This window comes from Mustela nigripes, chromosome 9, assembly GCF_022355385.1.
Source record: "Mustela nigripes isolate SB6536 chromosome 9, MUSNIG.SB6536, whole genome shotgun sequence".
NCBI lineage: Eukaryota > Metazoa > Chordata > Mammalia > Carnivora > Mustelidae > Mustela > Mustela nigripes.
Window position 1 is genome coordinate 36,715,605 of NC_081565.1, and position 69,408 is coordinate 36,785,012.

Sequence of the window (69,408 nt, forward strand, 5' to 3'; positions counted from 1 at the left end):
TGTGTGTGTGTGTTTGTACATGTACATGTGTACCACTGGCAGGACTGATGCTGAGGGAAGGGCATCTCTGGCAGGCAGAGGGGCATCACCTGAAGAAAGGTCTGGAGATAGGAAAGTACAAGGGAAAGAGGGGGAATGTTTTAACAGGTCTGGCTAACCCTTGAGGTTGGGCCTGGAGACATGACCATGTATTGCCGGCAGGGGGCACCACAGCCAGGTTTTGAGCAGGGTTTGGGAGAGTCACCTTCATTCACAGTCTCATGAATATGCACAGAAACCTGTTGAATTATGCAGACCGAAAGGATGTAAATGTATATGCAAATTTAGTGCTGCCCTCCCTGTTGCTATGGAAACCAAAGAATAGCAAAGGGGGGCCCAAACCCTGGGGAGGCCAGGCTGGAGAGACTGGAGACCAAGAGCCTCTCCTCTGTCGCCTGCTTTTCCCTTTCCTGCTGTTTTGATCATTTTCTTTGCCTCACTCTGTCTTTTGTCTCCTTGCTCTCTCCATCTCTCTGCCTCCCTTGATCTTTCTGTCTCCACCTCTATTTCTCCCTCCTGTTTTTTCGTTTCTGTCTCTCAGTCTCTGAGTTCTGTCTGTCCCTGTCTGTATATATTTGACTCCATGTAACTGTTGCTCTATGACTCTGAGACAGTATTTCTCTGTGACTTCATGTCTTCCCTTATCTTTATGTCTTAAATTGCATGGCTCTCCCTCCTGCATCTCCCTTTCTCCATGTCTCTGACTCACATCTTTTTTTCTCTGCATCTCTATTTTTGTGTCTGACTCTGTCTAATTGTGTCTATTTCTTGGTCTCTCTTCCAGGTTCTCCCCCCTCTCTTTCACTCTGATTCTCTCTCTCTGAACTTCTTATTCCAATGCTTGTCTCTGTCTGATGGGAAGGAAAGAAAGCTACATATCCGTCCTTGCCTGACAGCCCGACTGCCTGCATATTCGAAGTTTCCTGAGTGCTCTGCCCACATATAATCCAGTTTCAGGTCTGGCTCCTGTCAGCCTTGGCACAGAATCCCCGTGACAGGCCCACACTGGCTGCCGGTACACCCGGGCTCCTGTTCCAGCCTCTGCCTGCTGTGTGACCCTACCTAGTATTTCTCTCTCTCTGGATCTGTAATCTCATCTCTCGCTCCATGAATCTGGTGGGCATCCTGAGGCAATGATGTGTAGAGAACAGGCAATTGAGAGGTAAGTCTTAGTGGTTCATCCATCTGGCCCTCTGCCTAAGGGCTGACGTGAGGGGTCTGGCTGGGGTCCAAGTATGGGGGTGTCTAGGGCTAGTTGAGACCAATCCTGGCCCCAGAGAAGACTCCTTGTTCAGCCACAAAATCAAGCAGCAACGTATCCACAGTCTATCCATGCTCCTGTCTGTTGCAGCCTTAACCATCCAATTACCTATTCAGGGTCCTTTGTTTGCCCCTCTGTCATTGGATTTCTATTTATAGAGCACCTGTTCTACACCGTGTCTCTGTCTTCACAGATCCACAGTGATAGAGAAATGACATCTGGACTTTTTGCATCCTCCCCCTACCTCCCCCGCCCCAGAATGTGCTCTTTGGTCCAGGTGGAAGAACACAGACTCTTCAATCCCACAGCTTCCTATCCCTGGTGGGCTCATTAGGGGGTGTAAAGCATACACAGCTGCAAAAGTCATAGATAAAGGTTAGGAGAAACAGAGACACAGAGATAAAGATAGAGAAACAATATGTCTCCATACAGGGTTTGGGATGGGGTGTGGGAAACGAGGCAGGACTCAGGGTGAGGGTGGCCCAGAATGTTTTGAGGGCAGGTAAGCCACGCTACATAGAGGTAGAAGGCTTCCCCCTTCAGTCCTGGGCTCTGGGCAGGTTGCCTTACCTCCAAGCAGGCACTAGACATGGGGGATCTGGCTTGGGCCCAGGTGTGGGGGCAGTCAGAGAAGTCAGGGCAAGTCCCCCTTGCTCCAAGAGAGTGCCAAGTTGAGCCCCCAGCTCTCCTGTCTCTCCAGAGGACACAGACATAATCACTCTTCCCACCAACTGTGATTCACCCATGTTCAGGCCCAGGCGTGATCCTGCTGTTAGGAATTCCATGTTTGAATTAAAAACCTCCCTGGACATCCCACCCCATCTGGGCTAGTTGTGCCAACGGGGTTGGAGCAGGGTCAAACAGGCTGTCTGGGGGGCTTCTGGCAAAGCCACATATGGAGAAAGAAAAAGGGATCAGGGGAAAGATGGAGAGTGAGAGAGACGGAGAGACAGAGGATGAGATACATAGAGGGAGGTGGAGGAAGACAGAGGAGACATAAAGACATTGATGGGGAGAAAGCCGAAGCCAGCAGATGAAGGGGGGTCTGGTGCCCACCAGGCTAGTGCTCAACACTTGAATGGATTATCTCATTTAATTGAATCTTCACAATAGCCCTAGGAAATAGGCACTATTATGATCCTATTTTACTCCTGAGGTAATTGAAGAACAGAGACATGAAGTCATTTCCCTGAGGTCACAAAGCCAGTAAATGGTGGAGTAGGTATTTGAACCCTACAGTCTCACCGAAGAGCTAAGAAAAGAGACAAATATAGAGACTGAGGTGGGGACAGATTATCCCACCAGCACTCATGGGAAATCTGGGAATCCTGAAGTCATCAGGCAGCTGGCAGGGGAGGGCTTTCCCACAGGTCAACAAGCATGCAGCTTCCCATCCTTTCTATCAGAGACAAGGACTGTAACAGAGAGAGACATAGAAGGAGAGAGAGACAGAGACCTCAGAGCAGGGAGAGAGATGGAAAGGGATCTCCAGGCCACAGAATTCCTTGTCAGACCCTCCTCCCTGCCAGGTGTACAGCCTGTCCTGCTCCTGATTCGGATCTGGCCCAGCCAACGCCTTGCCTTGGTGGGACCCAGACTTTGAGATTCATTCTTTCTTCCCTACAGATTTACTGAGCATCTACTAGTAGAGGCACTCCTGCCCCACATCTCCTACCTCTTTCCCTTTCCCTATTGAGAAACCCTTCCTATTGTCTAATGTAAATCCCCGAAGATAAATTCTGCAATAAAGGATCCAGATTAGAATTTGGGGACACTTCCATATGGAGGCTTAGCCTAGCTAAGCACAGAGAAGAGGTCCCTAAGGACTGGCTTTGGGTGCCTTCTGGTTGGAGGCCCCTTGTAGTTGGTCTGGGGAAGAAGGTCATGGCCTAGCTGGTGGGGCCCAGAGAGCTGAGCTGTCAGCAGCAAGGAGGGTAGGGTTGAGAAGAAAACCAGGAACTATCCTGAGGGAGTCGGGGAGTTGGCGTTATGGTTTCTAATGTCTTAACCCTGGTTTCAATTACCCCCACGGTCCCCGGGGTTCCCTGGCTGTTGAGGGCTCCCAAGCTTGAGGAATGCTCAGGACCCTTCTGGGAATGCCAGAGACTAGAGACTCAGGGATAGAAGGCTGGGGGCGAGGGAGCTTTTCCAACCTTTTCTTCCCAATGTCTGGCTGAGAGAGGCCCCCAGACCAAGCAGGGCTCTGAGGACAACAGGGAGGCTGGGGAAGGAGGGGCCCACCCTCTGCTCCCAAGCTTCTGTGGAAGGGCTACGTCAGCCAGCTCCTTAACACCAGCGTGGTCCCAGTGACCTCAGCCCAGTCCTGGCTGCTAAAGCCCAGAGCTCTTTCTTGGCCTCACCAGGCTCCTTTTTGGTCTTGTGACATCCCTGACTCCTGCTCTTCTGTCCCTGGAGCAACCACACTTTCTCTGCCCTCTCTGTTTTTGTTCAAAGATTTATTTATTTTTTTGTTTGTTTATCTATCAGAGAGAGAGAGAGCACACATGCCATACTAGCTCTAGGGCAAAGAGAGGGACAGAGGGAGACTGTGGGGCTCAATCTCAGGACCTGACATCATGACCAGCGCTGAATTCAAGAGTCAGAGGCTCGACTGACTGAGCCACCCAGTCATCCAGTCTCTGGTCTTCTTCAGTCATGATTCCTAGGGCTTCGCCGCCACCCTCTCTACCCCTCCTGCTCCCTCTCATTTTCTCTCCCCACTCCATGATCTTTTTATCTCCTACATCACTCAGAGTGCCTGGATCAGTCTGAGACTTTGACGAATAGCCACACAACCCCCAAGAGCCAGTTACAGAGGGCACTGGGAGCTACTGAGCAGGGAACGGCACACTGCCACCAGGCAGCCCTCTCTTACCTTCTGTGTTGTCCTCCCCATCCTTGTCCCTGCTGGCCATCATCCCACAGACCCTTCAACTGGACATGTCAAGCCCCAGCTCTCTCCAGCTCAATGAATGGCACCATCATCTCCCCGTCACTTATGCCAAAAAGCTGGGCGTCATCTATGCTTTTGTACACAATGTTCCCTCTGGCCCTGGCACACAGTAGGTGCTAATAAAATGTCTGTTGAACTGAACTTATTTCAATTTTCTCCTTTGGACTCCAATCTGCTTCTGTCTGTTTCTCTGGGACTTGGTGTTTCTGGTGTTTCGGTCTTCAAATCTCGAATTTTCCTCTGTCTTCTGAATCACTGCAATTGAGTTTCTGAGGGAGAAGTTGGGCCTCTTTTCTTCCCTCTGCCCTTGCCCCAGGGAATCGCAGCCTGGCTAGAAATGGAGCTGTGGGAGTTGAAGAGAGGGAGCCAATCTTGGAGTCATGTTCCTATTTGGAAATCCCAGTGCCATTATCAGGGAGGCAGCCCTATAGCAATGGGGATTATAAGTCGGACTCTGGGCTATCACTGGAAGGAGGCAGTTCTTTGAAGACATAAGTCTCCTCCATGAAGGATTGTGGGAGAAAGGGATCAAGACCCACTGGAGGGGGAGGAAAGGTAGGAGGGACTTTGTGCTTCGTTTGGAACTCGTTTCATGCAAATTTTTACAACACAAAATGAAAAATTGCATCTGTGGTTTTGCAAGTCTATGCCCCTGCTCTAGTGTCCTAATTCCTAGTTTCTCTGTCCTCTCTTGTCCCTCTCCCCACCCTACCTCCCCATCCTCTCTGGATCCTTTTCTTTCTCCCTGACCATCTGCTCCTTTCCCAAACTTATTCCAGACTCCAGGATCATGGCAGGGAGGGTCCTTAGGAGAGCAGATGCTAGGCTAAGTGTCCAGGGATCTCTTCTCTGTGTACAGGGCAACACAGGGTTTCCTCCATCATGGGAGCAGGTGGAGATGAATCTGAGTGCTCACTCTCCTCCCTCAAAGCTCTGTTCTCTCTTCAGCCCCATGGCCCTGCCCCAGCTTGTGCTGGAGCTCTCCCTCCTAGGGTAACTGCAAACACCTGTTCCCTGGGTGTCCCACCTTTATCCTCCATCTCGCCTACCACCCCGAACAGCAGCTGCCTCAGGGATCACACTAAAACACAGATCTGGTGATGTTCCTCACCTGCGTCCTGCCTTTCCAGGCCTGCATGGCCTTAGCACCAAATGCACTTCAGGATGAGGTCTCTGAGCCACTCAGACTGTCTCAGTCTGCCTTCTGGGTCTCTGCTTACTCCCTTACTGCCTACCAAACCTTTCCCACTCCTTGAAGCTGTAACCCATTCAGGTAGTTCCCTCTCCTGTGCCCTGGGACTTGACTCCTCCAGGTGAACGTTGTCCTGCTTGCTTATATCATTTGTTCATTCATTCGTTCATTCATTCATTCATTCATTCATTCAATAGTTCCTTAAATCTAATTCAAATGTTAGGAGCACATTTTCTATGCCAGACCCAGCTCTAGCTGCCACAGGGTGCCCTCATGGAGCTCACAAGTAACTAGGTAGTTAAACATCACACAAATTACCGTAAGGAAAAAGACTGTGGCACTAAGGGAGAAGACAAAGGGCTTAATCTACGCTGCTTTTAGGTGGCATTTAGGCTGTCACCTCTTGCCCAAGGGGGCTGAGTCAGACATGGCCCTCTCATGTGGACAAATTGTATCCTTAGCTATTTTGTTTAGTATCCATCTTCCTTGACTAGAATGAGAGTTCCATGAGGGCAGGGGGTGTTTAAACTTTTTTTTTGACAAAAAGTAAAGAGTAAAGTACACAAACCTTAAGGGTACAGCTTAAATTTTGAGGCATGGGTCTAAACTCTTGGAACCACCATTCCCCCCCACCCCAATAAAAGTAAGTGCAATTCCAACTTATATCACCATAAATGAGTTTTCCTGTTCTTAGAGCGTTATTTTTTTTAAAGAAATATTTTATTTATTTATTCATGAAAGACAGAGAGAGGGAGACAGAGGCAGAGGGAGAAGCAGGCTCCCTGTGGAGCAGGGAGCCCCATGTGGGACTCGATCCCAGGACCCAGGGATCACGACCTGAGCTGAAGGCAGATGCTCAACTAACTGAGCCCCCCCTAGGTGCCCTATTCTTGAGCTTTATACAAATGAAATCATTCATTATGGACCCTTTTGGTCTGGTTACTTTTTTTTCTTTGCTCAACATCTTATCTGCCAGCTTTATCCATTTTTGGTTGCATGTAGCTCCTGTTGGTCTTTTTTATTGCCATAACTGCATCATAATCTCTTCATCCGTTTGGGTTGTTTCCAGTTTGATAATATTATGAATAAAACTGCTATGAACATTCTTTGTGAGGTGGTAGGGTATATCTATGTTCAACTTAGTAGATCCTGCCAAACAATGTTTCCAAATGGTTGTACTAACTTGTACACATATCAGCAGTGTGTGGCCTCCTAGTTGCCCCACATCCTTGCCAGGGTGGGGGATTTTTGTCTGTTTGGCTCACTGCTCTGTTCTATCACTTACATCAATGCCTGGCATATAGTAGATGCTCAATATATACTTATTGGCCACCTTATGAAGGGGAGGCCATCAGCATTCCTGGGGTCCTGTTCTGGCTCTGGCACTAACTTGCTGTGTGACTCTGGTCAGGTGAATCCCCCTCTCTGAGTTGTTGCCCTGTCTGTAGCATAAGGGGACTGACAGTAGGGGCTTTGCCTTCCAGTGCCAGCTAGGCACTGTGAGAGCTAGACACCTGCTCATTCACTTACTCTGCTTGTACCAATCAAGGTGCTACTGATGGGTGCCAGGATGGCGAGAGTGTGATCTGTGACATACCACTCACAGCTTCTTTCAGGTCAGCCCAAATCAGGGGTCACTGCCCATCTTGTCCCCAACTCATCCTTCTGGAGCTTGTTCCTCCTCTCTCTGTCCAGCCCTGACCCAAGGGGGAGAGGGTCTGGGCTGAGCCTGTGGATGGAAAATGTGATTAATAATCAAAAAAACATCCAAGAGGAAGAGACCAGGAAAACAACTTGGGGAAAGCTCCTAGCCCAGGGGAGGGGGGCCATGTCCTGGGCCTTGGGACAGCTCCGGCTGCCCTTCCGCCGCCCTTTCTGGGAAGCTGCCACAGGAGTGGGTAATTTTAGCCAAAAGTGAAGAAAAAAAAAAAAAAGCCACTCTAATTATTTATGAAAAAAGATGCACCCCCATGTAAATTATGTTTCCTCTTGAGGCTTCCCCCTACTGTTACTCTACTCCTAGTGATCCCTCTGCTTGGTCAGTCTGGGGGGCCCTAGAGACACTGGGTTGGGGGCAGAGGAGAAATTTCAACATGAAATGTTTTGTTCATTAGCAGAGAACATAGGGGGAAATTCCCTTGCTGCCTGGGCCTGGGCAGCCCAGGCAAATACTCAAAAGCTATTTTGAAAAATAGAGTCTGGGCTGCAGAGTAGGGTGGAGGTTATTTTGGGGGGTGGGGGGTGGAGGAGAGATACAGACATTTTCTTCCCTCCTCTTAGACTCCGGACTTTCAGGGGCTTCCTGAACCTTAATCCTTCCTCCTTTCAGGGATTTCATTCTCAATGTCTCAGGTTGCCTTCCAAACTTCCTTCTTAGCAAAACAGGAGGAACTGGGGTTAGACTGGCGTTAGAACTTCCAACTAAGGAGGAAAGAAGGGTATCAAAGAAAAGGAAGGGAGGCTTTGGTCTATCCAAATAATTTAGAATTCTTGTAGAATACAATGGGATCAGTAGGCAGCAAATCTGAGGGGGGCCTGGAGCAGGACTGAAAGCGCTGTTTCTATCAGAGTGGTTTAGAGGGCCCCAGTGAGGAGGGAAGTGTAGGTAACTCCGGAGAACTGAGGGCAATTCGGGCTGAATACTTAGGTTTCTCCATTAGAGTTGCAGCTCTCTCCTAGTTTCTACCTTTAGGGAATCTTTGCCCTTTTCTGGTGCCAAGGTTGGAAGGGTCAGGGCACACTTAGGCAGTGGTCCAAATAACAGAATTCCAGAAGGGGCTCTGCAGCATGGGAGTGTGGTAAGTGAGCCCTAGGTGCTGTCCCAGAATAGGGGTGAGTCCCCCCTGGGGAGCCAGGCTGGACCCTCAGTGTGTGTGTGTGTGGGTGCTCAAGGAGCCCCCCTCCCTAGCTCGGCCCGGGGCTGTGTTAGGATCGGGTTTCTCGGCGCCTGGAGCCTCCGCGAGGCCGAGCTGTTCCCGGTCCCCGGCCAAGCCGCCCCGGGCGCTGGCACTGCGAGAGGAAGCAGGGGAGGGGGGGCGCGGTGAGGGGGAGTGAGAGGGGGGAGCTATGAGGGCTTTTACGTAACTGCCTCCCAGAGCCCGCCCCTACTGCTAAGTGACTTTGTGGGACTGTATGATTGACAGTGTGTGCCTATGAGTGTGTGCCTCTGTGACACGTGGTGTGAGTGCATGGCTGTGTGTGGGGCTAGATCTGTGTGTGGGGATGGTGTACAAGTGTGTGATTTGGTGAATCCTGCCCTTCTAGGACCTCTAGCTGCTAGTTGCAAGCAGAGGACCTTGATGCCCAGTGGAACATAGTAAGGTTGGATATAAACATTTGACTCTTTGAGACTGAGTATGTGACTTTACATGATGGTGTATTTGGTATTTGAAGGCAAGACAGAGAGCCTCTTTGTATTTTTACCTTTGGGTAGCCAGATACGTGACCACAGTGGAGCTTTCTGATGGTATGGCTGGTTAGAAGAGCATCATTTCCCAAAGGAGCACTAGAAAAGGCAAACTACAGGAGGTGGGGTGGAAGCTCTCTTTCCCTGAGGGCACATCAGTAGGAATGGGGGCAAGGGTCCTTGCTACCCAGTCCTGGGATGGCCAAGTTGATTCCTGAGAGCGAGGGACACAAGGTGGTCCCGGGTTGGGTCACGTGCCATGGTGGAGTAAGGTGGAGCCAAAAATCCTGCCTTAGAGCCACCTGTCATGGCAGGTGTAAAACTCCGAGAATTCAAGGTCAAGAACTTCCCTCAATTTCCCAAGGCCTTCCAGGGTTATCAAATCTGAAAACTACACTATTTGCCTGCAGGAGAGCTCTGAACTAAGGGAGTTATTTCCTGATGCCCCTTAAGGGAGAGGCAGATGTTGAAGAATGATGAAGATGGGATGGGGCTGGGGGGAGGGTATCAGTGAAGTGGGGTTTAGTTTAAGGATAAGTGCACCATGACGGAGAAGGGGGCTGGTGCAGAGCTAGGGCGGCTGGGAAGAGGGGTGCCTAATAAAGCTTGAGAGGAGAGGCACCTGGCGGGCTCAGTCCCTAGATCATGTGACTCTTGATCTCAGGGTTGTGAGTTCCAACCCCACCTTGGGTGTAGAGATTACTTTTTAGAAAAATTAAATATTAAAAATAAATAAATAAATATTTAAAAGTTTGAGAGGAGACTCGACCAGATCCTGTAAGGGTTTTTAAGCCCCACCTAAGAAGCCTGCCTGTGCCCCCACGGCTCTGGGATATGGGAGTGTTCAACAACAGAGGCTTAGGAAGCTCATAAGCTCCTGGGCAGATAGGGCATTGAAGGCGGCAGGAGCGGAAACGTAATCTGTTGCCCCAGCCCCGGTGGTGGCAGAATCTGTTCGGAGGTCGGCGGAAGGGAAGGGGCCGCACCCACAGGTTGTTCCGTAGGTGGGCGCTGCCTCTGAGACAGATCTTCAGACTTAGGGGTTACGCGCCTCTCTAACTTCCCGCCAGGTGTCGCTGCGGCACCGAGGAAGCGAGAGCGGCCGATGGGTGCTGCGCCTGGAAGTTGCTGAGGATCAACGGATGCCGGGATCCGGTCCGACGTGCGCCTCTTGTCCTCGCTAATCCTCTGACAGACCCACATGTCCGGCTCCCGGATCCCGGTTGCCCCGCGCAGACCCTGCCCCGGGACCCGAGGACTTCGGCACTGCTGACTGGTGGAGAAGGGATGTTGTCCGGGGTGAACTCTCCTCTGCTTTCAAGAAGGAGGCAGTGTCCGGGACACAGGAGGCTCTGGAGGTCAAGTCAGCCCACCAATGACCCGCCGATCTCAACGCCCTTCGGCCCCTCGAGGGGAGCGGGGCCTCTTGAGCACCCAACCTCATCCAGGCCTAGTTTTCGCGCTGGGCCCTCCTTCCCTCTCCCAGTTTCTTCGCACAGCCCCCGCTCTTTCCCGGTTCCCACCATCTCGTCCTCGTCCGTGGCTCGGGACTCTGGAGGCTGCGGGCCCAAGAGACCAAATAGGGAACGCTTACTGTGAATGGAGATGGACGGGTCTCAGCTGAGAGCCATTATTTCGCTGTGTGTCTTTAAGCGCCAGCCAGCCCTCTCTGAGCCTCAGCCCCGGCTGACCCCTACCGGTTGCACCGAGGGCATTTTTGAAGCCACGGAAGTGAAAGTGAAAAGCCCCGGCAGTGGCGCGAAGAAGGTTTTTCCTTTGCAACCAGAATCCCTGAGGCACTTCTTGGGAAAGGGCCCGGGCACTCTGGGCAGCCTACTGGGGAAGGGCGTGAGGAAACTGCGAGATAGTTCCTTCCCCTCTCCCCGCCCCCAGCCCTGGACCAGCTCCCAGGAGGGGCAAGGCGCAGGGATTATGGGTCAGAGGTCAGGTGAAAAATCCATGGGGTGGAGACGGGGGTGGGTCACTCGTTCTCCGCTTCTGGCATTCAACCTTTCTGTTCCGCTCTCGCTTGGCTTCAGAAATTGGTCGGGTTGTCTAACCTTAATCCCGCATGCTGTAGCCGGACTGGAGGCCTGGGGGCAAGTGAAGTGAGCGCACTGGACGCTTAGAGGCCCAGGCTGCGAAAGGAAAACTCGAGGGGTGAACCTCCAGCGCCAAACTCGCGCGTGCTCAGCATTCTGGAACTGCCCATCCAGGCATAGAGAGGGCACCCTCCCTACCCGGTTTATCCCAGCGGAGGTTTCTCCCCAGGCCATGGGTCCTGTGGGGCGAAGAAGGCCAAGGTGGCTGTGGTCACCGGAGACTTGGTGGGAGATGAGGGCCTGGGCTCCCAGCCTGGTCCATCCTGGTCAGGGGGGCGTAAAGCCCCCTTTCCTCCGCGCGGGGAGTGTGTGTTTGTGACTGTGAGGGTAGTCTTTGCTGGGAGCAGCAGGAATAGGGGAGGGGCAGAGACTGCTGGCCTCCAGGACCCAGATTGGGGTCTGGGGGCTCTGGCTGTGCTCCTCTCACAGAGATGCCGGCGGCAGGACCCTCAGAATGGGCCCAGGGTGTGCCAGGGTGTCGGTACGAGGCACTCAGGGCCTGAACAAGCGGGAGCGTTCAGCAGTAGAGACCTGGCCAAGGCTGAGTGAGAGAGGGAGCGTGAATGAGCGACCTGGGAGGAGGGGGAAGGGGGGGCGCGCCCAGCGTCCCTAGGGGATCCGGCTGAGTGGGTGCGGGTACGTGTGCACGCGCGTTTTTGAGACCCGCGGTCGGCCCTGCGCAAGAAGCACAGGGGCCACAGCCGTCTGGAGGGCGTTCCCAGGAAAGGGCGAATGTGAGCGGGCCACGCGTGCCAGTGCGGGCGAGTGTGCCAGCGGGGGGAGGGTGCGTGCGAGCGCGAGTCGAGTGGGAGTGGGGGCTCACAGGCCTGAGCAGAGTGAGTGTGTCCGCGCGTGCCAGGCGCGGGAGCGTGCCAAGGCGGGGGCGCGCGGGGGCAGTGGCCGGGAGGGGGTCGTGGCGCGCGGCCGCGGAGGCGCGGGGAGACAAGGCGGGAGGGGGAGGGGAGCGAGGGCGCGCGCGGCCGAGTGGGCGCCCGCGGTCACATGGGCGAGGGAAGGAGGGAGGGAGCGCGCGAGGGAGGGAGGAGGATGGGGGGGTTAAAGCCGCCGAGCGCCGAGGAGCCGGTGCAGAGCGGGCGGCGGCGGCGGCGGAGGAGGCGGCGGCTCCAGCCCGCGCGGCGCGGGGCTCGGCAGCGGGATTCGGCAGCAGTGCTAGCTCCGCGCTCCGTGCCTCGCTCCCTGCCGGGGGTGGTCGAAGGGCGAGGCGCGGAGTCCCGGTGGCCCGAGGGCGCGGTGAGTACCCCGCGGCGGACCGCGCGCGGCCGGACCCACAGACCCTCTGACTGACCGACAGACCCGCGGCCCTCGTGCGCGCGGGAAGAGGGAGAGGACACGCGTGGGCCCGCGACCCGGGGGGAGAGGGAAACGGGAAAGTTCAAGGGAAACTTTGCCCGCAAACTCGGGGGCGGGGGCGCGTGAGAAGCCGCCCCCCGCGTCCTGGCGCGTCGGGGGGTTGGGCGTGGTGATGGTGGGGGCGGACAATCGGCTGGGGGGAGGTGGCCGGGGCGGATTGTCCTAGCGTCCCTATTCTCTCTCACCCCTCAGCAGCGCGCGCGGGGTCTGGGAAAATTCCGGAACTGGGGGGTCGTAGTGACCCCCTTGCGCCCGGAGGCGGCTTCCTTCTCCCGCAGAAATCTAGACTTCAAAGCGCCCAGGGGTGTGAACGGACGGCTGCGCGTTTGCCAGCGTCTGTGAATCCGCGCGCGCGCGCGCGCGTGTATGTGTGTGTGTGTGTCTGTGTGTGTGTGATCCTGCCTGTGGTTTCCTCGTGAGTCCGCCTGTATGCACCTCCATGTGGTGGGTTTCCTTCAGGGTCTCTTTGTAAGACCTCCTGTGTTGTGTGTTTGTGTGAGTCCGCTTGTGGGGTATCCCCATCTCTTTGTGAGCCTGCCCGTGTGTGTTTCCCCTGGTGCGGCACTGTGTGAGACGGCTTGGGTGTCCCTGTGTTGCTCCAAGGAGTGTACCTCCCCGTACGTGGGGGCTGGGCCGCGGGGAGGTCACCAGACGGACAGCTCTGCTCCCTGGTTCCTCTCCTCTCCCGAGCCTCTCCTCCTGCATCTAGCTCTCGAACTCGCTCGTTCCCTTCGTCCCCTCCCCCCTTCAGTAGCTTCAGGCGGGCAGGACTATTTCACGCCTTGTTGAAAATTCAGGATTTTCTTTCCCTTTCCCTCTAGTCTCTCTTTTTGAGAAGCCTCTGTGTGTGTCTTTGTGGCTGGCAGCTTGTCTGCAAAACTAGGTGTATGTCTGCATGCCACTGGGGAGTGTGTCTGTAACTCTAGTTGTTTTGCTTGTAACACTTGGTATATTTGTGTCTGTGTCACTGGGAATGTTCATGTGGCTGTAATCACGGAGGTGGGACTTTGAAATGCTGGGTGTATTTGTGCTTTTACAATTGCTGTATGTCCAGGGGGTCTGAAACTGTATTTTTGTGTGTCTAACTCTGGGTGTGATAGGTCTATCATTGCTTGTGTGGGGATGGGACTGGAACAATTGAATATTCCTATGGCTGCAGGGCTAGCCAGGGCTTGAGGGGTGGAGGGGCCTGTGTTTCTCAATAAACTATGCCTCTCTGTCTCCACTGTCAAAACCCACACAAATCCTCTGAATTGGTTCTTGGGGTTCCTGGTCAGGATTGGTGACAGGGAGCTAAGGTTCACACTCCATCAGGGTTAATAACTCCAGCAGATCCTGACCTTATACAAAGACTAGGAGTTTAAAATTCAAATTCAAGGCTTCTTGGAGCTTCAGAATTCATACCCAGATTCACACTGGGACATGTAAATGCATATGGACTCACATTTAGAATTCTCAGAACAATGGGACTCACACTCACATTCATACTTAAATTTGGGGGCTTATATCCAGCTCTACACTCCAGTCCTAGGGTTTACAGTCTGACCCACACTGGGACTCCAGGCTTACACTTAGATTCACATTTCTGTCCTGAGGCTCATAGCTTTACATTGAGACCTGGAGCCCATGCTCAGAATCTCACAGGGTTCTAAAGTTCATACTTGGTCCTCATTTCAGATTCACACTTACATGCTGGGGCTCATACTCAGAGTCACTTTAAGACCAAGGGCTCACACTCAGACTCCCAGGGGAAACTGGGGCTCACATTTGAACTCAAGGACTCACACAGGACACTGAAGTTCATGAACTCATGTTTCCATCTTAGAGCTCACTCTCAGATTCACACTAGCAAGATGATCACTTCCATCCTGGGTTTACTTAGAGACCCGGTGGTCACACTCAGACTTATATTCCTGGTGATTACATTAAACTCACTTCCATCCTGGGGCTTAGACTCACACTAAAGCTCTAGTGCTCAAACTCAGACTTATGCTTCCATCGTAAGACTTTTATATTCCCCATGAGGGCCCTGGGGTTCACACTTGGAATCACACCTAGTAATGGCTCCATCCCCGAGGCTCACATTCAAATTCAAACTAGGGTTGTGGTGTTTACACTCCCAGTGAAACTTGGAACTCATAGTCAAATACACCCATATTTTCTTTGGTTTATGGTGTTATGAGGGTAGTTGGGTAAGGAGCAGAGACTGTGACAAGACTTGTCCCCTCCAGAGGTAGGGAGGAGAGGGGATACATCTTTAGGCATGTCACTCACTTGGGCTGTGGGCTGATGGAGAGGGTGGTGGGGAAACCCTGACCCAGTTAGGGTTGAACATTTCTGTCTTTCTTTCCACATGGAGACTAGACTATATTGGCAGAAATGTCTGAGTGGCTTTTTGGTACAGAAGTGATATATACTCTATATATCACTGATATATATGATATATACATGTGAGTCTCCCATGTGCCATGTACATCACATCCCCCTTAAATAGTTTTGGGTACCCCTTTTGTGGTAAGAGAATCACAAGTGAGTGTGGGGGAAGACTCCTGTCCTCCCAAGACATTTTTTCCACCCCAGTCATCCTTAGTATGGAAGGAGTATGAAGGCTGACTTGATAAGAGGGTAGACCTCTGGCTCCTTTGAACATTCCAGAGCGTGGGATTCCTGATTGGAAGGGAGATGGTAGCCAGATCTGTGGTGAGAAGGTAGCTGAAGGAGGAGACTGGACTGAAACCCACCTTCCCTCCTTTGCCCTGCCTGGAGAGGAAGGGTAAGGGCAGAGTGTTATATTGTGTCTCACGATGTCTCAATGTCTCCTGGAATGTCTGTTATGCTCTTATCCTATCTCTGTGGTATGACCAGTGTTCTCTTCTCCCTAGAGCAGAGAACAGTAGCCCTATGGGGGAGAGTTGGGCTACGTTGTAACCTATCTTAGGACTCCACCTGCCTTAGAGATGCTGCTGGGCTTACACGCCCTCCCTGTTATGGAGGCCAGCAAGTTAGGGCTTCCTGAAGTACACAGTCACCCCATGGGCACCTCGAGGGCAGTAGGAATCTGGCCCTTAGGCTCAGATGGCTGGGCTGAATCAACTCCCTGTCCCTGGAGGGGACACATGCTCCCCAGCCCCTCTATGAGGGTGGGGGGCTTGAAGGCAAGGCAGCCTGCTCTCTGCCCCCCCATGGTGAGTTGAAGTGTAAATGAATCAAAACATATGGAGCAGATTTTCTTTGAAATGCAGATGGGTTGGGGGGACCATGTGTGCCTGGTTTGGTGGGGGGGGGTCCCAGAGAACTAGGAGGCTGAGAAGAGAGCTGACCCCTCCTCCAGACCCACCATGAGGTGAAGGGAATTGGGGAGACCTCAGCTGTGTAAACTGTGGCCCTCGGGTGACCACATCCACCCAGGCTCCAGCTTCCTGTGGGGAGGGGGTGGGGAAACAAGAGGTCCCTGTGGGCTGAGAGTGTTGAGGTCATTACCCTCCTTTATCTCAGTCTCGAGAGGGCAGAGAGAGCCCCCAGAGCCCAGAGCCATGCTGGAGGGGGGGGTCACCACAGCCAGGAGCTCTGGGGGCCAAGGGGTAGAAGAGGGAGCTGGGGCAGATGTGAGGCAGAATTAGACCCAACTGCTTGCAGAACCAAGTCCTGGAAGCTAGGACTACAGCTGCAGTGGAAGGAATGGAAGCCAGACTATGATGGTGACTTCTGGTCAGACTTTAGGAAGGTACTGAGGAATCCTCAATCCTGTTGGAGTTTTTCCAGACCTGGGAGGGTCAGTATGCCCCACCAGGCAGAACCTATACTTTCTCCTCACAGAACACATCAGGGTTACATAGTAATTGCCTGTGAGCTCTGTGGGAGGGGGGACTGGGTCTGCTTTGCTCATTGGTGTACACTGCCCCAGCACAGACTTTGTCACCAGTAGGAAGACCATGTGGAGTAAAAAATGCATCTTTTCCTCTCCCATCCAACTGAGTGCTGCATGTGGGCAGAACCATATTCTCAACTCCCAGCACAGTACCTGACAGGGATTAGGTGCTCAATAAATGTTGAGGAATGATAAATAAATAAAATGTTAAAAAAAATGTGGGGGGACGCCTGGGTAGCTTCAGTTGGTTAAGCATCTGCCTTCAGCTCAGGTCACGATCCCAGGGTCCTGCTTCTCCCTCTTTCTGCCTTTCCCCCTCTCCCCTCCTCACCCTCCCCCCACTCCCGCCTTCCCCCCAAACCCCCCTCCTATGCTCTCTATCTCAAATAAGTAAAAATCTTTTTTAAAATGTTGAGGAATGAGTCCTTGAGTGGGACAAACCATAGCGAGAGGGGATTCTCTGGAGTTTGTGACTTGAGATCCAACACACTCTGTTGTATTACCCCTATTTGGCTCAAAGAAACGCTGAATGATTTGCAGTTTACACTAAGGAAGGACTTGCCTGCAGTCAGGGAAGGAGTGTGGAGGATAGGCAGCTTCTTCCTTGAAAAGGTCAGGACTAAGGGAGACTGGGACAGGGTGATGACCCTGATTCTGTGGCAGGGGTTGGAGGTCACTTCTGTCCTCTCCCAGCTTCAGGATTTTTCAGAAGATGGGAAAGCCCTTTTCTCCTCATGTGATGGAATGTGTCCCTTGGTCTCTCTAGGTCAGGGTTTCTTGGACTCTAGCCAAGACAATGGACCCCACCTCTGAGCCACTGAGGCTAGGCTCTGAGGTTGTTTAGCTGCTGTAGACACCACAAATTGTATTAGTTATTAATGTTTGTCTGAGAACACGGGGTTCTGATCCTAAAAATACCCTATCCAGCCAGAGCCTAGGAGTTGTTGGTGTGGGCTGGTATAGCAGTAGTGCAGCCTGATAAGATAGATGCTGGGAGACACTAGAGAGTATGGGGAAACTGAGGCAGCATGGGCCGGAGATGCACAAGAGACAGAGTCTCTGTTTTATTTGGAACAAAGATTTATAAAATTAGTGGTGTCAGTTCTTCAAATTGTGGCAACACATAGAGTAATCTATTGTCTTACGCTGCAGAAAATTTCCTTCTTGGAAAGTTTGAAGATACGTCTGAAATCGGACATAAAAATTAAATAGTCAGTAGTAACCATTTCAAGTCCAGCTTCGGGATGTTCCAAAATAAGTGTGTGACAAAAAAAAAAAAAAAAAAAAAAAAAAACCCAAAAACCTTCCCCAGGTAGCCTTTTCTGAGCCACTGCCCCCAACCCTACCTCCTGGAGCCCTTCCCCACAGCCTGAGTCCCAGTGGAGTTCCTGCACCCCCCCTTTCATCGGCCCCCCGACCTCACATCTGACCCTGAGGCCTCTGTGTATCTCCTCTTCCCAGAAGATGGATGTTGCACAGTGGTCCCAAAAAAGGTAAGAAGATCCCAGCCTCTGAGGGCAGATGCCGTGTGACCTTGGCTTGTAAGCTGACCTTTCTGGGCCCCTCTGTGAAATCGCAGGATGGGGGGGTTGGGCCCTGGCCCAGGCCCGGAGAGAAGGCGGTTTTGGCACTCATCCAGGTCCCTGACGTCAATGACTCTCCAAATAATGGAATCAATATTGGGGGGGGGGCAAGCGTGAACCAGGCCCCAGCGATTAGAAACAGATCAGCACAAACCCGCAGCTGATTCTGATAGAGCTGCCTTGGAGAGCTAGGGTGGGAGGCCTGGAAGGAGGTAGACCTGGTGGGGGGCTCAGGAATGGAGGTGGAGCCACCAAGTGTCCAAAATATGAGGGTGCACAAGTAGGCAGAGATTCTGGGGCTGCCTGGGTTGGAATGATGGGGTGGGGCTGCTGAACTAGTCCCTTCCTCCTTTGAGCCTGTGGGGTTCCAAGGCTAGGGAAAGTTTAAGAATGAAGACTTTTTTCAACCAACAAGTTATAAAGAGTGGGCAAGGGGAGTTCAAAGCTCATTTCTCTGCTTCCCAGACTTGGGCTCCTAGGCCATGTTAGGGGTCTCAGGTTATACCCAGGTTAGGGGAGAGAGCTAAATGAGACCTGAGGGAGATGATCTTTTGCTTGGAGGCAGAGGGCATTAATCCCAAATAGAGAGATGGGTATTCCCTCTCAGATTGGGAGCCAGGCCTCCTCCATCAGTCTGTGTCCCCTCAGCCTCCTAGAAGGCAGTAGGTGAGGAGCAGAGGGCCATGGGGGCCCACAGCGGCTGGCCTGGCGGCATCTGACAAAAAACAGGAAGAAGGGCTGGGGGAGCAGCTGTAATTATGGGGCATTTATTATTAATCAGATGAAATTGCTGGAAGCAGCTGGTGTAATGTGCGTAGCGATACAGACTCTGCATGCCCCTCCAACACATGCGCGCACACACACACACACACACACACACACACACACGAGCCATGCGCAGTCTGAGCCTTGTTTGCTTACACAATTCTTTTCTTGTGAAGGCTAGAGGGCTCTTTTTTTTTTTTTTTTTTTTTTTTTAAGTGATTGCTATACCCAACATGGGGCTCGAACTCAAAACCACAAGATCAAGAGACACATGCTGTACTGACTGAGCCAGCCAGGCACCTCTGGAGAGCTCTTTATGTGTGTCTGTGTCTGTTTATGTTGGTGTATATCTGTGTCTTTTCATGTCAGCCTGTACCCTCCTGTCCCTCTATTGTCTCCTTTCCCGACTATTTTTTGGCCTGATGAGTGCCTCTGTCTCTAATGTCCTCTCTGTCTCCCTCTCTTAGGACCTGTCTCTTGGTGTGTCTGTATCTATCACCACCAGCCAGCCTGTCTCTGACACCTTATTTTAGTTTGTGGCCATGTCTCTCTGGTTGCATTTTTGTGCCAAATTAGATGATGTGGAGGCCCTTTCTCATGGGTGTTTAGGTACCTGATCATGCCTCTGTCAGACACATCTGGGACCTGTTTTTTTAAGGGGAAGAGAGGAAGTTGGACCCTGAGGATCTCTTGGGGTCTTGTAGAAAGTGAGGGCTCTGTTAAGTGACTGGAGCCCATAGAAGCAATTGTGGCTTTCAAGACAGCCCTGGGTACAATACTAGCTCCTTTATCAACTACCAGTTGTATGACTTTGGACAAGGTGCTCTTGTTCTCTGAGCCTCAGTTTCCTCATCTGTAAAATGGAAACAGGATTACCTCCAAAGGTTGCTTTGATGATTCTGTACAAAATGTATGTTAAGTACCTACCATGATATCTGACTTACTACAAACTCTGAACAAGTGTTAGCTGTTACAGTTATTACTGGAAAAGGCACTGTGCAGGCAAGAGAGAACTGCAGAGGTAAATTGGTATAGCACACAGGCTTCAGAGCTAGGCTCGGACTCAAATCTGTGCTCTGGAACTAATCATCTATGTGGTATTAGGCAAGTTACTTAACCTCCCTGAATCTCAGTTTTTTCAACTGTCAAATGGAGAATAATTATAGACCCCACTTCATGGAGAGGTCATGAGGATTAAATGAGATAATGCATATGAAGTGCTTGACACAGTTCCTGGTACATAACAGATGCTCAATAAATCATCGTGTTGACAAAGCAGAAGGAAGAGGAGAGTATAATGGTGGGTGTTTTTGCCCTGCCAGTGGCCACGTAAGAAAGCATGTGATGTTCAGGTACTTGTACCTGTGAATTGGTTGTGTGGGGACTTTGGATTGTCTGGGGGTGTATGAGTATGTATGCATATATGGTGTTAGGCCACTTCTGGCCTTCTTTTTCTCCCTGTGGCTTTGAACCTGAAGTTAGCAAAGGGAGTGCTCGAGGGAGTCTGGACTGTTTCCAACTTTCCCTCTTGGGGACACTTATCTGCTGCCTGCCTCAGTCTCCCCTTCTCTCAGTGAGGTTGTATGGAATGAGTTCTTTTTTGGACTTAGGCCTGTGGCTCCTCTGTGACCTCTGATTTGTGCCCTTTGCCCTCCTAGAATCCAGCCTTGTCACATCATCCTGCACCCTTGGTTTTGGAAGTCCTGGAAACAGTCGGTCTGGAGGAGGAGGACATTGATGTGCTCAGTTTGCAGCCAGTGGTGAAGAGGTATGTGCTGGGGACCTAATGAGGCAGGTCCATCTCTGGGCACTAGGCTGGTGCAGTGGAGCTACAGGCTTGAGGATGTGAGTGAAGAAGGGCTTGAGAGCCCTTCCTTCTCTTCCTCTGTTCCTCCTCCTGAGGCTTTTCATGTCCATAAAGTGGAAGGGACTTACCTGCAGTCACACAGGCAAGGGCAAAGCCAGGTCTGCAATGAGAGGGCTGAATCCTGGATGTGGGAGTATGTTGTTTCATTGTCTGTTTCCTTTTCTACCCCCAAAGCATCTGTCTGGCGTGACTGGGGGAGCAGCTGGGCTTGCAATAGATGGGATGGGGGTCAGAAATTCCAAAATCTTCTGGGGCCAGCCTTGGGGCTGGGCTTGACTCTCCCTGCCTTTCATTAAGGCCAGCCAAGGCCCCCGATTGGCAGCCCTGGGTGGGGGGCGTCCAAGGAATCGAGGCGCTGGAGCGGAACGGAAGGGCCTATTGTCCAAAACCCGCCAGAGGCCCACAAAGGCCAGCCGGCTTTTCATCTCAGCTCCCAAACAGACTGGCCATTTTCCCGGCCCAGGAATGGGGGCCTGACTGACCCTTCAGAAAGAGGACTGGGGTGTTGTTAGGTGGGGTGGGGTATCCCAGCCTGACACATGGCTATAAAAGAAACTTAAAATGGAGCTGGGGTTCTGAAGAGGAGGAAGGGAGGCTCCAGAGGGGCTATAGAGAGTTAAGCTTGCAATCTCACTGTTCCCTGAGGACCCAAGGACATAGGGTAGGGTATCTGATAGAAGTTCTGATTTATGCAGCAACAGATAATAAATATTTATAGGGGGCACAACTGGGAGGAGTCTCAAGGCTTGTTAGTAAAGTGAGCTCTGGCTGTGAGGGTAAACAGTCCTCCCCCACAATTGGGAACACCTTATCTACTTGGAAGGGTGCCAGAGAAGAGAAGGCTAGTAGTGGTCAGGCAAGAGGCTGGGCTCCCTGCAGCAGGAGGGACTGAGGCCAGACAGCAGAAAAGTCTTCCTCCCCAAGAACAGTAGCTCTGATGCCCTGACCCATATCTCTGGGGATCCCAGAGGATCGCAGAGAGCCGGGGAGGTAGAGAACACCCCCGGGGGTTAAGAGTTAGACAGCTTCTGTGGGCCCCCACCACCCACTCAAGAGGAGGCTGGGAGGCAAGACTTGGCAGTTCTGTCCACCCTCCCTCTGCAGCACCTCCAGCACCACTTTAAAAACAGCTTTTTAATTTAACAAAGTGGATGAAAAACTGTTTTTGGAAATAAAAGATATCTGCTGTCTCCTAGGCTAGCACTCAGCCCTTGTAGAGAAACTCTCTCCCGGTTTCTCCCTGCTGCTGGTGGCTCCTTTCCTCTCTCTCTCTCTCTCTCTCTTTCTTTTTCTTTCTTTCTTTTTTTTTTTTTTTTGTTTCTGCTCCATGGCCTTCTAGTTTCCCCTTGGCTTCCCCCTACCCATCTCCCATATCAGCCTCCCTGGGAGTCTCATCCTCAGTCTCTTATCTCTGTGTCTCTGCATCTCCTTTTGTCTTTCCTCTCCTCCGGGTCTCTCTTCCAGGGCTTGTCTCTCTCCTGAATCGTCTCTGTCTCCCAGCCTGTCTCAATCTCTGTCTCCCTCCCCCCCTTCTCCCCCAACCCCTGTTCTAAATGGGTCTATTTAAAACACCCGATGCTGCCAAGTCAGAAAAGCGTCTCCTGATAAAGCGCATTAGGCCGGGGAGAGGGAGGGAGAGGGAGGAGGATAGAGAAGGAGGGAGCAGGGAGCAGGGAGCAGCAGGCAGATGGATTGATCCAAGCCCGTAACCCCATTAATCAGGCATCAGGCATCGTGGGTCCCCCCCTCCCTCCTCCAGCTTCAACCCCTTCTGAGCTAAAAGCCCCTTAAGTATTTATCACCCCTCCCCCATGGGGTGAGGGGAGGGGTGTGTGGTCCTTGGTGTGAGCATCCCCAGCTGCCTGGTGCTCCCCCCAGTGTGTTTACACATGTGCACATGAGCTTATACGTGCGTGCATGGGTGTGCATACCTAACAGGCTCAGGGCCCATCCTGTCTCCCTTCACCCCCACCATAGAGGAGCCCTGGAATCTGACCTGGGTCTTGCCCTTCCTGAAGAGTTGGGCATATAGAATACGGAGACCTCTGGGGTCAATTGGGGGTCCTCAGGCCCCCCAAAGTGTAGTAACTGGAAGACTGGGTGGCCCAGCACTATCATTCTCACAGGGCAGGAAGGTGAACTGGGGTCCAATGTCCAGATTCCGCCAAATTCCCAGAGCAGGAAGTAACTTGGGGAATAGAATTGGGGACTCCATGCTCCTAAAGTGCACAAAGGTAACTTGGAAGGCTGGCTGAAGTTCTCCCTTTATCCTCAAAGGGTAGGAGTAAGACCTAGAGGTGGGTAGAGGACTTTCCATTAACCTCAGAAATTTAGGGGGCTGACCTGGGCCATCACCGCCGAGAGTGGGAAGAGGGCCACTCATTGGGGTGATGGGGAACTGGGTCCCACATCTAATGGCATATTGACGCCCCCCTGGCTGCAGAGGTCAGTCAGTCCTGCGACTGGAAGGGGTCCGTCGGAGCTGGCCTGAGGCAACTTTGCCCTGGGCTCCGGGAGGGGGGAAAGGGAGGCCCGGGCTGCCCTGGGCTTGAGGAGGGGCCCGGCTCCGAGCCGAGGGCCCCTTCCTCCCTCTCCTCCCCCAGCATCAAGTGCCACATCTCCTCCTGACTCAGACAATTAGATTCAAAGGATGACCTCACTGCCTGCCGTCCCTCACTCGCTCCCTCTGCTAGCTCGCCTCGCTCGCTCGCTCGCTCGCTCGCGGCGCGCTCCTTCCTCCCCTCCTCCCGGCCCGCTCGCCGCCTCGCTCCCTTGCTCACAGCTCAGCCCGGCCCCTAGCCCGCCCGCCCGGACTCTGGCTGTTGTTGCGGGGGGCTCCTATAGCCCCCCACCAGGCCAGCCCGGGCCTCCTGGGCCCAAGCCCTGTGCCCTGGGGGCCCGATGCCCGAAGGCTGCCGGGCGGACCCACGGGGCGCTGGAGGCACCGACTGGGCGCCTGCGCGGGGACCCAGGTCAGTGGCCGCGCGGCCGCGGGGCCGGAGAACTTGTCACCCCCACCTCCGCCGCTGAGACGCCCCCGCCCGCGCCCGCCCACCAGCCCGCCTCGAAGCTTCCCGCTCCTTTCTCGGCCCCCGCCCCCCGCGGCTGCTCGGCGCGCCCCCCCCGCCACGCTGTCTCCCCCCCCCCCCCCCCCCCCCCCCCGCAGCCCCCCTGCCTTTGCAGCCAGTGGGAGGGACTGGGACTTCCTGAGGTCCCAGGGATGGGGCTAGGGCCCATTGGCTGCAATCGGCCCAGGCCTCAGAGAGAGGAGGGGGCTCTGGCTGTGTCCATTGGCCTGGGGGAGGGGACCACCACCTGGGTGGGAAGAGGGCTACCGAGAGAGAGGCCCAGGGTGTGGGGGTGACATCTACACAGAGGGGGATGAGCTCTTGATATCTTTCTTTTCTCACATCCTGTGGGCCTCTTGCCTGGCTTCATTTGTCCCCACCTCCTAGCAAACTTTAGTCCCCACTGCCTAGTTTCATTTGGTCCCCACAGCTTGTGTTCTTTTGGGCCATGTCACCTGGTTTCCCTAGACACTGCTGCCTGATTTCTTTTGTTGGCACTGTCAGCCAACTGAAGTCCCTATCACCTGGCTTGGTAGGATTGCCCTACCTGGTTTCCTTATGTCCTGTGGTGCCTGCTGTCTGGTGTTTGCTTCCCTGCCTGGCTTCCTTGGAGCCTCTCATGCTCCCTTTAGATAGGGCATCAGGGCCCCAACTACACCTGGAGCAGTAAGTGCTAAGGATGTCATCAGCATTGCCATTTGTTCCCCGGTTGGGGCCTGACCAGCACAGCTTGAATTCCATTCTGCCTGGACAGCGACACAGCGTCCTTTCTTGTGATGGGTGGGGGGGTGCAGGGCTACAGGGTCCAAAGACCTTAAGGATTCTTGTCTTCAGTGGTTAGAGGAGCACTGGCTTGGCCAATGCTGTCCCCATCTCTCTTTGGGCCTAACAGTGATGACAAGGCCTTGGCAGGGGCTGGGGGTCAAGGTCTGAGCCACATCTCCTTCTCCTTACCTTGCCTCTTGCAGCCAGGCCTGACAGGCAGGTGCACTCTAGATAGTTGTGGGCACAGAGAGGTTTTGAAGAGGTTCGGGATCACACAGCAGGTGGGTAGGCTGAGAGCTGCTGCTGATTCTCATCTTGGAGAAGAGGAGTTGCTGAGGGGAAGCAGGAGGTGCCTGGGGAGTGGGCTGGTTTGGGGGGTTTTCTGGCTCCTGCTATTATCAGTGCCACCATCTCTTCACCCAGGGGCTTCTCACCACCAACACCCCCCCACCCCCCCATCCCCCCCACTACCCTCCCCCGCTGCCCAATCTGGCCTGGGTCTCTGTCTGCTTATTCCCAAATGCTGGGAAAGCAGGGGCAGGGGAGGAAGGAGCCATCTAGGAAATTATCCTATTTACTTGCTTTTTAGGGCCCAAGAAATTTTGTCCTTCCCTTTTCCTTCCTTCCTTTAGCCACCCTGAGCTTTAACCTCCACCCCCCAAGTGCAGCTTGGGCCATCCGAGGTCCCAGCATGGAATGACTGTTGTGAGTGTGTATCTTTGTATTTCCCACTGCCGGATGTGGGAGCACAAGAGGCTGAGGGTGACTGGGGGACTCTGGGTTTCTGAAGGTGCGATGGTATCTGTGTGGAAGACAGACTGCTTTGAGTGTGTGATGGCATCCATATGTGAGCCCGTGACTGTTGTGAGCGAGCACGTGTGAGAGTCTGTGTATGTGACTGTGACTGCAGTACATGTGTGTGCACAGTGTGTGTGAAGCTGCGGCAGTGGGTGTCCATGTGGGAGGCCAAGATGTGCGGTCACGGTGGTGAACTCTGAGTGCCAGTGACTGTGAGAGGCCACCGGCCTGTGTCTGTGAAGCTCTGGCTGTGTGTGTGTGTGTGTGTGTGTGTGTGTGTGTGTGTGTGTGTGTAGGTGGGGAGGGTTTTGGAGAGTGCTGCCAGGTGGTAGTGAAAATCCACGTGTGGGCTACATCTTGGGGAGAGGTGAGCCCTGGGTGCTGTGTGACCCTGAATTGCTGGGGAGTGTGTGAGCCTGTGTGTGCACGTACTCATGCCTGTGTTTACCCATCAGGAACAGATTGCTCTGGCTTCCCCACTGCGAGGAGGGAGGAAGGGGGAGGAAGGATGGCTTGCTTTTGCCCAGCAGACCAGAAGCTTCCTCAGAAGTAGTGTGTGCAGTGTGAATGCAGGGTAGGGGGGCAGGGAGAACAGGACACTGTTACATGAAGACAGGCGAAGTTTCTGTTCCCTCCACTCGAGCTGTCAGAAAGCCCATTTTCAGTTCTTTTTGTTAAAAACCAATGCTTCCTATGAAATGCTGCCCCCGCCCCACCCACCCCAGCCCCCAACCCCGCATGCTTGTGTGCGCATGTGTGTGTGTGTGTGTGTGTACACACAAGCTTGCAAGCATAGGCCTTTGAGGGTGTGTCAGTCCCATAGCAGTGATGGGGCCAGGGGTGGGGTGGTGGGGTTTAGTGAGAGATCCTGGGCAAATAGGTCTTTGTCCCAGCCCCCAAGTCTTGAAAGCTATTCTGTCCATCCTTCTCTCTTCATGGAGGGCCTGCAGCCTCCTTCTGGCCCTGCCTCATAGGCTGGGAGCCCTGTTCCTGTGGGATGTCCCCCCACCCCACCAGCTAAGGGAAGTCTTATTCAACCCTATTGCTCTGCCCATCCCCTACCACTGAAAGGGAGTTCCTCCAGATGTCTAACCTCCTGCTGCAGTGGTCTTTCCATCCAAGAGGAGCAGCCCCCACTCCCGGCAAACTTAACCTGACTGGTACATGGCCTTTTTCTAGGTAGAGGTGTCCTCCCAATTCTTCTAGAAGCCAGAGGAGACCCCGGACTGGGGGTAGGGGATTTGGTGCTTGCACGCCAGTTTCTGTGAAGTTGTGCAGAGCCCATGTGCCCAAAGGGAAGATATGCACTTATCTGCTTCTTCCTCTTCCCCATTTGAAGGGCGGGGGACTGGTCCAGATGACTTTTGAGGGAGAAAGCCCAGGCCTTTTGCACCTAGAGGGTTGCTTAAGCCCAGGCCTGCATATATGTGTGTATACAAGCCCATGCCAGGCCACCAGGCAGCATGCAGGGCCCTCGGTAGGGCTGCACATCAGGGGCATGGGCTGTGGGATTCAGACTGTTGCCTCCCCCAGGCACCTCCCCACAGCCCACCCAGGCCCATCGTGGGAAGGCCCCCAGCTCCTCCACAACACGCCTGCACACACGTGCAGAAGGGCACGCACATGCTGATCTCAGGGTCCCCGCAGTGCAAGAGGCTGGGGGTGGGGGGTTTGAGCACTCAGAATCCGGGCTGCTGCCAAAATCCACTGGAATCTTGTCCCCCCCAGGCCCCCATCTCCGGCTGTGGAGGTCACATTAGCAGGTGTGGATACCCGCCCCCCCCCAACTCACTCACACTGAGCCGCCTCCTTTTCCACAACCTCAGCCAGCGGCTAGAGCTGGGGGACTGCTCCCCCTGCCTTCCTCCTGGCCCCCCTCCCACTGGTGCTGAGCTTCTCCTGCCCCCTTCTATGGGAAGAGACGGGGCGTACATTTGGGTGGGGTCCTTTCCCCTGAACACTGGGGCTTGACCCTGGAGTGGGTGAATGTGTGGTAGCCCAGGAGGAGATAAGGCTTGAATCCTAAACCCAGGCACTCCTATGCCCCTCGGGGTGGGGGCATCAATAGCTGAGAGAAGGACCAGCTGTGGATTCAGAGAGAATGAGCCAGAGACAAGAAACAGAGATAGGAGGTAGAGACACCACAGGGAATGGGAGCCTGCCCAGTGGCCAGCCAGCCCCAGCCCCAGGAGCTGGCCCCTGACCCAGGCCCACCCCCTCCCCAGTGGGGGGTCTGCCGGGCCAGCTGCCAGGGGCCAGGCCTCCCTCCTCAGCGAATTACACCCCCCCCCCAACACACACACCCTCTGGACTGCTTAGGCCTCTGCCCCCGCCCCCACCGCCCACGCTGTCCAGGCTGCCTGGGCCTGGTGGGATCTGGGGGCCTCTTGGTCTCAGCCTCTCCTCCCCCTCCTGGAGCTTCCAGCCAGCCCTGACTGTCTCTCCAGGCACTCCCTCAGCCAGTGCTGCTCCTCCTTGCCCACCACATCCTTGTCTCTGTCTCTGCCTCTGCTCTCTCATTTTCTCTTTCCACCTCCAAGTGAAGGTGTCTCTTTCCCTTATTCCACCCTAATTCCTCTGCAGGTCTGAGGCCTCTAGAGTTCCCACACTTTTGAGTCCTTTAGTCCATGCTATCTCCTGTCCTGTGTCCTTGCCTTTTCTCAGGATGGGTCCTCTGCAGCTGATGTGGGGAGAGGGAAGGGGGCGAGGCCCTAGGACAAAGTGTCTTTTCCCTCACACTGAGGGATTCTGGAGTCCATTACCTAGGCATACTAGAAGCTGTGGCCATGCCATAGATTAGGTGCCCTCCCGCAGATCCAAATGTTCCTGACCTCACCCAGGTCCAAGACCCTGGGTGGGTAGTGCAGGCCAGTGACTTTAGTTAGAGCTGGGCCCCAGCCAGGGGTGCTTAGAACCCCCCACTCTGACTCTGGATGTGGCAGGGATTCCTGAGGGTTGGGCCTGTGTAACCTTCTGCAGGGATACATAGGAGCTCTCCAAACTCACACCCCCCCCCAGGTTGCACCTTCAGCTGGTCAAGGGCTGAGGGTTGGGGACATAGGGCATCAGGGACCTTGCTGGGGCTAGAGAGAAGAGTCTTGGGCCCTAGATCTTAAGCCAGACTTAGAAACTGAGTAATTGAGGTCCCTAAGCTGGAGCCTGTCACTGTGTCTGCCAGCGTTCCTGCTAGTGATTGCCAGCCTCTGTGGTGCCAGTATTACTGTGGGCTGCTGTTATTCTGTGTGACTGTCCGTGTTACTAAGTCTGACTGTCAGCATCTCTGTGTTACTGAGGATGCACCTTCGTTGTTACTCTATGTGACTGTCAGTCTCATTGCGTTTTTGATTCTGGGGTTATTGTCACTGTGACTGTCTGTGTCAACAGGTATCATTGTCCCATTTGTTGGTGTCATTATTTGTCATGTCACTGTAATGACTGTTAGCACCCCTGTATGCCATTGTCAACTATACCCGTGTCATTTTCACTGGGTGTTGTTCTCACTGTGTAATGGTGTCTTTGTGTCACAGTGGGACAGTGACAGGAAATTGGGGGCCCAGGATTTGTCTCTTGATGCATCACCTGTGTATGTGTGTAATGATGGCACTGTGAGGTTCTGTGTCAGGAGAGGTGCTGGGCTCCTTGTGCTAACAGGAGTGTGGGCTGCTAGGTACTGGCCCCCTTCCTTGTTGGTAGAGTGTCTTCTGTTGCCTCCTCATCGTGCGGCTGGGGCTAGTGGCAAGGCTGGCCCATGCAGGGGTCTACAGAGAGCTTCAGCCAGTTTGCATGGCCCCTATCTGAGGCCATGGGATTTATCCTCCTGATCTATCCCAGAGCCATGGGGTGTGGACTTGGAAAATTCTTGGGGAAGATGCTCTTTGCCCTGGGATGGGTGGCCTGAGATGAGCTAGGGCAGGGTAGAGGTAGAGCCTGGATGCCTCTGGCCTCAGCTTCCCTACCTGGGAGTGGAACCAGCTGGGACTCTGAAGGAAGGGAAGAGTGAAATTGGCTTGGGGCTTTCTGGATCTGCAGGGGCAGAGATGGGGTGGGGTAGGGTAGGGTTTTAGTCTTCCCTTATCCCCTGGGTGCTGCACTTCTCGGTCTCCAGGGAGAAGCCTTGTAGCCTCCAGGAAGGCTGCACCAACAGCATCCTCCCTCTGCACTGGGGGAGGTAGGTGGGCTTAGAGAGATGCTCTAGGATGGGCACAGAGACCCTCTCTGGATCTGTCCCTTCCTCTGCCCTTGGATCTCTGCCCATCCCCTGTGGTTCCCATTTCTCTTTCTGGGTCTCCTCTCCCATTTCTCCCAATCTTGGTCTCTACTTGTCTCCTGGGTTTTGGCTCATGGCTTTCCCTCTCTGCCTCTCTGCTCCCCCCTCCCTGGGTCTCTGCCTTTGCTGGGTGCCCCCAGCCATGCGGTGTCTGTTTCGGTACCCCATCCCCCACTCTCTGCAGCACTCGCTCTCACTCTGCTCTCGGCAGCGCCCGTCTCCCATGGCTGCAGCCCCGTTGGCCCAGGGCCCGGCCCTTACAGTAACTCATCGGGCTGATGGAGGCGACTTTGATGAAGAAGCCACCCCTCCCCCTGAGGGGGCCTGAGTGTGTGTGTGTGTGTGTGTGTGCACACTCATGCCAGGCTGTCTTTTTGCCCCTGCACCCCCAACTGGGACCAGGAAGGAGCTGGGAGCAGAGGGCCACCCTGTCCCTCTTGGGTCCTAGATCTAACCTTGGTCCCTTCTGCTTCTGCTGGCCCTGGTTCCTGCCCCCTGTGGTAGGCAGTGGGTCCTGGCACTGAGGTAGTGTATCTTCCTAGCTGTAAGGACAAAGGCACGGACAGATAGCAGAGGTGGTGGGGCAGCATCTGAGAGCTGCCTGCAGGGGTTGAGGTGGGGAACCAGGTAGGTCTGTAGCCTCTTGCCTGCCTCTCTCTCTCCCTCTCCCTCCTTCCCTCCCTCTGAATTCAGTCCCTGGGTTCATTTCCTGGCCCCACTGCTCTCAGACTATGAACTATGATGTTGGCCATTGTCTTAACCTTCTAGGCCTGAAGAGTAGTTGAAGATAGGGGAGTGGCTGAGGGTCAGCAGGAGCCAGGCCAAGTGGTAGCTGAGGCCCTGGGAGTCACTGATGTGGGAGGAGGAACAGCCAAAGCCACCTGGGCCTAGAGAGACAAGCTGTGCCAGGGAGGGGTGGTCGGCGCACCTGCTGCTGGGGCTAGAGAAAGCCAGGTGCAGATGGGGAGGGCTTGCCTGGTGAGGGCTCAGTGCAGTCACGGGCAGGCAGGAGCCCCGTCCCATAAAGGAGCCCCCGGAAGTCAGATTCTTCCCAGCTCTCACACTCACTGCTACAGGCTGACACCCACATCTGTCTCCTCCCTGCTGTAGCTCTGTTTGCAGTTTCTCTGGCAGTTCTCTGGCTGTATGTCTGGCTGTTTGTCTGGCAGTGTTTCTGACAGTGTCTCTGGCTGTGTCTGGCAGTGTGTCTGTGTGTCTGAGTGTCCCTGGCAGTGTTCTTAGTGGTGCAGAGACTTCCTGACTGAGCATCTGGCTCTGGCTCTGGCTCTCCTTCTAGCTGTGTTTTTGGGTGGATGCCTGTTTGTGTCTGTCAGTGTCTTTGGTATTTCTCTGCTTGTGTGTCAGGCAGTTTCTCCGGTGTGGTTTCCAACAGTGACTCTAGCTCCCTTGCTATGTCGATGCTGGTTTCTGTGCCTGGGTTTCTTGCTCTTTCTCTGGGGGTAGGTCTGCTTGCATCTGGCCAAGCCTTTTAAAGTATTTACTGGTGGACCCTTTGGTTGTGTGTCAATCTTTCTCTGACCGAGCCTCTGCCTGCTTCTCAGGTCCTAGCTACCTGCTTATCTGGCTTTACCTGACAGTGCCTCACGCAGTATCTCTAGTGTATCTCCAGCTGTGCATGCAGCTCTTTCTCTGGGACTTTGTCTGGTTGTTTTAGACAGTGTCTTGGCTGTGCGTCAGGCTGTATCCCTAATAGTACCACTTACTCTGCTTGAGTGTCTGGCAGTATTCCACTCTGGATCTCTCTTTCTGTCTGGTTGACGGGCCCCCTCTGTCTTCACACTGGGGTAGGAGAGTCCTGTTTGAGGCTTTTTTTCTGCAGGAAATTGTTACTTCTCTGCCCTCGGGTGTGATCATGTATTGGGGTAGAGTGGGGGGCAAGCAGTTGGAGCTACCCCACAAAGCAGGGCCACAGATGAGGGGACCCCTGGATCCAGCCTGGCTTCTGGGGATATCCTGACTGCTTTGTGTACCTGCAGAGGTGTGTGTAGACACAGTGCACATCTGGGCTGCGGGTCTCAGGCTCCTGAGGCATGTGTCTAGGGTGAAGGATGGGCTGGGGCCCCTGACAAGAAGTTACATGTGACATGCTCTCCTTCTCTCATGGTCACTGTACACTGAAGCGAAAGCAATATCTGACCTTGGTACCCTGCTGCTGTGAACATCCCAGAGCCCAGTGGCAAGGCTCACAGAGGGCTGGGGGTGCAGATATGAGGGGCTTTAGAGCATCAGGGTTTCAGGCCTTCTCCCAGGGGCGCAGCAGAGGACCTTCCATTCAAGGCAATAATAGACCTTCTGTTAAGTTCAAACATCACTCTTTTGGTTTGCAGTGCTTAGAGCTAATTAGCCAACCTCACCAGTAAAGTTTTTATTGTTGTTGTTTTTTGTTTTTAAAATGGCTATAGCATTACCCGTGTTCTATAACTCATCTGTGGTTGATGACATCCTACAGCCAGCAGCCTTATCGAACAACAAACCGCTATAGGTTGCCTCCTACCATCTTAGCTTGGCTCCAGATGCCAATAATGTTGCTTTCTGTTGCTTGAAAAAGAATCCTGAGCCCCATTAAGAAGGGCATTTGGGGTCAAGATACCTAGCCCTAGGGCTGGAATCACCCAGTCTTGCCTGAGAACAAGGAGGGCTCCCCAGGAGGTTCCTGCCTGGGCTGATGCTGCCCCTTCCTTTCCCCCCACACCCCCTCACCCCCATTTCTCCTAGCAGATGGCTGCTCCTGTCCCATGGGCCTGCTGTGCTGTGCTCGCTGCCACTGCCGTCGTCTACGCACAGAGACACAGTCCTCAGGGTGAGTGCTGGAGGAGAGGATTCTGAGGGGTGGGGTGGTGCTCCCTGCTCACCCCCACCCAAAGCCAAGCATGAGCCCTCTGCGTCACAGCTGTATGCATCCACCCAAGACCATATCCTGGCACGTTCTGGCTTGTCACATGTGAACACCCATGAGTCCTATGACACTGATATGCTGGTGACCCACTGATGTTGTTTTATACCCACAGTCCTCCAGTCACTCCACACGGTCCCATGCTGATGGTGTCTCTGGCTTGATGAGCTGTTCCTCTTCCTACTGGAGTGGGTGCGGGTAGAGGGTACAGGCAGGTGGGATGGGAGTTGGGGGCTGCGAGGGGTAGGGCCCTGTATAGTATCATTGAAATGGGATTTCATTTGAAATGGGGTTTGTGGGGGTGCAGTGGAAGGCACTGAGAGAGACAGAGGCCAAGACTTCTCCCTTATCCCAGAGGGAAGGTGGAGACAGAGGTGGCAGACTGAGAACAAGATGTGGGGATGGGCAGGGCGACCAGTGGGGGAGGGCTGGCATCCTGAGAAAAGGACGGGTCTGTCATCTGGAATGGTGGGAGGGGGCAGGGATTGCTCCGGTGGGGCCACTGGCCCCCCACCATTTGTCCAGGGAGGGCTCAGTTCTCCCCACAGCCCACAAAGCAAGAAGCTGCCCCCTGCTGGGAAACAGGTGCCCTCTTAACTTGACCACCAGAGCTCAAACTGCATTTGAGGCAACACCTCACATGGCTCCATCAGCATAAGGTCTGACCTTGAAACTCCTCAGACAAGTGCTGAGCTATATGGAGCTCTCCCCTTGGATGTGTCCTGCCCTCCACCACCCTTGGCTGGATTGGATAGAGGCAGAGAAGGTTGGGGCACTTCTGGGGCCCAGGCGCAGAGCACACGCTGCCACCCTCAAGACTGTGGGTTAGAGGAGGGCAATGAGTCAAGGCTCCTGTGCCTTCTTCCTTGTGAGACTGACACTGAGACCCAGAAAAAACCTAGCCCCCATCCCCCTGGGCTGCTCCCCAGTGGGCAGGGAGTGAAAGGATTGCCAGGCCAGCCCATTAACCCCCACCTGCAGTCAATCTGTCTTCAGCTTGTGTGCTGATCTAACTTGCTTGGACCTCTGGTGGCCACTCCCCCTGGCCTGGGCCCTGCTCTGTACTGTGGGTAAAGGCAGAGCCACAGGTGCCCAGGGGCTTGAGCAGTGAGTCCGCCTCTCTGAGAGTGGATAACTGTCCCAGTGCATTAAGCTGTGTTCTTGTGTGGGTGAGACCATGTTCCTGTTCGAATGCATTTCTCGGGTTGTATTCTTGGGGGCTGTGCCCTGCGTGTGACATTGTCTGTTCATGTGTGACTGTGCTCTTCATGGGGCTTTGTCCTTGTGGTTGAGACTGTACCCTGTATGACAGTTTGATAGTTTCTCCCTGTTTCTGTCTCTTTGCATGTTTGTGTCCCTGTTCAGTTGTCTCCCTTATGGGAGACTGTGCCTTTATGTGTCAGTTTGCCTCTGGGGGACATGTCCTCCCTGTGCATGTGTGTGATCGTCTTGTACTAGGTGTTAACCATCCCTGAACTGGGACTGGGTCCTTGTGTGGCTGTGACCTTGTGGACAGTTGTTCTGTGTGTGTTCTCCTTGTGGTGACTGTCTTCATCCTATGTGTGTGGTGATGTGAAGTTGCTTAGGACTCCCGGGGGACTGTTTCCGGCATGTGGTCCTCATGTGAGCCTGTGTGCACAGGTGTGAGGGAGCCATCAGCTCTGTCCTTCTGTGTTCTCCATGTCCATGACCTCATCCTGTCTCTGTCTCTCATCCTGGCTTCTAACAACCTTTTCACAGCTGATTCCTTTGGAGCATTTGTCACCGCGTCAAGGCCAAGAACCCCATCCTCCCCCTGCCGCTTGATTTAATTTCTGAAATGGACAGCACATCAGTAGGGGCACCCACAGGGCGGGAGGAAAGCTGTCCAGAGACAAAGGATTAAATCATTGCCATCTCTGGAGCTGTTTCGTGACTGTGTATATTGCTGTTGTTGTGTTGTTGCAGCATTTGTGACAGTGTGTGTCTTATGTGATTGTCATGTCACGTTGCTCCCTCTGTCTCTGCACTGTGGCCTGTAGTTGCCTTCTGTCATTGCGTTGTCATGTTGTCCTTCCTGCCCTGCCCTCACATTGTTGGTTTGTCTTTGTTGTTGTGTTGTGTTTCTGTTTGCTTGGTGAGGCAGACAGGGTGACTTGGGAGGGTTAGCTCATTTGTTGTGTTGTTGGGTGGCTGTTTCCTCATCTTGTGGCTGTACCTGCCCCAGAGTATAAAGAACCACATCGGGTCCAAGTCAGTTCCGAGCTGCTGCTGGTCAGTGTTGACATGTTGCCGCTGGGACCGTGGTGGCCACACCCCCTCCCCTTCAGTCAGTTTTCAGCCTCCTCCTCAGGCAGCTGGATGCAGAGTTTGTTCTAGTGGGGGGGGGAGCGGTGCAGAGAGGGGCTTGGCATGTTTCCTGGAAGCTCCAGGTTTTGACAGGGGAAGTTGGGGGGGTCTCAATGGCTAGGGCTGGTGGATTGGGGGAGCTCTATGGCTTGAGCCTTGGACACTGGGCCTCTGGTCAGGAGGAGGCCCCCTTTCAGTCTCTGGTCCAGCCTCACAGCTGTGGCCTCCAAGGCCCCCAGCCACCGCCCTTCCGCCGTTCATCCTTTGTTTGGCTGGTCCCAGGCCCCACAGATGAGTGGTCAAGGCTGGCTGGGATTCCTGCTTCCCTCTCCTCTGACAGGGGACAGGGACCGAGAGGCTCAGAGAGGGGCAAGACTGGAGGCAGGCAGCAGGGGAGAAACCTGACGCAGAGAGATCCTGGCTCAAGGAAGGGTGACAGAGGTAGCAGACAGGGACAGATGTTCCAGCACAGAGAAAAGCAGTACTGGGGAGGGGGCCCTGATGGAGGGAGGGGGTCGGCTGGTGACATAGGGGGATCCCTACCTCCTGCAGTCCTGGTGGTGTTAACAAGTCTAATTAGGAGGCCACTGGCCCAAGTTAATTGGCTCGTTAACAGGAATTGCCTCTGAAAATCCCCCAACTCAGCGGGGTGGCTCTCCGGAGGGGAGATGTAAGCAAGTGTTAACGAGGGATCCCGCAGCACCCCCCAGCTGTCCCCCTCCCACTTCGCTCTTCCCCTCCCATCCTCACTCCACAGATCTGGCCAAGACCAGGGAAGCATCTGTCCTTCCCGGCTTGGGGGGCAGGATGAGGAATGAGGAGATTAGATTCCCATCGCCCAGCTCTGCATGCCTGCCTCTCCTGCGTTGTCTGTAGATCAGTGTCTCCGATTTTCTGTGTCATATTCACCTCCCCCACCTAGGGCTGCCTCTCGACAGGTGCTCCCTCCCACCCTTCCACTCCAGTCTCCTGGGTTCAGTCCATCACGCCTGGGTTGCGGAGGCCAGGGCTGGGGTTTGCTTTTGGCTCTGACAGGCCCCTCCTGGGGGCAGGAGAGGAATGGTCAGAGAGCTCTCTGGCCCCAGCACTCCCCCGCACCCCTCCCAACCCCAGCAGTTCCTGTCTCACAAAGTTGATAGCTGCTAGGAGTTCTCTAGCCCTGGATCTCCCTGCTGCTGCTGCCCAAGCCCTGGATGGCTGAAGTGGGCAGGTTAGGGGCAGCTTGTCAGAGGGTCCAGAGTGGGAGGGAGAGAGGCAGGACAGGAGACAAAGATGGGGACAAGAGACAGAGAAAGGAGTCCAGAAGCAGGGCCCCTCAGCTCCAGCTTGCCTGGGTAGCAGATGTCAGTGATTGGGGCTGGGTCTGTAGGTGGCGAGAGGTTAGGGTCATGGGGGTCAAGAAAACTTTCTAAAGGACCTAGTGACTGGAGGTGAACTGGGTCTTCACTGAGATTTAACCCCTCCCAGCATTCAATACACACTTTCTCCCACACACATACACACAGAAGATCACACCCCTTCACACACAAAATACCCAGACATGTGCGTGCGTGCACGCGTGCGTGCGCGCACACACACACACACAATTTGGAGACCCTCACAACACACACTCCTCATCTCCTGACACCCACCTCATCAGACACAAAGCCTCTTGGCCTAGACTTCTCATCATAGGCTCTCATCTGCTCACATTCACTTGGTGGTGCTGGGCCAGGCTGTGACCTGTGACTCTTGCCCTATGCTCTCCCTGCCCCCAACAGAAGTACCCCACGTGCAGTACGAGCGCCTAGGTTCAGATGTGACTCTGCCATGTGGGACAGCAAACTGGGATGCAGCAGTGACTTGGAGGGTAAATGGGACAGACCTGGCCCCCGACCTGCTCAACGGCTCTCAGCTTGTTCTTCATGGCTTGGAACTGGGCCACAGCGGCCTCTATGCCTGCTTCCACCGTGATTCTTGGCACCTGCGCCACCAAGTCCTCCTACATGTGGGCTGTAAGTGTTGCTCCCAACCCCTCATCTGACCGCCTCCCCTCACCCCCGCCCCACACTAAAGAGGTTTGTCAGTGAGGCTTAGACCCTTGGCCCAGATCCAGTCCTCTTCCTTTGGGGCTGGGGATACTGCAGCACCCTGACCCTTGCCCTCTGATCCTTTCCTAACCTCTTCTGACCTCTGAGCCCACTGTTGCCCACAGAATCCAGACCCCCGGGCATTTTGCATGTGTATCTCCCCCACCACCCCCCAGTGATCTGTGAGATCCAGAAATCCTGTTCCCTCTGACAAGATGGGCAGAGGAGGGCTAGCAGGGCCGGATCCTTCTGGGGCCTGGGAAGGAGGAATTGTAGGGTCACAGCTCCCAGCTGGAGAGACCCTACTCTGTTGTGCGCTCTTACAGGGGCTGGCTATGCAGGTAGAGGAACAGGCACTCTGGGAGGCTCCAGGGAAGAAAGAACACTTCCTGGAGTGGGAGGTGCATGGAGATTGGGAGATTTGGAGGATACATTGACAAAGTCACCTCTGACAGACACACCTCTGACAGAGACCTAAGTGCAGCTGTAGGCCTCAGAGGCTGGGAGGGCATGGAAGGGCCACTTGTACTGGTGGTGGAAGGTATCTAAAGGAGAGGGTGGGGAAAATCAGGAGCCTAGAAGCTAGGGAGTGACACGAGCAGGGTCATCATGTCCTTAAGAGATCCTTCTCATGGTGGTGAAGAGAGACAGGTTGGATGGTGGCTGTGCGAGGGCAGGAAGGAAGCTGTTGCTGGATGCAGGGGAGATGATGAGGATTGGGCACCAGGGCGTGGAGTCCGGGCAGTTGAGAGGGGCTGGTTGGACCACCAGAAGTTGGTGGTGCGTTGGAGGTAGAGAGGGCAGGAGCGTAGAGAGCAGGGGAATCAAGACAGCTGGTGCTACCAATCACTGCAACAGAGGAAAGGTGGAAGGGTCTGTGGAGGAAAAGATGGTGTATTCTGGGGGCACCTGGGTGGCTCAGTCAGTTAAGCGTCTGACTTTGCTTTCAGCTCAGCTCAGGTCTTGCTCTCAGGGTCCTGAGTTCAGGCCCTGTGTTGGGCTCTGCATTGGGTGTGGCGTCTACTTTAAAAAAAAAAAAAAAAGATAGTGTGTTCTGTTTGGACAGTAGTATGCAAGTCATCTTATTTCGGATTTCCCTAGAATCAGATCCTAAGATGAAGAGTGTGTATGCAAGTAGTTTATTTGTCAGGTGGCAGAAATACCATAAGGAAATGAGAAAGTGCTTGAAAAAGGAAGTTAAGGGGACCAATAAAGATGGAGTTATCCATTTATCTTCTGGGCAACTGCAGCTTTGCCCTGCAGGGACTCTGAGGGCCCAGGCAGGACATGGACCTGGGAGGTCTCCCCCCTGAGCAGTGAGGGAGATCAGAAGTTTACATACTGCTCATGTAACTCCTGCTCATCCTTGGTTGAAGGAGTCTCCTGGGGTGGGGGTGGGGATGCTTTAATTCCCCTACACTTTTGGCTTGATGCTTCAGCAGGCAATGCAGATTTTAGTGACCAATGAAAGCTCTTAGGCACATAAATGCAGAAGAGGGCGGTAGGTATGGGCCAGGGATCTGCTAGGGCATCGCCAACATTTGCTGTAGATATGTTGGGTTGGGGTCCTCGGGGGACAGTGGGAGTTGATGGCTGTAGTCAGTGGATCTGAGAATCTGGGGCCTGGGCTGAGGATGAGATGAGAAAGGACATGGAGGGAGTAAGATGGCCAAGAGTAAGAACTCTCAGATGAGAAGAAAAGAGGACCCAGATCTGGGCCCTGAAGATCATCACTTTATAAAGGATTGATGGAGAGAGATGAGCCACAAAAAGAGATAAGAAGGAGCCAACAGGAAGATAGAAGGAAAAGTGAGTGAATGTGATTCAGAAGAAAGGTTTGGAGAAGTTGGAATGAGGAGCTTCTCAGTGTTGCTGAGGGTCAGCTGGACAGGCACCCACCAACAGAATATTCTGAAAAAAGTTCCATTTCTTTTTTCCTTGAGCCAAAGATTCACGTTTCTCTGGCCTCACCCCATATGGGGGATGCACCCCACTTTCTGAGGGTGGTTTCTTTATTCCCTGGGAGCTGCTGAGGGAAGGAGATACATGAGCAACCTGGGAGCAGGCCCTTTCCCTGTTGTCAGGAGACTGGCATGGACAGCATGAGAAATGTTAGACTGAAGGACTGCTCATGGTCATCCCCAAAACACTTACCCACTAGTGGGGGTAGAGGAGGTGTGAAAATAGTTTGTTTGTTTTTTTTTTAAGATTTTATTTATTTATTTGACAGACAGAGATCACAAGTAGGCAGAGAGGCAGGTAGAGAGAGAGGGGAAGGGAAGCAGGCTCCCTGCTGAGCAGAGAGCCCGATGTGGGGCTCAATCCCACGACCCTGAGACCATGACCCTGAGACCATGACCTAAGCTGAAGGCAGAGGCTTAACAACTGAGCCACCCAGGGGCCCTGAAAATACGTTTTAATGGGGATATTCCTTTTCACACAGAAGAGCCTTCCTGTGTTTAAACTAGAAAGATAGCAATCATAGCCAAGTGTCTTAGTTGCAAGCCAGGGGTGGAATGACCCCTGTCGGCCAGCTTGAGAAATACGGGACCAACCTACCTGAGTTCTCCCGGGCCCACCACGACGTCTGTTGGAAGTGGAACACTCAGCCTAGCCCCATGTCCTTACACACAGAAAAGTGCCATGGAAAAAGCATGAGACCAATTTGACACCCCTCTTTTCTCGATTTGAGTCCTAGAAGTCCTTAGGATGGACAAGACTGGCCATAATGGCTAGAGCTTGGTGACCCTAGGCCGTATTCCTAATGACTTGATTTTTGAAAGGTCGTTGTAGGGAAATTGGGTCTAGAAGTGATGTCTGTGGTCTGTACCCACAGGACATGCCCACAGCTGCCCCGTTGTGACCAGAGGCCAGACCTTTTACAGTGCTGACCACTCCCAGGGCTCTGCCCATCAGAGGAGAGCTGGCCATGAATTGGCTGTAGCATTAGTAACAGGTACTTATCTCTCATTACCTTATTTCCTTCTAAAGAGCTGGTCAGAGGAACAAGGGACGTTAATCATGATTGTCTCAGTCACTTTATATTAGTAACAAGAGACTGGGTTTGGCAACATTCAATATCAAATTATTCTTCTAGCCAGCACTCAGAGAATAGGACAGAGTTACCCCTGATTTGTGAGTCAAATTATTTAATATTTATCTGAAACATTTAAGATTTTCATGTTTCTATTTCCAGGGGAAACTGATCATAAAAATATCCTATTGAAAGTCCCCTTAACCAGACTGATCCCTGAACTGCTTTCTCCCAGTCCACCTTCCCACCCCCTCGCTGGTGGCTGCTCAGACAGGATGGTGAGAGGAGTGCCCACATCAGGAAACAGGATCACCTGCTTTCCTTCAGTAGCATCCTTCGGTTTACTAGACACTGCTGATTCAGTGTCTTTCTGGTTTTAAGCTAAAACAAATCAGAGTGATTTACTGATTTGACATGGACAGTTCCTTGTCCAGTTTTTACATATTTGCATTTGACTGGTCAGGACAGGAACTTCAGAAACCCTGGTGCAGCGCTGCTTCCCCCTCAGCCCTGTTTGCTGAGAAGGAAAGAGCAGCTTGTGGATGAAGATGTCTGGGGGGAAAAAAGACAGGTGGGAGACAGGAGAGGGGCATCTGGGAAGCCAGGAGTTGGGGTGCCTTAAGAGATGTCATGGTATAAGGCTTTGATGCCAGACAGGAGGAGTGTGGGTGGGGCCCAGGCAGGGCTGGAGCTGGAAGGGTCACCCTGCCCCACCCAGCCTGAGCTGGCCTGGCCAGGGGTGTGGGCAGCCTGCCCCTCCTTCTCTCGGAGCCGCTGGGCAGGCCTTGTGCGTGCTGGGGGCTCCAGCCCAGGCGGGCTGGCGAGATGAGAGGAAAAACATGCGGTTTGGTGGGATGGACATGGAAAAACAAGCCAATTAGGAGGAAAACAAACAAACCCTGGGCCAGCGGGGGCACACGCACACACGCACACATGGCCCCGTGTGGGACCCAAGGATGTCCTGCCATAGGCTGCCACAGTCACTTGGGCATTTCAGGAGCCCCCAGAAGGGGCAGCTTGGGATGCCTGGGCATCCAGGAATATGTCTTTATGCCCAGAGAATGACCTGCGTAGGAGTTTTTGCTCACACACAGCCTCTAACATGTTCTCATGTGGTGGTCAGTTCATACGTGTGGACACACTTGGAATTCCAGGCACTTTCCCACACCCACAGTTTGAAAAATATGTTCAGGCTTCAGCTTCATCTCACATACAGTGTTTCAGGTATGGAGTCGTGCTGTTCCCTGTGTTCAGACATGATGGCGTACTTACACATATTCTCAGAATGCCTCAGCCCCTAGGCCGGACCCATCCAGGCAGTCCTGAGATCAAACAGCCCGCCCAGAGTCCCACACAAATGCAGTCTGCAGTCACACACAGCCAATCGCACGGTTACACGCTTGCCCAGGATTTTAGTCACATGCATGAAGCCTCTCAGAGTTACCAGACAGCCTCACAATTGCCATGTCTTAAAAGCAGCTTCTTCCCCATCTTGCAGCCCACTCATAACAGGCCTGATCGCACACTGTCCCACAACCTCACACTTGGTCTCTCACAGCACCCCTACCTCCGCCCACCCGGCCCCTCAGCTGGGCTCCAGCTGCAGCAAGTCACTCCTTTTCTTCCTTTCTTTGTTTTTCTTTCCTCCTTTTCCCTCTGAGAAACCTGGTCCCTGTCAGGAAACCCAAGCCCTTCCCTACTCAGGGCCCAAGGCCAGGCAGGAGTAGCCAGATGAGAGACAGAGCCCTGCCTGGCCCCCTGGTCCCCCATGACCTGCCCAGTCAGAGAGAGGAATTGGTTTGAGGGGGAAGCTGGTCTTATGGGAGAGGATGATCATGGGGGAATGGAGGGGACTGGTCAGTGGGAGGCTGGCTGGTAGAGGGGGCGGGCCTGTGAGTCCAGTGCCTTGGCCCGCTCTGCCCTGCAGAGAGTCCCAGGCAGCAAGGAGCTGACTCTGCAGCCTTTAGTACCCACCCCACCCCCAGCACCCTTCTCCTTTGAAGCTGGGGGTAAGGGGGGGTGGTGGCAGGAGGGGGAGTGGAGGCTTCTCAGCCGACCTCAGAATGTCCTTTTCTCCTGGGGTGGCTGCCAACTCTGGCCTGGCCTGCAGGCCCCCACAAGGCACTTCCTGTGTCCTTGACCATCCCCCACCCCACCCTCATGCCTCTGTGTCCCTGGGCAGTTAGGGAAGGGATATGAGAGGCACACAGGATGAACATGGAACAGACACAAGATGGACACAGAGCCAGGAAGGCTCCCCAGGGGAGGCAGACAGCAGTGGATAGAATGCAGGTTGCCCCTTGTGGGGGTCTTAGCTGGGCTCTAGCAATCCCTGCAGGCCTGGGGCATAGAGCCACACCTTTGCCCACAGCGTAGCCCACTCTAGCTGTTACATACACCCAAGCTTCCCGGATGCCTCTCTGACCCTCTCATCTCTCCTGCTGCAAAGCCAGATTGGGCCCTGGGGGTTCAGCCCCGATACACATACACTTCCCACACACTGGACATGTACATGCAATCAGAGTCACAGTCACGTGTACACTGTGGATGAAAGCCCACAGTTCCCCATGTGTCACCATGGCCACTCGACAAGCATAGACATGTACTCCCCCTTTCACAGTCCCTGGCTTATTGAACTGCCCCCCTCCCATTTCCTGTCCACCTGTCAGGCAGAGGGTGGGGCGGCGGGGGAGGGGGACCTAGGAGGGAGGTGTCAGTGTCCCTGGAGCCACTGACGGACATTCCTTGCCTGGGTCAGATCACAGAAGCTGCCTCCTTCCAGGAACCTGAGCCGCCTGTCCTCACGCCTTATCCAATGCCTGAGTGTGGGACAGCTGGGCTGAGTGCTCACAGCAGCAAGAAATGTGGTTGGATAGCAGAAAGGACTTCCCAAGTGTGTGTACATGTGGTCATGTAGGTGGGGAGGTAGCCCCATCCTAGGGCTGAGTCTCAGCCCTGGCTTGCTGTGTGACTCCAGGCGGGTCTCCATCTCTCTCTGGGACTCCGCACTCTAGATTGCAGGCTGCTGCTACCCTGCTAACCAAGTAAGGGGCTTCCTCAGGGGTCTGTGATGGCGGAGCTGGGAGCTAGGGCTTGGGTGAGGTATGCAGCAAGGGAACAATAGCTTCCTCTCAGTACGCATGTGCACACACGTGCAGTCAGTCATACATGGACACACAGTCTGAGCCGTGCCCTAGATACTCCTGTGTATGTATCTACATTCCGTTATGGGTCATTGATGTCACAGAGACACGTGTAACACATGCACCCACACATGTAGACACCTAGCCGCCCAATGTGGCTGTTCCTGGAGAACCACCGGGCTTGGCCTCATGTTTCTTAATCTCTACTGGGGGAAGCCTAGGATGACTTCTCCAGGGAGTGCACTCTGATTATTCTAGCAACCGGAGGACCCAGTCAGGACACCCCCTCCCCCCACCCTGCAGCCTCCGTTGCAAAGTTTTTCTTTGTGAATGGACACAACGTGTCAGGAGAGGTGGGGCTGGGGCCGATTCCCCCAGACATCACCTCCGTCCTGTGATTGATGAGTGGAGGCCCGCAGCCCCCTGTTCCCCGCAGTTCCCGCCTCCATTGAGCAGGTGGGGGGGGCTCCCTCTTCATATAACCCTTGTTTTTCTTTAATTAAACATCTGGCTCTCTGCGGCCTGGGAAGCCTCAGGCCCTCGCTGACAGCCACCCCTCCCCAACCTCTGGCATTGCTGATGGGTTGAAGGGGGAGAGCTGGAGTTCTGGGGCCCACCTGTCCCCACACTAGTGCAGGGGACTAGGGGTTCCTGACCATGCTGTGCTCACCCCTCAGTGCCGCCGCGGGAGCCCGTGCTCAGTTGCCGTTCCAACACTTACCCCAAGGGCTTCTACTGCAGCTGGCATCTGCCCACCCCTACCTACATCCCCAACACCTTCAATGTGACTGTGCTGTGAGTAGACTTGCCTGTGACCCTGTTCCACCCCTGACCTCTCACCTCTCCTCCAGCCACCCACCGTGCCCTCAGTCCAGACCCTAGCCCAGCCTTGGGCTTGACCTTCCCCCAACCTCTGCCGCACTTGACCCCTGATGTTGGTAACAGTGTCTGGGCCTCACCCTTCCCCAGGCACGGCTCCAAAATCATGGTCTGTGAGAAGGACCCAGCCCTCAAGAACCGCTGCCACATCCGCTACATGCACCTGTTCTCCACCATCAAGTACAAGGTCTCGATAAGTGTCAGCAATGCCCTGGGCCACAATGCTACAGCTATCACCTTCGACGAGTTCACCATTGGTGCGTGGGGTGGGGTTGGTCCCTGAAGCACACTCCGGTGGGAGTGTGTAAGTGGATGTGTGCCAGAGTTGTGTGTGAGCACCGGGAGGGATGTTCACATGTGTGCATGGTATGTGTGGCCCACACAGACATATGTTCATGGCATGTATAGACCTGTGAACATTGGCGTGAACGTCCTTTACCTGCATGGGCCAAGAGACCTTTCCAGCAGCTCTTCCCATCATCTCTCTGGCTCCCAGAGCATATAGGAGGGGGAGGGGGGCAGGCTGGGCCAGACCCTTGTGCAGCTGCAGCCTCCCCCCCACCCCACGCTAATGGCTTCCTTACGGCTTGTGATGAATGAGGTGTCAGAACAGGAGACAGGACTGGGACAGATACCGCCCTCACCCCACCCCCATCCCCACCAGACCCCTTGCCTGCTGCTGCCCCATCCCAGCCAGATCCCTAGCCTTCCCCTCCCCCACCCCCCCCCGCCCCCTGGCCGCCCCCCCCCCCCCCAGCCAGACCCCTTCCCCTACCCCATCCCAGCCAGACCCCTTGCCTGCTGCTGCCCCATCCCAGCCAGACCCTCATGGCTGGGTCCCCCAGACTGTTTCTACATGAGCTGGGCCCTTAGACTCCCATCATGTTCTCAGCCTACTTCCAACCCATATCTGCCACAATTGTGGACTATCTCTTAACCTTGACCAGCTTCAAGAGCAGTTTTGAGTCCAGGCTCTTCCCGGGGAACAGTGTATCTCAGTTTGGAACTGGAAGAGTTGAGGTGAAAAGCCAAGCTTGAGAGGAGTGTATGATGCTGGTGCAGGAGGGGGTGACCCAGGGGACAATGGAGGCAATGCTGGTAATGGTGGAGCCATCCTATAGACTCAGTAATTGGGATGCTGGTCATTATTAGCATGGGGTTGGGATGATGGGATGAAATTTGGGATATCGCTATCATGAGCTGGTGACAGTGACTGTAGTGACAGTCCTTGGTGGTGACAGGCATGTGAGAGGTGGAAATAATGAGATGGTTGTTAATGGTAGTTGCCAGAACTGACAGCAGAGAAGAGAGGTGGCCACTGTGACAACTAGGACGGTGGTTGGCAATGTAAGATGGTGGACATAGCGACTGGAGTTGACAAAGTGGGATCATTCCCAGCAATTAGTGAGATAATGAAGCTGTGTTGCCTTAACAGTGAAGCCTGACCCTCCAGAAAATGTGGTAGCCCGACCAGTACCCAGCAACCCTCGCCGGCTGGAGGTGACTTGGCAGACCCCTTCGACCTGGCCTGACCCTGAGTCCTTTCCTCTCAAGTTCTTTCTGCGCTACCGACCCCTCATCCTGGACCAGTGGCAGCATGTGAGTGTGTGCCCTCCTCACATCCCAAGCACCTGAGTCAGAGCCGCATGGCACGGGAGGGGTCCATACACCAGTATCAGCAGGCCGCTGTTCCAGTGTGAAGACTGGGCGCAGCCAGAGAGACTTTGTTTCCTTGGGGAGAAGGGAACAGATGGGCCTGGAAGGATGGATGGGACTCAGGAAGGTATCCTGATCTGAAGCCCTAAAGGGTTCCCTGTGATGTCCATGAGTGTGATGGGAACACATCTGTTTTTGTGGCTCCCAGGGTAATGGGGAGAAATCCCAGAAGGGAGATGGCAGACAGGACAGGTGGGATTTTCCTTTCCTTAATTCTGGCTCTCAGCCCTGATCAGGCCTCTCCCTCTTAGACTCTGGCCCAGGCTGTGGGCCTCTACTGGACACAAAGGGCATTACATCTCTGTCCTCAAGGATTCACAGGCTCAAGGGTTCAGGGGGTCAAAATCAGGCAGTGGTGTCAAACTTGTTCCATGGTATGGGTTCAGGCCATGACTAGTGTCACGGCCCAAAGTCAGATGTTACTGAGGGGTCCGCTCAAGTTTATAGGTCGGAAGGTATCCCAGGCCAGGAATGGAGCAGTCTGGGGTCAGCCTGTGGTCTGGGATGTTACTCAAGCTATAGTCGTTCTGAGGAGCATCCAGGTGTTTGGGGCCGACTTAGCGTTCCCTCTCCTTGGCAGCCCTAGGCCCATAGTGCTGCAGGCTCTCTTTCTGGCCCGTGAGGTCTGTTGGCTAGGAGTGGGGCTATGAGGGTGCTCTGTAGGCTAACCCAGGCTGGTACTCAGGGATCAACCCACCCACTGGGCTCCAGTCCCATCTCCTCACGCCCCCCTTCCAGCTACCCTTTAAAGTACGTAATTTGATTCCAGGGTGCCTGTCCGGGTTGTAGGCCTGGCCCCCACAAAGGCTGCTCACATGTTCTCTGACGGAGTCCGGAGTCCCTCCCGCCTGGCCAGCTGCCCGCGCCTAATGCATTGCTAATAACCAGGGTCTAGTTTCACAAGCCCCCCTCCCCTGCTAACGAGCTACAGGCAGCAGCCCCGCGCATCGCAGCGCACACGCCTCGCGGTGGACCTGGCGTGCCGCCCACCACACACACGGGAACATGCACACGTACACGTGGTTCCCAGCAGCAACCATGCTCCATACATGTATGTGACTAACATGCCAAGAGCACACACTGAAGGACTTCCCCCATACCGATGTGAGCCACGCAGAGTATGAGGACTCTGTGGTAAGAGCATGTATGGCCGCTGGCGTGCTTGCCCTGTTCCATAGCTTGTTGGCATTACAGTTGGCTCGATTTATGGCTCTTTTGAACTTGACTTTCACTCTGAGTAGAATCTACTCTGCTGGATCCTTTACGTTGGAGAGAAGCAGGTGTATGATCGGGAGCGGGTATAGAGAGGAGAGCAGAGGAAAACATCACTGGATTTTCAGAGGGAAATGAGAGCTGTAGGCCAGGATGAATAGGAATGGGTACCATGAGGTCTGGCAGGGGCTTTCTCAGCATGGACAAGGCGGGGCAAGTACTGGGACCCAGCATGGGTTCCCTGCATCTTCTGCTCTGGCCTGACTCAGCAGGGAGGCTGGAGGGCGGGTGTGACGTGTGCCACGGCAGACTGAAGGGAGGACTCTGAGGCAGATGCCAGCTACCAGAGAATTCCTGCCAAGTGAGGAGCCATTCTCTTAAGGGTGTGGATTAAGGGATCAGTGACAACCTAGCAAGAAGGGCTGGAGGCTAGGGGATATGGCTGCCAGGAAAGCACTGGACTCCTGGGCCACGTTTCTAGCAGTGTATGGTGCCCACCATAAGCCCACCAATGAGGTGCTAATTTGATCTGTTCTCCATAGCTCTCTCTGTGTCTACTCAGCCAGAGGTGATCTTTGGAGGGCTAAATGGTATACGGAACCAGAGGAGGAACTGGGACCCAACTTCAGGGTGGCGAGAGTCTGTGGGGTCCCTCGATCTTCCAGAGCTGGGAGTAGGACTGACTGAGCCCAGGTCTGGGCCCTAAATGACTTTCACCCTGACCCTGACCTTTACCAGTGTCTCCTCCTCTAGGCCACAGATGGGAGCGGGAGGGGGCAGGTTATTGGAGGGGCTTCCTTAGACCCATCTTCACACACGTGAATACACACACACACACATGCATTCTTGTACTCTCAGCCTGTCAGGTGGGTAGCCTAGACCCCAGTGTTCCGGGAAGGGAGATTGGAACAGGGACCAAGAAAGCCCTGAAGCCAGACGTGGCCCAGAGCAGCCCCCTCCTCCGCCCCTGCCGGCTGCCCCTGTTTACGAGGAGGCTTAATGAGGCAGCGGGTGCCGCTGAGATGAACCAGAGCCCAGCCTGGGACTGGGAGGGGCGCCGGATAGGCAGGCCAGCCCGTAGGGTGGGGGAGACCAGCAGAACAGGGCTGGCCCAGGCGGGGGTGGGGTGGTGATGCCTCTAGGAGGAAATGGAGCAGCTGTCCTGCTGTCCGGCAGCTTGGGAACTGCCCCCCCCAACCCTTCTGCCTCAGACAGGGTGATTACCGTACTGTGGCCTTCCCGAGGGAGAAGCCTAGTTGGGGCCAGGCTGGTGAGTGTATGGGGCATCTGGGAAGCCAGGCTCTAAGCTAGAACCCATGATGACAACAGAGCTGGCCGAAGTGTGTTAGGTGCTTCCCATGCGCCTGAGTCCTCACCCTACTCCTGTGAGGTAGGTCAGGAATGCCATTTTATAGATCAGGCCAGCAAGGCATGGGGAGCTTAATTTACTTGGTCACCTGGCTGAGAGGGGACAGAGCTAAAACCTGGACTCAGGCAGCCTAGCTCCCCATCTGTATTTACAACCTTTCTTCTAAGCACATCACCAGCTCCTCTCTTACCCTGTTACTCTTGTCACCTCCAGGCAGAGACAGATCAGGGCTCAGGCTGGGCACTGGGAGGGAGCTGGGATGACAGCAGGGTGAGACATTGAGCAAAGTCCTGCTTCTCTTCCCCCGGGGGTGCTCCTGGTCTCCTAAAAGATTTTCTTACTCTCCTTCAGGATCCTCTTCCTTCCCTCGGGGTCTCCTCCCCAAGATTTCTTTACCCGCCTTCGGGAATATTCTCGATACCCTCTTTCTCCCTCCGGGGGCAGCTCTCTTTTCCTCCAGTAGGGGGATTTTCACTCTTTTCTCCCCAGAAGTGTTCTCAGTTCTTCTGGGGGTACCTCACTCTCCTGACCCCCAGGGCTCCCCACCCCCATCCTGTGGTCTGGCTGCAGGTAGAGCTGTCAGATGGCACAACGCACACCATCACAGATGCCTATGCTGGGAAGGAGTACATCATCCAGGTGGCGGCCAAGGACAATGAGATTGGGACATGGAGTGACTGGAGCGTGGCCGCTCATGCCACACCCTGGACTGAGGAGCCACGACACCTCACCACTGAGGCCCAGGCCCCGGGTAAGCACCCCTTCGCCCTCATTCCCCCAGGGGGCCTGTGCTATTGCCTGGCTTTATCTCCCACCTTCCAAATCCTCCCAGGACTTAGAGTCTGAGAGCCTCTGCCCCAGGCACTCTGCGGGCTGCCACACTCCTGTCTGTCTGTCCTACTGAAGCTGGTCCTGGTCCTGGTCCTTGCTGTCTGGTCATTCTTGGTAGGGGCCATCAGGTGGAAGGGTCATCTGAGAGCCATGGGGAAGCAAGATCTGCCTGGTGGGTGAGGCAGGACATGTCTGAGAGAGGAAGCAGGGGCTGTCTGATGGGGGAGGCAGTACTTGCCTAACACAGGGAGCAGGAACAGTGTGCCTGAATCCCCCAGACCTGGGATTGGACTGTAGCCCCGGCCCGGCCCTGAGTTCCCTCCATGTTCCCCAGAGACCACGACCAGCACCACCAGCTCACTGGCACCCCCACCCACCACGAAGATTTGTGACCCTGGGGAGCTGGGCAGCGGCGGAGGACCCTCAGCACCCTTCTTGATCAGTGTCCCTGTAACTCTGGCCCTGGCTGCCGCTGCCGCCACTGCCAACAGTCTTCTGATCTGGTAAGTCAGGTGAGGCTGGGTGGTAGAGGGGAGCCTGAGGGGACCCCCCATCCCACCCTCATCCCTCACAGCCCCCTGCCCTGTCTCCCCAGAGCCCGGCATCCCGTGAGGACATGCCAGCGCACCTGCAGAGGAGCAGGAGGCCGGAGCTGAGCCCGCAGACTCCAGTTTCTATTTTGCACACGGGCAGGAGGACCTTCTGCATTCTCTTCAAACATAATTTGTAGAGACCCCGGCAGGCCCGGGCCTGCCACCCCCTAGCCCTGCCACACCATGTTGGCCCTCCTTGGTCCCTCAGGGGAGGAGGACCCTGCAGCTAACCCACCCACCAAAGACCCCCCACCCCAACCCCTCGGCTGGACCCTCCAATGCCAGCGACTCCCAGGAGCCCTTGGGGGGGTCTGAGGGGAGCCCCTCATATCCATAATTTCTCCTCCTGCCCTAGCCTCCTGTTTGTCCCAGGGTCTCTGTTGCCACCATCAGATTATAAGCTCCTGACGCTGGGGGGGCCCAGCCATCCCCCTCCCCCCAGCACCCACACTTTTCACTCCCCCACCTGTGCCCGTTTTGTATGACCCTCCCCTTTCCCTGCTCCCACCCCGCAGTATTTAATGCCCTGTCAGTCCCTTCTAGTCTGACTCAATGGTAACTTGCTGTATTTGAATTTTTTATAGATGTATATACAGGGGTGGGAGGGTGGGGGGTTCTCATTAAACGTCACCATTTCATGAGTCCTTGAACCAGACCCATTTGGGGAGGGTATCCTTCTTCCAAGGATCCCTCTTAAGGCCTGGAGGAGGGAAGAAATTCTGCTTAGCGACAACTCTTTCCACAGAGATGGGGACAGGCAGTATTGCCCTCAGACAGGTGTGTCTGGAGGTGGGGGCTTTCTGCTGCTTTGGAGGATAGGGTTTCCTGGAGGCCAGAGGCAGAGTTGTGGGGGATGAGGGGTCCCAGTGAGGCAGGTCCCACGTGGGGATGTCCAGTCAGTCCTGGAGGCTGCTAAATCCTGACAGGGAAAGGCCCGTCAAGGGTCATCTCCGGAGCTGGCCTCCAAGAAAGCCTTGGCTTTACCCATGGGGGCAGAGATACAAGAAGGCGAGAAGGCTGGACTTCATCCTTGGGGTACGGGGGGTGGCCATCCCTGTTATGCAGCTCAGACTTGTCAGGGGCTCTAGCAGGTCAGGCCTAGGGCTCAGCTAGGCTATGAGGCTTGGGTGCAGAGTATACTGGGCCTGGGCGGGGCGGGAGGCTGCCTGAAGAAGGCCACTTGGAATGCGACTAGGGACTGGACCTGTGCTGCAGGACTGGAAATGTGGGATACAAGATTGACCCCAGGGTTAGATAACAGTTGAGACTCCAGGTGAGTGGGAGAGGAGCAGGCTTTGGTTTTCCAGGGTGCCCAGTCTGAGGTCTAGCTCTATACCCTCCCCACACCCTTCTAGTCCTCAAAATGGGATTCCAAAGCCCCTTCGGTTTCTCCTCAGAGGAGGGGCCTGTGGCTCTGTGCCAGCCCCCTTCTGCCCCTGCTCAGGTCCAGCCCCTTGTAGAAGCCGCTGCAGCTTCTACCATGGTGGGGGGCCACTGCAGCTCCTTAGCTGTGGATGCCTCTGGCCTGGGGGTGGGAGCAAAGGGTTAGACCAGAGCCCCAACCTGGGGAGCCAGGCTCGGCCTTGCTCTGGGTGTCTGGGACGAGAGAGATGAATCAGAGGCACGAATACACGGACATCGGTGCACGGTCCCCACAGCAGGTGCTGAGTGCCACACCTGCAGTAAGCCACTCATCCCATGACTACACACATGCGCGTGCGCGCACACACACAAACACACACACACCCCAAGTAAAACCCTTTACTTCAGACCAGGGTCAGAAAATGGACTTTGCTTGCTGGTCTCATAGGCCTGCATGGGATCATGCTCCCAGGAGGAGGGATCCGTGTTGCCTCACACACTGACGAGTTACCCCTGGATAGGGCTTGGAGCTGGGGAAGGGGCTCAGAGTGAAGGTGGCTGGCTCTCTTCCAGGCCAGACACTACAGGAGGAGATGGTGTGTTCCAGGTGGGAGATCTCGTGGAAAACAAAGGTCTGATGTCAGGATAGAGGGGCCTGTGGCTTTTCAGGCTGAGTAGCCTCAGCTGTGGGAATACATGACTCTAATTGCAGGAAGAGGCTCCCAGCATGGACATACTGAGAAGTGGCTGTGGATCCACCCCTGAGCCCTGCACCCCTAATTTGCCTGTTTATCTGGTTTCTGGGAGATGTAGCTTGAGCCTGAACCTGTATTCCAGGTTCCTGGGAGTAGGGGCCACCAACTCTTGCGAAAGACATTGTATTCCTGGGGTGGGTCTGAGCCTACCCCTTCCCTGTCCTCATGGTTGTGTAGCTAAAGTTCAGAGGTCTCCGGCCTGTGCTGCCTTCCTGCCTTGAGTGACTTGGTCAGCCCTGACCCACCCACCGCCCACCCAGGGCTTGGGCATCAGCAATCTGGCCTCTATTAGCAACATGGGAAAGCAATTATGTAGGGTCTGGGGAGGGGAAAGAAGGAAGGGGGCCTGCTCGTGCCTGAGAGGCCAACAGAGAGGACTGAGGTATCTCCCTGCCCCCAACCTCAAGAGAGAGACCCAGCTTTGTTCAAAGTGCCAAGGTGGTTGGAGGGTCAGTGTCATTGCCTCTGACAGGCCTGGGCTGGGAGGTGGTCGTTCCCCTTTGAGAGTCTTAACCCTCAACCTCACAGAGGCTGCTCGCTTTGAGGGCTGGTCTTAAAGAGTGCTGTCTGCTGCTGCCTCCAAGTATTGTCTCTCCATGTCATTATTTCCCATGGTGGTTCTGGGGAGCTGGGGTAAGTATAGACATCAATTCTTAAAGCTAAATCAGATCTCACAAAACTGCTGAGGGGGGCTGCCGGGGTGGCTTGGATCCCAGGCCCAATGTGTATGTTGGCTCAGCTTTTCAGCTCACTAGTTCTCTTTGCTCCCCCAAGGGGCACTGGAGATGGGGACCTGCCTCTATGCCCCATTCTTACAAGGCTAACTTGTTGCTGCCCCCATCCTCTTACTGCGCATTTCCAGCAGTTTGTCCCATTCCTATCTCCGACCATGTCTTTGTCCTGGTTCCTATCCTGTATTTCTCTCTCTATCTCTATCCTGTCTCCTTCTCTGTGTATGTCTCTAACTCCTATCTCTGTCTCCAACCCTGTCTGTCTCTCTGTGTCTCCTCCCTGTCTCTTACTCTTGCCTTTTCTGTCTTCCTCTGTCTCTGTGTATCTTTCCCCAGCTCAGTCTCTTTGTGTCTCTCTGGCTCTGCATGGATCTCCACCCCATTTCTGTGTCTCTGTTCCTCTTCCCTGACTCTGTCAGCCCCTTCTCTCTCTTTGCCTCCCTCTTTGTGCTCCTGCCCTGGTCCAGACCCCGGCCTGTGGCCACTGTGCCTCTTTGGCCTGAGCTGGGGACTGTCCTGGCTTCTGCTGCCCCCTCTCGGCCACCTGCCTGCCCTTCATTCCTGCTCTGGGTCCCGTGGGCTAATCTGATCGTTGACACACCCCACCTCTGCCTTCCGGCAGCCAGCCAGGAGAGGAGGGTTGTTGGGAGACCTCTGGGGCAGCCTCTAGGCCTGGAACTCCCCAGAGCCAGTGGGTAAGCTCATTAACTCCCTAGACTGGGACTCCGGAGAAGTTCATCTTACACGGAAAGGATGAGAAAAGCTTTGGGTGTAATCCTCACACCCTTCCCTTCTCAGAGGAGGGCAGAGAGGAAGGAGATCTGAGGAGGCAAGTCTGATGGAGCCAGCATTGGGAGAGGCTGGAGGAGAACTTTTCTGACAGGGGTACTCCAATGGGGAAGGGCTAACCTGAAGGTAAGTGGGCCAGTGTGACAGGATTAGTCTGAGAGGAGGCTGGTCTGGGACATGCTGCTGTAGAGATCTCTGTTGGAAGGGCCAATCTGAGGGGGTAGATTAATCAAGAGAGCTGCTAAAGAGTCCTATATGAGGAGAGATCACTCTGAAGGCACACAGGTCTGAGAACAGGACCACCAACTAGTCTTAGTTTGCCTAGGACTCTCTCAGTTCTAGCACTGAATATATCAAGTCTTGGGAAATCCCTCGGTCTCAGGGAAACTGAGACTGTTGGTCACCTATTTGAGAAGGCCTTGCCTAACAGTGCTGGACTGATGGGAAAGTCGATCTGAGGGCGCGTGGATCTGAGGGGGCCTGGTTTGACAGTGCCAGTCTGTGGGGAGAGGCTGTTTAGGGCTAGAAGCTGCTTTGGCCAGGAACCAGGCCTGTAAGGGAGTGGATAATTAGGATCCTTCCAGAAGAGCAGTGGCTAGGGGAGTGGCCACCAGGGGGCAGAGCAAGCTCTCAGGAGAATCAAAGGCAAAGGCCCCAGAGAGGGGAGCCAAACAGTGCGGAGCTGAGCGCAAAGTGTACCTTCAGACCTTCAGTATCATGTGTCATGGGCCATCACCTGCAAGTTTGTGGTGAGGGTATACAACCACAGAGTTGTGGTTTTGTGTGATTAGGTGACCAGGGGCACATCTGTGGTATGTTAGCGTGTAGCCTGTGATGCAGAGGGCGTCTCATGTGGTGGTGGCTGAGGCCTTACCTGTGGCTGTAGGGAAGGGAGCAAGAGCACCCTCAGGACACAAGGACACAAGGCGGAGACGCTTCCTCCGGAGAGGCTGAGATGAGAAGAGGCAGGAACTAGGCTTTTCTACTTGTATCTAATGTTGCTCTCTGTAATATTCCCCAAGAGTCTAAGTGCTTTGGTCACACCCCAGTGCAGCCCCCAGACCAGAACGCATTCCTAGGGCCTGCCTGCCATACTCTCTTCTCTCCTCCTGCCCCCTTCAGCTGGCATTCCTCCAGCTGGATATCACCCCTGCCCACCCCAACCCTCCCATTCCCCAGTCATCGTTCCTGTCTGTCCTACTTCCCTGCCTCGATTCGTGCTGTGCACTGCCTGGATGCTGTCTTGAGAAGCACTGGAGGTCCCTCTGATGCTGCCTCCTGCTCACTCCTCTGCCATGGACTGAACACCCACTTTGTACTAGTCCACTGCCCCCCTGTTTCATTCCAGGGATCTGAAAGTACTAGGGGCTGCTAGGTTCTTCCCCAAAGGAGGGATCTGAGGGGAGACATATGGACAAGGCAAGGGTGGGATCTCTGGGTTAGGAGGCAAAGTGAAGGTATCACATACATAATCACTTTACTCCCTCGTACCCCTCCCACCACTAACAAGAGGAAAAAAGCCCAAACCAAACAAAAATGTTGCTAGAAACTCAAGTCCAACCAAACATGCAAATTCTTTTTATAAACCTTAAAATGTGATAGCCAAGGAAAGTAACAGAAGATAATGGTGCAACAAGTGAGTGGTATGTCTCCTAACCCATGCCCAAAAGGACCATTGAGAAAAGATGAGTCAAAATACCAGCCATTTGCACTAACCTCCTGGAATCTGAGGAAAATGGATTTTTGTGTGAGTAAGTAGCCTTAGGAAAAGTCTTGGGGAAAGCCTTTGTAAATAGAAGACCCTGTGTTCCTCCGTGAGACCTCAGGAGAGGCGAGAAGAGCTGCCATGGCTTGGCAGCCTCCAGAGCATGGGGGTAAGGCTGGGGAAACAAGCCAAAGTCTACAGGATGGGATATGCCCCACCTCCCAGCTGGAAAAAGGTATCTATGAGGGCCGCAGAGGAGAGACTCCTCGGGGGACTCCCGAGGAGAGCTCCTCGGGGGCCCATCAAAGTCAGCAGATAGCCTCAGCCAAACCACCGCCAGGGCACAGAAATGGGGTGGGTGAGTTTGAAAGCAATATTCAAGTTCAAACCACAGCTCCCAGGGGCAGATAAATTGGTCCAGATGGGAAGGGGCTCAAGGACCTACACTCCAGAGTGAAGAGAGGTATGCTAAAGAGTTTTAAGTGGAAAGCTAATGGCAATGGCCCTTAGGCATTTGGATCACAGCCACAATATAGGTAGGAAGGAAGTAAAAAGGGAAACCGGAGGGGGAGAAGGAGGGAGGAAAGGGAAAGGAACAAGGAAGACAGGAAGCAAAAAATAAAGGAAGAACCCAATCTAGAAGAAAACAACCAAAGGCATAAAAGAATCCTGGCAAGTTCTTCCTGTTATCAAAGGCCTTAATAATAGTATGAAATCCAGAAAACAAGAACTCAAAGACAAGATGATAAGACAGAATGAAACGAAAAGGGAGATTTCAGAACTAAGGAAAAATAGCAAAGGACGCAAACAATACCATTGCAGATACGACAGACTAGCAGTAACAACACAGAATAGGTATGGCTGAAAATCAAAGAAATTTGTAGGAAAGGCTTTGAGATCCTGAGAGTAAATATGATGAGAAAAGGTAAATATATTAAAGCAACTAGAGTGAAGTTAATTGAACAAAGGCAAGCTACCATAAGCATGATTGTTGGCTGCCCTAACATTGAGGTTCCAAAAATGGAACAGAAAAAGACACTTAAGGTATTACATAGAATAAAACTTCCCCTGAAAATAAGGAAAAACCAAATATCCAGATGGAAAGTGAACAACCTATGCCAGAATAGCAGATACAGAATAATGGGCATAAAGATAGACTGATTTAGTCACTAAAGTTGGAAGATAAAACAAGAATACTTCAGGAACCAAGGCAGAAAGAGCAAGTCATATATGGGGACAAATTCATTCTGATCTTAGATGCTCTCCAACATAACATGCCACAAGCCAAAGTGAGGAAGCAGTTATCTATGAAGTTGTGAGGGTAAACAAGAATTACCCCAAAGCATAACCAACAAAGTGGCTGATCTCAGTCACTGCTCTGGGGATAGATAACCCATGAGCTCTTCTGAAAAAACAAAAAACAAACAAAACTACACAGTAACAAAATTCAGTCAGCCAAGAGTTAGTCAAAATGAGCTGAGGAAGGGAGAGTCCTGGTAAAAGGACCTCTGGTAAATGGCAATTCCCTCTAGTTTAAGATTAAACTGGGAATTTCAGTTGCAGAACAGAATGTAAATAAAAACTCATAAAGTTAGAACAACACTGGCAACATGATCTGGAGAGAAGGGGTGGGAAGGAGAGCAGAGGTGCTCCCAGCATTTGCCTTCATAGTTGCAAGCAACTAATGGCTTCTAAAACTTGACACATAATGATACAAGTCCTACTCCAGCCTCTTAATCAGAACTGTTGTTGTTGAGAGGGGTCTTTTAGGAGTGAATATTTTTTGAGGTGAAGAAATACCTAGCTGCAGTTCATCATTCTTTCATTTTCATGTGTTTCTTTTCCCTCAGTTAAATTCAAGTATATTTTGTATGTTGTGTTTAAAAAAAACACACAACAAAAACAGCTTCTGTAGTATGTCCCATTCTTGTATAATTTTTCTACTTCTCTAACTCTTTTTACATTACCTTCCTCCTCACTTCCTTCCCCCCACCCCAAAGCGTTATGCTCACCAAGTGTTAATACTGACCGTTTCTGGGGGTGAGACTTTCAGGGAGATGTTGCCTTTTTCTTTGTATTTTTTTGTATGTCGTATAATTTTTAAATAACAAGCCTGTATCTTTTTTCAGTCTATTTTTTTTTTTTTTTAAAGACCATCTATCCATTTCTCTTGTTTTTAGATAAATCACTTAACCTCTCTGAACCTCAGATTCCTCATCTTCAATCTGAGGACAACAAGATTCCCATTAGGGGATGTTTTGAAGTGTGTGCAATAATATGTGGTGGGCTTAATAATGGTCTCCAAATACTTCCGCATCCTAATTGCCAGAACCCGAGAGTGCGCTCATGTGGCAGAGGGATTGTGTAGCTGTGATTAAGTTAAGGCTCTTGAGATGGGAAGATTATCCTGGATTATCAGGTGGTCCCGATGTAATCACAACCATCCCAATAGAAAAGAGGTAGGAGTTAGAGTCAGAAATGAGGTGATAGGATGAGGGAAAGGGATGTTGGAAAATGGAGGAGGGGTCTACAAGCCAACAAATACAGGCAGCCCCTAGAAGATGAAAAGGCAATCGATTCTCACAGCTCCAGGAGGAACTGGCCCTGCCCACACCTTGACTTAAGCTCAGTGAAACTGATTTCAGACCTCTGACCCTGACTGTAAGAGAATAAATCCATGTTGTTCAAAGCCACTAAATTTATGGGAATTGATTAAAACAGCTGCAGGAAACTAATACACCATCCTATGTGCTGTTCTCTTGGTCTTCCCATCCATCTCTTTCATCCCCCCAGCTCCCACTTGTTCAATATTCAATTCAAGTCTCCCTGGCCTTGCCTACCTTCCACTGCTGCCTGGAGACGGGATAGGCATTCTCCCCTCACAGTACTCCCCACTCTGGGTTACAGCTGCTCATGGGTAGGTCTCCCTCCCAGGCTGGGCATAGGTGCCAAGAAAGCAGGGCTTAGCCCTCTGTGCCCACCGAGCCCAGCAGAGGACCTAGATGGGTAACTATTAAACTAACAGATACATAAATGAGGGCCAGGTGATTGGTTGATACCATATAACTAACCACCACTCTGTTCCCTGGGTGTTAGGATCTCTCCCTTCCCCATTACTACCTGGTTGTCTCTCCCACCAGCCTGTCCCCCACCTACACATACTCTTTCAATCTCTAGTAAACCAACCTGTGTCTTTATCTCAGACTAACTTCTTTAGTCCTTGGTTTAAAACACATGCCTGTTGTGAGTTTGTTAGCAGGTTTACTGTCATGCATGTGTGTCATGGAGACCTGTGTACCTCTTTTGTGTATATTTCCTGGATATGTGGTGTGTGTGTAGTGAGGGTAAGACATGCATAACTCTGTATGGAGGTGTGTTTTCGTGCACACACCTGTGGCCTGGGCAGGTTTGTTATTTCTGTATCTGTGCGTCTTTGCTTGTACGTTATGTGTGCCTCTGCTTTGTCGGTGGTGTGTGTGTGTGTATTAGTGTGTCTGATCTCTGTCCCCAAGGGATGATCTGATGGCCTGAGGCAGGAATTGGGGTGCAGGGATAACTTACTGAGATGTTAATGGAGTTTCGTTCCAGGACATTGTTCCCTTTCTTATCTCAGGCAGAAGGCTGGGTCTTTTTTCTCCCTGTCTCTTGGGGTGAGCATCGCAGGCCCAAAGCTGAGTCATCTTCAGACTTCTTCATGATTCTAGCCTTCTGGAAGCCTAAACTTCTTCAGGGGATTATGCTGAGGAAAGGGGGCAAAGTATTCAGAGAGTACTCCCAAATGAAGAGGGGATCTGTGTTTGCGTGAGCAGGTGGGACCCTCAAACACTCCCTAACAATGCCCTACAAGTGCAGGGTGAACTTGGGAAGGCAGGACCCTGGATGTTGTCTCCCAAACTGGACATCTCCCAAACTGGATATCTCAGCAGAGACCACGTGAATCACAACATAATACACTCAGGACCTTTGCACAGTTGGGGAGGAAGGGGTGAGGAGTTTCTCCCAATATGACCTTATTACTAGCTCCAGGAGCAAAGACCTGGGAAAGGAGTTACATTCAGTTTTGCTTTGTTTTACCATTGTAACCATGTATAAGTGTATAGTTTTGTGGTATTAATTATGTATAGATATTTTTAAAAGATCAATCCATTTACTTCAGAGAGCGAGCACACCTATGCAAATGGGCAGAGGCAGGGGGAACCAAGAAAGAGGGAGAGAGAGAGACTCTCTCCTGATATGTGGCGCCCAATGTGGGGCTTAATTCCAGAACGCGGAGATGGTGACCTGAGCCAAAATAAAGAGTTAGACCCTCAACCAACTGAGCTACCCAGACACCCGAGGTATTAATTATACTGTTATATATTGTTGTGCAACCATAGATTCCATCTTTTAAAAATTCTATTTATTTATTTATTTGAGAGAGGTGAGAGTGTGGGGCAGAGGGAGAGGAAGAAGCAGGCTGCCCATTGAGCAAGAAGCCTGACGTGGGACTTGGTCCCGGGACCCCAGGATCATGACCTGAGCCAAAGACAGGTGCTTCAGCGACTGAGCCACCCAGGCACCCCTAGATTTCTTTTTTTTTTTCAAAGATTTTATGTATTTATTAGAGAGAACACAAGCAGGGGTAACAGCAGAGGGAGAGGCAGAAACAGGTTCCCATCTGAGCAGGGAGCCCAATGTGGGGCTTGATCCCAGGACTCTGGGATCATGACCTGAGCCAAAGGCAGATACTTAACCAACTGAGCCACCCACACACCCGACTAGATTTCATTTTTATAAAATAGAGAAACATTACCAATTTTAAACACCTGAACACCCCAACCTCTGGGCTCAGTGTCCAGTTGTGGGGGGCAGTATGAAGAGGCAGAGGATACCCCTTATCCCTTGGGGGAAGGGCAGGGGAAGGATGAGAGGGAAGGGCAGGAATAGTGAGGAGCCTTGTATGGTCAGTGGTGGGCCAGGTGAGAGCGGGGGCTGTAGAGGAGTGAGGCTGAGCTTCCGGGGCTTCAACTGAGAGTCAGAAGGCCCTGGGAGCTGGGAAGACTTGGTCAGCTTTGTGTTTGGGAAAGACCAGTCTGGAGGCCGTGCAGAGGAGAGCAAGAAGGGAGGAGAACAAAGCGGCCATAGCTGAGAGGTGATCTGAATGAATGACGTGGCAGGTAAGAGAGCAGGTAAGAGAAGGACCCAGCCCAGGTCAGAGACAACAGTGCTTTTTAGAGCACAGAGTCACCAAATCTTGATGAACGTGAGTGAAGAGGCAAGGAGGGGGAAGAGCTTTGCACAATGCTGTCAACTGGGAGACGGCAGCACTGTTGTACTGAACTAGCTAGCACAGAGGCCGGATAGGCTTTGGGGAAGTTGGAATTAATCATGGCTCCCACATTCAATCACTTGCCTATGGTCACACAGCAAGTAAGGCACGCGTGGGCTCAAATTGGACATGTCAAGTGTAAGGCACTAGTTGGGACTTCTTGGTAGAAGGTCTTAGGTCAGTTGATAAGAGAATGGATTCGGGTCAGACAAACCTGGGCCCCTGTTGACCTTGGACAAGGTGGTTAATCTCCCTACAGTTCAGTTTCCTTAAGTGGAAAATGGGAAAGGGTTGTACTTCATAGGGTCTTTGTAAGGATTTAATGAGATGATGTATATAAAGAAATTAGCACAGTGCCTGCCATGTTGTAAACACTCCATAAATCTTAGTTCTTAATAACAACAGCAGCAGCAACAACAAACCTGTCTGGGCCTTGGGACTGGGGTCTGAATTAGCATTAAGGCATCGTCAGCATAAAATGGTCACAGAACCATAACGCTGAGGAGGACCTCATCACTTGAGAGGAGGAGAGAGTGGCTGCAGAGAGCAACAGCCCAATGCCAAGGAGGGGCCAGACCGGTAAGGGAGACAGACAGAATGCAAATCAGGGTTTTAGTCCAGACGCTATCACTGCTGCTCTGGGGCCTCAGGAAAACCTCTTGATTCCCTTCAGTCCCAGTTCCTTCATCTGTTCCAAGGGCCTGTCTTGTACGCAGGCAAGGGATAGCTATGATGAACGGAAAGCTCTGACAGATTAATTGACAGTGGTTATTTTTGGGGCACTTGGGCAGCTCAGGTGGTTCAGGGTCTGGCTCTTGCTTTGGCCTCAGGTCACGATCTTGGGCTGTGAGATCCATGGAGCTTCATGTGGGCTCTGCTCTGGGTGTGGAGCCTGCTTGAGATTCTCTCTTTCCCTCTGCCCCACCGCTCCCCCCTCCCTCTCTAAAAACTAAACAAACAAGACAATAATTGTTTTAGAGGAGGAATAAATGGTCCCAGAGAGGGTAGCCTCTTGGAAGACAATGAAAGATGGAGTTTCAAAAAGGAATCAACAGCCTCACTGTTGCCAAGAAGTCAACAAAGACAAGGCTAAAAAATATTCACTGGATGTGACAAGGAGGTGAAACTGACCTTGGCGAGCCAGCTCCAGGGATGATGAGAGCAGAAGGTGGGGGCAGCAGCTGAGGAGTAACAGGAGGCGGGGAAGCAGGTGACAGCTTGGCAGGGATGCTGAGGAGTGAGTGGGTGGGCAGGGGGTAGCAATAGGCATGGTTTCAAGATAAGGAAATCAGAGCAGAGTCATGGCAAGACTGTCTATCCCAGAGTATGACTGCTTCACATTCTCCCTACCCCCACCCTCTGAGGACTGGCTCCAGCCTTGGGATCCTTTCCTCTTCACACAAGGCTTCTCTGTCTGAGCACAGACCACAGCACAATCCCAGGGCCCTGGGCGTGTCCTGGGGCCGAACCTGGGTCACCTAGTGCTGAGGTCAGGCACCTCCTAGCCCTGCCCTACTTGCTAGTATGGCCTAAGAAAAGTTGAAGTGGTTCATGTCTTCTGCCAGGTTTTTGCTTCTTCCATCCCTGTTCCTGCCTGCCTGGATCTGCACAGCCCAGGGGAGATGGACAGCATTAATAAAAATAGCTATTAATTATATTCTTTCTCCAGGTACTTTCTCACCAGTAGTTAAACACACCCATGCAAGAAACACATAAGAGATTTTTAGGGGACACTTGGGTGGCTTAGTCGGTTAAATAGCTGCCTTTGGCTCTGGTCTTGATCCCGAGATTCTGGAATCGAGTCCCGCATCCAGCTCCTTGCTCAATGGGAGCCTGCTTCTCCCTCTGCCTGCCGCTTCCCCTACTTGTGCTCTCTCTCTCTTTGACAAATAAATAAATAAAATATTTTTTAAAAAAGAAATTTTTAGAAATCGAATATGAAGTTCCTCTGGTTCCATTCCTTGTGTGTCTCTTCTTCCCCAATTTTTTACAATAATCATCTTGAGTCACCTCTATTGTATCAGCTTCTTACTCATCAAACCACTCAGATCTGGGGGCCACCACACCCCCCACCTCCATTGCCCACTGTCCACTGCCCACTGGAACAACTTCTTGCCAAGATAATCAACAACCTCCTTTCTTTTAAGTCCAATGGTTCCCTTTTCTATAACTACGAGACCTCTACTATGACATTCTGGATTGCTGACCCCTCCCGCTTTCTCAAACCTCTGTCCCTTCTTTGCTTCTCTGACACTGTGTTCCTTCCTGGTTTTCTTTCTACCTCTGTGACAGCTACTTCCATATTTATTTTGCAGATTCATCTTTTCTCTTGAATCCATTAATGTTAGTCTTGTGGATGCCTTTATGTTTTGTTCAGATGGCCCTCCCTTCTGGTGGGAACAGCCTTTCATTCACAGTTATCATGGGAGCCAGAGTGTTATGACCTCCCTCCCCTGCCGTGGATCACTGATACAGGGACTGGCATCTGACCAAAGCCAGGCTGATAAAAGCAAGTCCCTAGGAATTTGGAAACTGGAACGGAGAAGGGTAAGCTGGAACTGAAATAGATGAGCCAACATCTTGCTGGGTATACCTGGATTTAAGCAGTAAAGCTGAGAATTGTCAGAAGCTGGGTTTATTATTATATGGGCTAGAGAAGCACAGGAAGCTTGTCTGGAGGGAAAAAAGGAGGGAAGACAGGTTGGGGACAAGCAGCGTTTCCCATTTTCTCAGATTCTCCCAGTGGACCACCATCCCAACTGCTAGAACCTCTCAGTTTCCTCATCATCAACATTAGAGAATAGCCAAGAACTCAGCTTCTACAATTCAGCAAGACTCAGGACCATCTAACTTCTGGCAGTTAGGGGTCAAGGCTGAAAGACACTTCCTTATCCAAGCAAAATACTTCCTCTGTTGGCCCCTAACTGCTTGCTGACCACCCGTTTTGGATGTTCCTACCCTGTCAGGCAAACATGATGGTTCTTCTCATAGTAAAGCGAGTTGACTGGAATGCCGGTGAGGGAAGGGTGTCATTCCAGAGCAGGCTGAAGAAGAAAGGCTACTCGCCCTGTCACTCCAGCCTAGGATGTCCCATGACGCCAGAAGGCATAGTTAGAGAGGTTGAAAGTGCCCCTTTTAGCACTCTGAAAAACATAGCGCTAAAAAAGAAATTACTCTGGGGCTCCTGGGTGGCTCAGTGGGTTGAGCCTCTGTTGGGGTCCTGGGATCGAGCCCCACATCAGCGGGGGGTCTCTGCTTGGCAGGGAGCCTGTTTCCCCCTCTCTCTCTGCCTGCTTGTGATCTCTCTCTGTCAAATAAATAAATAAAATCTTAAAAAAAAAAAAGAAAGAAAGAAAGAAAAGAAATCACTCCAAGTGCTTGCACAGCTCTTGCATTTTTGTGGCAAACCAGAGGATTCAGAGAGCATGGTTCTACAAATTTCTAGTATTGATTATGGTAGTAAAATATGTTGTATTCACACATGTCCTTCACCTTTTAACTAGTTTTCCTATATGGGAAAATTCACATTTTAAAATCCAGTCTTCTTTGTGTGAAAGTCAGAACTAAAATTTGCAGCATCCTATGCAGCTTCTTTATAGGCATACGCTACATGCTCCCGTGTGAGACTTTGATCTGGAAGTGAGCTATGATATGAGTGAGGTAAATATCAATAAAGTTCAATATTTCTGGTTCTCCTTTCCTTCTGAGCACCAGGAGGGTTGCCCTTCTCTTGTCTCTTGATGTTAGGTTTGGCCATGAGATTTGTTTTGATCAATGCAATATGAGCAGAAGCCATTGCACATTTTTCCTCCCTTTATCACAACAGATGCTGAAGGTTCCTATCAAGAAAGTGGCATGGGGGGGGTGCCTTTATTTATTTATAAATAAATAAAAAAAGATTTTATTTATTTATTTGACAGAGAGAGATCACAAGTAGGCAGAGAGGCAGGTAGAGAGAGAGGGGAGGAAGCAGGCTCCCCGCTGAGCAGAGAGCCCGATGCGGGGCTTGATCCCAGGACCCTGAGATCATGACCCGAGCCGAAGGCAGAGGTTTAACCCACTGAGCCACCCAGGCGCCCCTAAATAAATAAAATCTTAAAAAAGAAAGAAACTGGCATAGGGGCGCCTGGTCTGTAGAGCACATGACTCTTGATCTTGGGGTTGTAGGTTCAAGCCCCACATATGGGGTATAGGGGTTACTTTTTAAAAATCCTTAAAAAAGAAAGGAACAAAGGAAAAAAGAAAGGAGGGGGGAAGGAAGGAAAGAAAGAAAGGAAGGCATCATAAGATGGTTAAACCTCCATCAGCCTAGATCACTGAGTGGTGGTCACAGTGACCAGACTCCTCCCCACTTCACTCATGCCGAACTGCAGCACGAGCAAGAAATACATCTTTGTAAGATCTAGGCGTTGTTTGTAACCATTGTTACCTGCCTAATTCTGACTGATACAGGAAGGAAGCAGATTGGACAAAAGACTTCAATTTCTGCTCTTACTGGTAGTGTGAAGTGTCCACTTTTGGGGGGTGGTAGTGGCAACAGTGGTGGTTTCCCAGTGGTTGCAATATTGAGTTCTCACCGCAGAAGTGCTGCAGAGCTTGTAAAGTTGGCAGTTGAATTAAACTCTTGGTGCTTAGTATTTGGAGAGGCAATGGCTGTGGTTTCCTCATCAGGTTGTGTGGTATGGTTTGAGTGTTGTTCCTAGAAACTGAGCCTCAAATTCATTTCCCCAGTCCTCCTAACATTTCTGAGCTAAATAATATCTTTTTGACAAATACCTTTTATGCTTTAATTATCCAGGGTGGATTCTATTATTTGTGAAAAAGAACTCTGATGAAATTACTATATTTAGTAAATCTCATGTTCCATCAATTACAAGAGGCAAGTTATTTTATGAACTACAGTTGACCCTCAATAGGGGTTTGATCTGCATGGGTCCCCTTATATGTGTGTGTGTGTGTGTTGTTTTTTTTATAGCACTGTAAATGTATTTCCTCTTATGATTTTTAAGTAACATTTTATTTCTCTAGCTTTATTTTAAGAATACATTACCTAATACATGTACAAAACATATGTTAATCAACTGTTTATGTCATCAGGAAGGCTTCTGGTCAGTAGTTAAGTTCTGGAGGAATCAAAAGTTATACATGGCAGACGTCTGGCTGGCTCAGTGGGAAATGCACGTGACTCTTGATCTCAGAGTCGTGAGTTCAAGCTCCACATTGGGTGTAGAGATTACTATAAAAAATAAACTAGGGGCACCTGGGTGGTTCAGATGATTAAAGTCTGCCTTCAGCTCAGGTCATGATCCCGGGGTCCTGGGATCGAGCCCCATGTCAGTCTCCTGGCTCAGTGGGGAGCCTGCTTCGCCCTCTGCTCATTCTCTCTCTGGGTGTATCTCTCTCTGTCAAATGAGTAAATAAAATCTTTAAAAAAAAACCTTAAAAATGTTTTTTAAAATGTTATACATTTTTTACCGTGCAAGGTGTTGGTACCCCTAGCTCCGGCATTGTACAAGGCAGGGTCAACAGTACTAGGAGAAAAGAAGCTAAAAAACTATCACATGCCATTAATTTTAAGACTGTATTCTGATTTCAGAGTTGCTTATTTATTTTTTTTAAGATTTTACTTATTTATTTGCCAGAGAGAGAAAAAGAGAGAGAGAGAGAGAGGCAGTACAACCAGGAGGAGCAGCAGAGGGAGAGGGAGAAGCAGGCTCCCCAGGCTGGATGCGGGGCTCGATCCCAGGACCCTGGGATCATAACCTGAACCAAAGGTGAACACTTAACTGACTGAGCCACCCAGGCACACCTAGAGTTGTTTAAACTTGGGGAGGTGGGGAGTGCTTTAGGATGAGTAACTTATTAGCAAAACGAATTCTCCCCTAGATGAAACTGACAGCTGATTATGATTTTAAAAGAATTGTATCATCTGGGAGGAAAATAAAACCACACCCAATCCTCATAAATGCAGAGATCTGTGATTGCTCAATCCCAGGATAATCCCCAAAACACCACCAGAAAGTGTAGTGCTAATGGGTACAACGCTCCACAGACAAATCCTCCACAATGATGCTCTCAGAACACTGGATAAAGTATCACATCCTTGTGGGCAAAACCTGTGGCAGCCAGATTGGCTACTGAGAAACTCTGTAGCCAAAGAAATGAATCAACAAACAGATGCCTTGAGATTTCCTAGTCCCACCATTTTCATTGTCATTCATGGCCAAAAAATATATGAAGCTCGGGATTACTGACCACTCTACAGTGACTTCTTTATATTTTGTTCTTTCTTTCTTTCATCTCTAGATACCAGGAGTTTGGGGGTTATTTCTGGGCAGGGGGGTAGTGGTTTAAAGGTAGTTCAAAGGCAGTTCAAACAAAGGTAATGATATTATTAGAAGCCATATTCACACCTTATAGAAAGCTGAGTGGAGCACAGAGGGACATTAGCCAGAGAACTTCTGTATGAAGAACAGTAGTCCTGTGATATAATTCCCAGAAGCAGGAGCTAGATGTGTCATTGAGCTGCCCTCCACCAGACAGGAGGAGAATTTATTGGCATAGGTCTAGTGGAATGGTTGGAATATGTAGGTGAGGACATTTTTGGGATCCTACATATGTAGGAAAATAATGTGTGTGTATGTTGGGCAACAAGGGGTGGACTATAGCGAACACCTGCCATTCTGCATTCTCTCCTCTTAGGATCCACTGCCCCCACCACCCTGCCCAACCGCAATGTCCATGGGGTTTTCACGTGAGCCATGTCAGGCAATTTGAGCTTCATCCATCCCTTGGCCACAGTTGATGGGGTCCAGAGTTAAGTATCTACCTAAGCTGAGCCAATCAGAGCACTTCCTGAGGAACTTGCAAACTGCAAGGAAGAAAGAGAAGCCAGTGTCTTGTTGGATGCCTAGACAACATTTTTAAGCTTTGTGATTGTCTGAAGTGATGCTTTTTACCTTGTGGCCAGAAAAATATTAGAAGCTGGTCTCGTGGTGGGGATGGTAGGGGCTGGGCAGGGCAGGGGAAGGAAATGAAGGAGTCTGGTAGGAAGTAACAGAGATGAGAGATAGAGTCCTAATAGCTTTTGTGTCTATTAGTTCCTGTTATTCTTGGAGCATCCCTGTCTTTGGGTTTCAATATCTGATTATGTGTTGTTTTTGTTTTTTAAGAGAGGGAGAGGGGTGGTGGGATGGGGCAGAGTGAGAGGGAGAGAGAGAATCTTAAGCAGGCTCCATACACCCAGCGTAGAGCCCTATGTGGGGCTTGATGTGGGGCTCAATCTCATGACCCTAGATCATGACCTGAGACAAAAATCAAGAGTTGGAAGCTCAACTGACTGAGCCACACGGCAACCTGCTCACCCACTTTCCTGATTTGACTATTACTCATTTATCGATAACTCACGAAATGTTGTCTTCAGCCTGAATTTCAGACATACTTATCCAACTGTCTATGGGACATCTCAACTTGAGTTGTCAAATCTAGCATATCTAAAATGGATTTTATCATCCTCCACCTCCCCCACACACCACCCCAGACCCCTGCTGAAACACCCCTTCTCTCCTGTTTTCTCAGTAAAGGGAATCACAGTATCCCTAGTCACCAACTTGGAAGTTATCCCAGACTTTTCCCTCCCTGTTACTCCCCATATCCTGTAGGTCTAAGTGTCTAAGCTAAGTTCTGCCAATTGTAATTCCCAAATATCCTCAGTGTTCTCTTGTTCTCTCCAGTCCTCTTCCCGTACACCATTTCAGTCCTTTGTCATTACTCACATGCCTTCAATCTCCCTCCCCTTCCACCCAGCAGCCCAAATCATCCCTCTAATTTCTGGATATGATCCTATTTACTCTTATGCTCAAAATTCTTCAGTGGCTCCCCACTGTTTCCAGGATAAAATCTGAACTCCTGCAGCTGGGTCACAAATTCACTCATATTACACTCAGATGTGCAACAATGTAAGTCTCTTCTCTTTCCTAGAACTGGTTTGATCTTGCTCACAATGCCCCCCCCCCCCCTTGCTGGGTAACAGGGGCAGGGGAACTAAAATTAATCCATCTGGTAAACTCAGTAGGGTCCAAAATTTTATTTTAGACAGCCTGTAAGTATGACTCAGTCTTTCAGATTATCTTACCCTTCCCTTTCTTGTTTTCAAGATAGCATTTGGATTTATCGGGCTTTCATGTGAATTTCATGGCACTGAGGGAAGGGACCCCTTAGCCATATGGTCCTTGGGGTTGTGTCAGTTGGCATTTGCTGAGACACAATGGGTTAGGTATAAATGAATTGGTGAATTACAACCTTGAGAGGTTGTAGCTACCTTGAATAGCTATTACTAATTACTATTACTAATAATAGCTACCTTCAGTAGCTATTAAATGGCAGAACCAGGAATCAACACACGCCCTGATTCTGGAAGACATTTGGATCTATGGCTAGAATTCCAGAGATAAAGTAAGGCTGGATTTGGGAAGCACAGAGGGTCTTCATGACATAGCTTCAGAGATGTGCGCATCCATGGAGACTATGTAGAGTAGGATGAGAAAAGGATCCCGTTCAGAACACTTAGGAGTCACTGACCTATGAAATAGGGTAGGAAGGCCTACCTGACAGCTTCTGCCCAAACTGATCATCTTCTTAGGAGAGATTCTAGGTTGGAGAGAGTCAGGAGCTTCTAGAGTCGTGCCTGGTCCTGTCCCAGCCATGGCGGACCGATCTCTCGAATACCCCGGTACTCTCTATCCTAGGCTCCCCCACAGCGCAGCAAAGCACTAACCCGTGACCAATACCAAGTAGGAACTCAATAAATATGCCCGAAGTACTTGTGTTGGCAGAGCTGCTCACACTTCCTGGGGCCAGGGAATGTAGAGCCACCCATAGACCCTCTAAAGTGGGGAAACCGGCAGTAGCTGTGCAGAAGTCTAGGGGGGCTTCCAAGATGAGGACGTTCAGTCTCCTCCTAGATGTGGGGACCCAAGGCCTTTCCCCTTGGATGAGGCGGGCAGAGGCAGATATGGGCGGGCAGAGGCAGATATGGACGGGCAGTCTCCTCACGCATGAGGGTCCAGAGGCCTTTCTCAAATGTTGGAAGTGCAGCTCTCCCAGGTGTTGAAGGTGCAAGAAATCCCTGCGAGGAGGTGAGCCTTGTTCCCATCCCTTTCCCCCAGAGGGATCAAGACCTCATAGCCCCTCGACTCTTCTTCTCGCCCCCGCCCCATGCCTGCACCAGGGGCGATCCAGTCCCACCCCAGCGCGCGACCAATCGCCCGAGAGGCTGGCGCAGCTAGCCAATTGAATGATGGCAGCGGCGCGGAGATGGCTCCACCCGCCCACTGGCCGCCGGCCGCCGCCGGCCTCCGGGGAAG

General features: G+C 52.6%; 1 protein-coding gene across 4 annotated transcripts; it reads left to right on the top strand.

Moving 5' to 3' along the window:
• Positions 1–11,766: 11,766 nt before the first annotated feature.
• Positions 11,767–49,993, top strand: CNTFR (ciliary neurotrophic factor receptor). Of its 4 annotated transcripts, none has more exons than XM_059411456.1 (10): positions 11,767–11,789; positions 20,199–20,308; positions 32,045–32,126; positions 36,308–36,541; positions 43,471–43,588; positions 43,763–43,929; positions 45,108–45,271; positions 48,540–48,720; positions 49,135–49,303; positions 49,396–49,993. In XM_059411456.1, coding segments are annotated over exons 3-10 (1,116 nt in total). In that variant the 5' UTR covers positions 11,767–11,789; positions 20,199–20,308; the 3' UTR covers positions 49,397–49,993. The 4 variants fall into 4 exon arrangements, with proteins under 4 accessions (XP_059267439.1, XP_059267438.1, XP_059267440.1 ...); XM_059411455.1 differs by lacking the exon at positions 11,767–11,789 and adding an exon at positions 12,032–12,204; XM_059411457.1 differs by lacking the exons at positions 11,767–11,789; positions 20,199–20,308 and adding an exon at positions 12,032–12,204.
• Positions 49,994–69,408: the final 19,415 nt, after the last annotated feature.

Bases quoted from the DNA above. Each gene is read 5' to 3' on its own strand.
- CNTFR (XM_059411456.1), top strand. From the start codon at position 32,045: ATGGCTGCTCCTGTCCCATGGGCCTGCTGTGCTGTGCTCGCTGCCACT. The intron at 43,930-45,107 runs GTGCGTGGGGTG...TTGCCTTAACAG, and splicing joins CTTCGACGAGTTCACCATTG to TGAAGCCTGACCCTCCAGAA. The intron at 45,272-48,539 runs GTGAGTGTGTGC...GTCTGGCTGCAG, and splicing joins TCCTGGACCAGTGGCAGCAT to GTAGAGCTGTCAGATGGCAC.